At 47.2% G+C, this 57,896-nt stretch overlaps 1 protein-coding gene across 4 annotated transcripts; it reads left to right on the forward strand.

The window, feature by feature from the left end:
* Positions 1-945: 945 nt before the first annotated feature.
* BRPF3 (bromodomain and PHD finger containing 3) lies at positions 946-36,572 on the forward strand. Of its 4 annotated transcripts, none has more exons than XM_054491680.2 (13): positions 946-1,079; positions 4,400-5,873; positions 8,739-8,895; positions 11,383-11,514; positions 13,859-13,987; positions 14,288-14,600; positions 15,330-15,632; positions 17,650-18,156; positions 21,688-21,781; positions 25,938-26,035; positions 29,034-29,131; positions 32,693-32,847; positions 34,204-36,572. In XM_054491680.2, exons 2-13 carry the CDS (start codon positions 4,426-4,428, stop codon positions 34,385-34,387), a joined length of 3,618 nt encoding a protein of 1,205 aa, XP_054347655.1. In that variant the 5' UTR covers positions 946-1,079; positions 4,400-4,425; the 3' UTR covers positions 34,388-36,572. The 4 variants fall into 4 exon arrangements, 3 of the variants coding, with proteins under 3 accessions (XP_054347655.1, XP_054347656.1, XP_054347654.1); XM_054491679.2 differs by lacking the exon at positions 946-1,079 and adding an exon at positions 1,561-1,728; XR_008503176.2 differs by lacking the exons at positions 25,938-26,035; positions 34,204-36,572 and having other exon boundaries at positions 32,693-32,744.
* The last annotated feature ends 21,324 nt before the right edge of the window (positions 36,573-57,896 follow it).

A 57,896-nucleotide genomic window follows, 5' to 3' on the forward strand; every position in this document is an offset into this window, starting at 1 on the left:
AAGTCAGGTTTAAAGTGTTTCCCATGCCCACAGTGACAGACGAGTTACCAGGCATACTTAAGCAGACTGTCAAACTTTTGTTTACTCTTTTTAAACGGAAAGTCAGATCTTTTTTTTTTAAAAAAAGATGTCTGGTGCGGAACAAGACGCTCACCTGTACACAACAAAGGCAGATCTTTCCCGGCTGTCCTCACTGGGGGAGGGGACGGACAATCGCTAGACCTTTGTCCTCAGGTCCTGGGCATGGGGGTTAGGGAAGACGCGACTTTCTGGGAGTCGTGTAGGCACCTGCACTCAATAAACTACATACTGGTTTTGACCTCAATGACTGCCCTGGCTTAACCTTTGGAGAGGCCCTTCAGTTCAGGGAGGGGGCTTGCTACTCCAAACCGTGGCCACGTCACCCACAAGGACTGGGAAGGAAATGACTGACCGCTCAAGAGTCAGGGACCCCTGTCTCTCCCAACTAGACCCGAACGTCCACAGCCCTCTTATCGGGCTCGCCCCGTGGCGGGCAGGGCCGTGGTGCGCAGGGATCGCGGCGGGCGCAGACCCGCTCAGTATCCCCGCCGCGCCCGCACCGCCACCGTGAGGCCGAGCCGGGGACGGTGCCCCGTGGCGGCGGCGGCGGCGCCTCCGCGCTCCTCTCCGCACCGCCCCGGCCGCCGCCGCGCCAGGCACGGGCGGGGGGATTTTTTTCCCGTTTCCCCCTTTTTCGCGCTCTCGCTCCTGTTCAGCGGGAGAGCCCGCAGAGTCAGGGAGGGAGCGAGGGAAGGGGTGGAGGTGGCGGGGGGAGGCCGGAGGGGCGGATCCTGCCTGGGGGCTGATCCCTCCCTCCCCTCGGCCGGGCTCCGTGGCGGCAGCGGCAGCAGCGGCGGCTCCATTCCCCCTCCTCCCCCGGGAGCGGCGGCGGCGGCCGGGCCGGGGCCCCAGCGCGGGCCGGGAGGGGCACGGCAGAGGCCACGGAGGCAGGCGCGGGAGAAGACCGCGCTCCGCTTCCCGGGCCGCGCCGACCTGCTCGGCGGCCGGCCCGCCCGCGCCCAGGGGCCCCGAACGGTGGGGCCGGGCAGGCGGCTGAGGTAATGGGGGCGGCAGCGGGGCCGGACAGAGCGGGGGCGGGGGCAGCGGGGCCTACGGGGACCAGGGACTGCACGGGGGGAAACCGGAGAAGCGGGGGGCTTTCCGAGCAGGGCGGGGGCGGTGCGAAAGCTCTCTCCTGGAGCGAGGGCGGCGGCAGGGAAGGAGAAGGCGGGTGAGCGGGGGAGCTGAGAAGAGAGGACCCCCTCCCGCAGCCGCCATCTTGTCTCCCCCCCAGCCTTGGATTCCGAGCCGCTAAGCCCCGCCCCCGCCACGCCTTCCAATTGGCCTGGCCAGGCGACAGTCCCGCCCCTTGAGTGGCCCTTGCTCCCCTGGGTCCCTCTGACGGGCGGGTGAGGCAGCCAATGGGCTCTCGCTTCTCTGCCCCGCTCATTCGCTGGCGCTCGCTTTCTCTGTCTGAGGGTCGGACTCCACGTCAGGCTGTCTCTGGTGCGCTCGCCCCTCCCCTCTGAGGAGATGTTATTTCCCTCCTTTCTTCTCCGAGGGGTCAAGATTCTTCTGGAAGAGGTGCCCCCTTAAAGGAGCAGGAGCCTTGGCTGGGGCCCTCCTTGTCTCCTGAGTATCTTGTGTGGGGTGCAGGGGATACAGTCTAATTGCAGAAGCTCCTCATTCTTCAGGGATCTGGATGGGGTGGGTGAGCGAGGGGTCAGAGTGTGCCGAGGGGAAATCTGGGGGGGCCGGGGTTGTTGGAGATATTTTGGAGGTGTGTATGTGGGAAGGGCTGTGTAGGTTGAGAAACTCCCGCCAAAAAACTCGTCTAGACTGTAAGCTCCTTGTGGGCGAAACTCTTTTCATTTCCCTCATCAGCAGCCCTTTCCCCTCTAGAATTTCTCCCCGGTGTCTGGAGGCGTGGGTGGGACAAAACACGTCTGTGTAGAGTCTTGCGTGGTCGAGAGATGCTTGAGCAGCCGAGGAGGTGGCAGGTGGGGAGGGAGAAGATGGAGCGGCTTTCATGAAAGGGGGCGCCTCACCGCCTGTCTGCGCTGTTTGGGGTCGATGTGGAGGCAGATGTTCCCTCTTCTAGGGCCTCGGTGCCTTTGGAGGGGTGGGTGATGAAGCAGGTCTGTTGGCCCTGTCTGCCCCCAGGGACTTGGCATTTGTAAGGAATCCAGTAGCCAAGGGCCTCTGGAACCTGGACAGAATTGCTGCGATGATTCTGTTTCCTTTGGCTCCACATGGGGTGTGTGCCAGCCCGCCTGGCACTGCTCTCAGCCAAATTGGTTTTTCGTTTGTTTCAGTCACACTTTGGGATTGGAAGGCCTTTCAAATAAGGATGTTAATAATACCTTATTAACAAGTAGCACCTAGAGAGCTAGATTGTGTTACCCTCATTTTACTGATGGAGTATGGAGGCATAGAGAGCTTAAGGGACATTCTCCAGGTCACAGAGGGCCAAGATTAGAACCTAGATTGCCCCAGAGCCTCGTTTTGTACCAGACCATAGCACCTCTGTGGGGTTCTTAATTCCCACTGAGAGGAATTGAGCATCGGAAGACCTGGGTTCAAATTGTAGCTATATCACTTACTAGCTTTAGGTTGAGTGACATCTTTCTGAGCTTCTGTGTAGATGATAATAGCTACACCATCTCCTAAGGTAGTTGTGAGAAATATTAAAAGTAAGAGGGCTTTGTAGTTTGGAAAAAGTGCTTTTATTATCACTGTCTCTACTTTATATAGATGGTAGACCCTGCAACCAAGGCGATGAATTGTTTTTCTCTTTGAAATCTTCTCTCTGTTCATATCCTTCCAAGTCTGCCCACACCATTGGGCCCTGTATCCCCAAAGGTCTCTCCTGGTGGTGATGGCCTTGGTAACTGCCTACCGCAGCTCCTTATGAGCTTGTCATCCAGAGAATGATGCGGGAAACTAGGACTTTCTCTTGGCTGTACAAGGATAGACTAGATATGAGTGTTCTGGGAGAGACTTTTGAGGTAACAGAGTACATTGAGAGTTTACCTCAGATGCTGTCCAGATCATCTTGGCCTTAGGTCGAATGAAGGTCCTAGACAGGCCACTATAACTGCAGAGATCTCTTGGAGCCACTCTCAGAGCTTCTAGGGTTTGTTTCTGCCTGGAAATGTACTAGTTGGTGTATCCTGGATCAGGGGTTCCCAACCCCCAGGCCGCAGACTGTGGCCTGTTAAGAACCAGGCCGTACAGCAAGAGGTGAGTGGCGGGCAAACGAGCATTACCACCTGAGCTCTGCCTCCTGTCAGATCAGCGGCTGCTTTGGATTCTCATAGGATCGCGAACCCTACTGTGAACTGCGCATGTGAGGGATCTAGGTTGCATGCTCCTTAGGAGAATCTGACTAATGCCTGATGATCTGAGGTGGAACAGTGTTCACCACCCACCCTCATCTGTGGAAAAATTGTCTTCCACGAAACCGGTCCTTGGTGCCAAAAAGGCTGGGGACCGCTGTCCTGGATGCTGCCTTTTGTAGGGAATACCCTGCATACTGTAGTTTGAAGCCCTTAGACCATGTATCATAGGCATTTCAGATACCTTCACCCCTTCACCTCTAGGCAGGGTCAAGGAGTAGGGTTTCTGATCATGGTAAGATGTATTGGGAGAAGACTCTAGTGACTTTTGATTCTCTGATGGGGCCCATTGTTCATGTACAGAGCTTGACAGTGGATGCTGTTCTTGTTTTCTTTGCTAAACCCTTAACTACATGTGTTTTCCATAGTTAGCTGTCACACAGCTTTATGTACATCATTAGAATATTAGATCTTTCCCCATGTTATACTGTAAGAATCTGTTTACTTTTCTGTCTTTTCAGTTAGACAGGGCTCCTTGAGGGCAGGGATCATGTGTGTTTGATTTCTTCTTTCATTCAACTAATACTTATTGAGTGGTTACTTAGGAGCTAAGCACTGCTCCAGAAACTGGGGATACAGCAGTGAACAAGACAAACAAAAATTCTTCCCCTCATGGAGCTTATATTCTAGTGGAAGGAAGGAAACAATAAACATAGTAGTAGGTAAATTATGTAGCATGGTATAAGATGATGAATGTTAAAGGGAAAAATAAAGCAGAATGAAAGGTAGATTGCTGGTGGAGGAAAAGGATTTGCAATTTTAGATAAAGTGGTCAGAGAAGGTCTCACTGAAACGTGTTGTTCCCTTGAAGAAATGAAAGACTCAAAGGAGGTGAAGGAGCAAGCCATGTGGATGCCTGAGGGGCAGGTTGTTCAGACAGAGGGGAAAGCCAGTCCTCTTGGTGGATGCTTGATCATGTAGGTGGATGAATGGGTACATAAGGGCATCCAACTCATAGTCTCCTGGCCTTCTCTCCTTAGGCCTGTCCCCTCAGTTCCTAGGTGCCATGAGGAAGCCTCGTCGGAAGTCCCGGCAGAATGCCGAGGGCCGGCGTTCCCCGTCTCCCTACAGTCTCAAGTGCTCACCCACCCGGGAGACCCTGACATATGCCCAGGCCCAGCGGATTGTCGAGGTAGACATTGATGGACGCCTGCATCGTATCAGCATCTATGACCCACTCAAAATCATCACTGAGGATGAGCTAACTGCCCAGGATATCACCGAATGCAATAGTAACAAGGAAAACAGTGAACAGCCTCAGTTCCCTGGCAAGTCCAAGAAACCCTCATCCAAGGGCAAAAAGAAGGAATCTTGCTCCAAGCATGCGTCTGGTACTTCCTTCCACCTCCCACAGCCCAGCTTCCGTATGGTGGACTCAGGCATCCAGCCAGAAGCACCCCCACTGCCTGCTGCCTACTATCGCTACATTGAGAAGCCACCTGAAGACCTGGATGCAGAGGTAGAGTATGACATGGATGAGGAGGACCTTGCCTGGCTGGACATGGTGAATGAAAAGCGGCGAGTAGATGGGCACAGTTTGGTGTCTGCAGACACCTTTGAGCTGCTGGTAGACCGGCTTGAGAAAGAGTCATACTTGGAGAGTCGCAGCAGTGGGGCCCAACAGTCACTCATCGATGAAGACGCTTTCTGCTGTGTGTGCCTGGATGATGAATGTCACAATAGCAACGTTATTCTCTTCTGTGACATCTGCAACCTGGCAGTACACCAGGAGTGCTATGGCGTCCCCTACATCCCTGAGGGCCAGTGGCTATGTCGCTGCTGCCTGCAGTCTCCCTCCCGGCCTGTGGATTGCGTCCTTTGCCCCAATAAGGGTGGCGCCTTCAAACAGACCAGTGATGGGCACTGGGCCCATGTGGTGTGTGCCATCTGGATCCCTGAAGTCTGCTTTGCTAACACCGTGTTCTTGGAACCTATTGAGGGCATTGACAATATCCCGCCTGCCCGCTGGAAACTAACCTGCTATATCTGCAAGCAGAAAGGGCTAGGTGCAGCCATCCAGTGCCATAAGGTGAACTGCTACACAGCGTTCCATGTGACATGTGCACAGCGGGCTGGGCTCTTCATGAAGATTGAGCCCATGCGCGAAACCAGCCTCAATGGCACCATCTTTACAGTGCGCAAGACTGCCTACTGTGAGGCCCACTCGCCACCAGGTGCTGCCACTGCTAGGAGGAAGGGCGACTCCCCTAGAAGCATCAGTGAGACTGGCGATGAGGAAGGGCTGAAGGAGGGTGATGGAGAGGAGGAAGAAGAGGAAGAAGTGGAGGAAGAGGAGCAGGAAGGCCAAGGCGGGGTGAGTGGCCCCCTCAAGGGAGTGCCCAAGAAGAACAAGATGAGTTTGAAGCAGAGGATCAAGAAGGAGCCAGAGGAAGCAGGCCAAGACACACCCTCCACTCTCCCCATGCTCGCTGTCCCACAGATACCCTCTTACAGGTAAGCATGCCCAGAAGGGCTCCTTAGGGACTTATGATTTCTTCTTGGGTTGGTGTTGGCCCTGTGCCAGGCCTTTGCTAAACACAGTTGAACACTATTCTCCTCCCCAAATTTAAACTTTTCCTTTTGACCCCAGGCTCACCTGGCCTGGTTTGTGGTTTTGATTTTGCCCTCAGAGTAATGTATTTCCTTTAGTTCAAAGTGAAATAAAACACTTAAGTTACTTAGAAACTCAGGTGATAGAATATCTAAGACAGTATTTTTCAATAGGGGCACTAAGTGACATTTTGGACAGGATACTTCTTCATTATTAGAAGTGTCCCGTACATTTCTAGATGTTTAGTATCCCTGGTCTTTGTAAATGCCAGTCGCATCCCCCCCCCCATTGCCTGGTCTTTGTGACAAACTCAAACACTCCTCATGCATGTTTTCAAAAACCCTTGGGGAGGGTAGAACTAATTACCCAGTGAAGAACCACTGTTTCAGAGGATCGGCATGGCCATCTGCTGTCCAGCAAGTTCTGTCCTGGGTATGAGGGGGTGGTGGTGTGGAGAGAACATGCTATTCCTCCTCTTGAAGCTTTAGATTTAGGGATAAGAGGATCATTCAGTTCAGCTGTATAGCTAAGCGCTGCAGACCCCACATTGAGTCTGTAGAGAGCCCATGGTACCCGTTTTAAAACATCAGAGAGGTATCGAGCCATTGGAGGGATGGGAGCTTGGCAGAGAAGCAAGAGATAGGGAAGATTTCCTAGCAGAGGCTCATCTCAGGGGTGGTGTTCATTAAACAGTATACACTGTTAGAGCAGGAAGGAGTCTTGGAGATTGTTCATCTGATGTAGTCCTTGCACCTTCTCCCACACCCCCAGATGAAGAAACTGCGGCCAAGGGAGGTAAAGTTGTTCACTCCTTTATTCATTCAATGATATATTTATTGAGCACTTAATACATGCCATGTCCTGTTCTAAGGGATGGAACCAGGTGGAAAGTGACAGACCCTATACCACAAGAGCTGGGGCTCATGATACCTCTAGATTGCATTCCTGTAGTCCGTCTCTCTTGATGAGAAGGGTAGAGAGAAAGGAGTTTTGGGGAAAGAGTTGTGTGAGAGCTATGAATAGGCAACCAGACTTGCCAGGCTGGGAAGAAGACATAAGTGCAAGATCAGAAGGGGGAGGCTCTTATTGCCAGCTATTACCCAAGTTAGAATTTCAGTGACTCTGAATGTGTTTTCTAGTCACAGAGCTGTTCTAGGTTATTCTTTTTCCTGAGGTAAGTGGGTGGATGCTTAGTTCCCATCTGTAGGGTGGTTTTACCCTGAGGCTAGAATCTTTGGTTGACATATATGTTGTTCTAGATGCCTCTTGCTGGGGCCAGCAGAGCTTGCTGGCTAAGAACCAGACAAACCTACATTTGAAACCCATTTCTGTCACTTAGTACCTTTGTGACCTTTGGCAAGTTGCTTAGCTGCTCTAAGCCTTAGTTTATTTGTAAATGAACCCACCACATAGAGTTGTTGTGAGAAATAAATGAGATAATATAAGTAAAGCACTTAGCACAGTGTCTGGCAAATAGTAAGTGCTCAATAAATGGTGGCTACTGCTGCTGCTGCTATTTTATTATTACTATTCTTTTCCCTACCTGCACAGATGCTGTTGGGATCCTCCATGGCCAAGAGGTAGAGGGAGGCTGCTGCCTACATCTGGGCAGGTGTGCTTGGCATGGACATTGGTCGGGATCTGTCCTTTGGGGAAAGGCCTAGTTCTTGATTTTATAAGCTTGGCTTTGGGGCAGGAATGTCTGACTGTGGAGAGGAGCAAGGCCTAGGTGAGCAATGTCCTGCCCAACATGCCCATCCTTCTAAGGTTTCAACTTGTTTAGCTGCGCTTATCTTTGTTTCAATGGAGTGGCATGAAGAGAAAAAGGAGAGGAAACACCACAAGAGCACTGAGGCCTTGCTTACCCTGTGGATAACCAGTCTGGGGATGTATCGTGGTATAGCAGAGAGATCGTGGATTCAAATCCAACCTGGATCCACCATCTTATTAGCTGTATTAGTTACTTTGACAGTTTATTCAGCTTCTGTTCCTATGCTACCTTTCCATCTTTTGTAAAATGAGAATAATGATACCCACCTTGCAATATGGATATTAAAGACAGATATTATAGGCTTGCATTAGTTCCTCTCCTACCCCTTTTCCTCCCCCAAGGAGTTACTGGCTTAAACCCTGACCTTAAGACTTTTGAGTAGTTTAGCCAGCTGGGTTTTCACATTTCCCATCCTCTTACATCTTTAGATCCAATTTTTTTTTCATTTGGTTCAAAATTAAACAACATTTTTAGGCTGTTGAGGTTTATACCATGAAAAACCAGAGGTCAAACAAGTCTAAGGGGTTGCATTGGGCTCAGCCTGGTTGTGGGCTACCCCCTGGTTTGATGGGACTCTCAGCCGCAGAAGGCAGGAAATAGTGGCCACATTAACCATAGCTTACCCAAGTTCCTGTTCCCTTTTGCTGCTTTTATAAGAGGAGGCTGGGGGTATTGAGGCATAGGCTTGTTTCTCAGTCCATACCTGGAACAAAGAAGTCCAGGACAATAGGAAACGGGGTTCTGGGAGATGGTTCTTTTGGAGGATTAGGACTGCAAGGCAAGAGGTGGAAAAGCAAATGAAATAACTCATGCTGAATCTGAGCTGCTTAACTTTACTGTCCTTTTCAAGCCTTTCTCTGAGGTGAGGTATTTGGCCATTTTATTCTGTCTTCCTGTATAAGGTTCAGAAACGAACCAGGGTCTGGATAGGATGCATAGGCTATAATCTGGGCTGCCCACTGACCTTGTCTTTCACTTCCGTGTGCCTCTACTCAAGGTTGAACAAGATCTGTAGTGGTCTCTCCTTTCAGAGGAAAAACCAGTTTATGCAGCGGCTTCACAACTATTGGCTGTTAAAGCGGCAGGCACGGAATGGTGTCCCTCTTATCCGGCGCTTGCACTCCCATCTGCAGTCCCAAAGAAACGCTGAGCAGGTAGGTGCAGTGGTGATTTGAGGCTGGTAGAGGGAGGTGGAGAGTGAAGGAAAAGGAATGATGGTTGGGGTGGGGCTGGCACCCCTTCTTGATCCCTCCATGGAGCCTTTGCCTACCTGTCTGGGTGGTCTATCCCAGGAACAACCCCCAGCACTACAGAGATCTTCAAGCAGCTCCTTCTGGATAGATGAGGCTTGACTTTGTAGAGAATTCTAGGGGAGAGTGGAGAGCATGCCTAGCTTTCCGTATATGTGGGGAAAATCCTCTAGATGTAGCAGAAAGCAAGAAGTAGGCTGAATGAGAGCCAGGGTGGCCACATTGTGTTAATTAGGAAAAGGCGCCCTTTCCTCAAGACATTATACTGCCATCTGCCAAAAAATGTTTCATAGTAAATACACAAATTTACTATCTAAGCTGTAGCACACAGCCTGTCCAATTGTGGTGGCTGTTAGCCATTAGCAACTGGAGTTGCTGCATGTTTAATGTTTTCTGCTCCTAATTTCTCTTGTTTTAACTCTTTAGTTCTTTCTCCCCCTTTACCTGTTCTATTCTTTCTGCCTTTAAGTGTTCCCACACTGCTGCTCCAGAGATGAAGCAAAGCTTTATGTGAGTCTGGTGCCTTCTGCATTCTGTCTGATCTCACTTTTGCCTTTTGTAACTAAACTCCTGAAGTATAAGCCTGTATCTGGCCCTCCTTGAACCTTTTGGTCCACCTGCTCCACTGAAGCCTCCCCTAAAACATCAGCTACCTTCTCCCAGGAAGTCTTTCATTATATTCTCGCCTGATTGATCATTGGGCTGCATTTGACACCACAAATGACTTCGTCTAAGAGCTTCTCAGTGATACCACTTCTGGCTGCTTCTACCTCTCTGACTGTACCCTATGCTGATCCCACTTCTTGCTCTTTAATGGTAACATTCCCAGTGGCTCTGCTATCTGCTTGTTTGCTTGGAGAACATGTCCAATCTCATATTTGACAATAACTGTGTAATAGCAGCTCCAGACTTTTTGTCTTGTCTTCATCCCTTTTTTCTGCCATCAGTCCCTCAGTGATGTTTCCATGTTGATGTTGTTAATTTGTAACTCAAATATTGGAAATTAATTATCTTTTTTCCTCTCAGTAAACTTATTTCCCCATCGTTATGGTTCTCCCCTCCCTCCTGGACTCATATCAAGAGTTCCCCACCTTGGAGTTACTTTTGACTCTTTACTCCCTAAGGGCCATTGTTAATCATCCTTTAAGCTGCTTTGGGGGCTTTATCAACATGGCTTTTTGTCTTCATTCTGCAGCTCTCCTGCTCATCCATGCCCTCTTAATCTCAGCAATAGCTTTCTAGGTGATCTCCAGCCTCTAATTCTTTCTTTGATCTTCAACTGGTAGTTTCTTATTCACATGCTGTTGGGATCCTCCATGGCCAAGAGGGGGTGCTGCCTACATCTGGGCAGGTGTGCTTGGCATGGACATTGGTGGGGATCTGTCCTTTGGGGAAAGGCCTAGTTCTTGATTTTATAAGCTTGGGTTTGGGGCAGGAATGTCTGACTGTGGAGAGGAGCAAGGCCTAGGTGAGCAATGTCCTGCTCTTCCATTCTCTTACTTCCTCTTCCAGAATATACTCCTCTTTCTAGGCAGGCGAAGTTAAGGCTCTTTTGCCTTACATTTGAAGCTTCTTATTAGCTGTATCCTGGATCTTCCTTGGCTTTTGTAGTTCTCCAGCATCTCTGTTCTGGCCAGCCTGTTTTGTTTACTAAGCAAAGAATCACTAATTCTGCCTCTACATTTCTGCCCCTTTCATCCCTTTGGTTCCAGAAGAGACCTTCCTTACTACTATGCCCATCCATGTCTGTCACCTGCCTGTATGTTAAACTCTAGTAAGATTCTTCACCAGGAAGCTTCTCTGATCTAACCTCCACCTACTCAGATCTTCTATTTTGTATCCTCTTAGCATTTTATTTCCAGTTTATATTATTAATTTGTATTATCTTTATGCTAATACGCCCTTGTGCTTCAAGCTCTGTCTCTTCCCTTCCCCTGACTCCAACTGTAATCTTTTCTAGGGCAGGAATCGTGATTTGTTTGTTGTTGTTTTACCAGAGTATGTTCAGGCTTATAGTAAGAACCTCACTTTGTTTTCTAGCCAAGTGAAAGCTCTAGGGTGAAATTCTTTTCACCCCTGAGGTCAGTTTTCTTATGAAATTCTTTCTGACCCAGAGGGCCATAGCTGCTCTCTGGTGTACCTGGGGGTAGGGGGAAGCAGTCCCAGATCCTCCTCCAGCAAAGGTTATTGCTTTATAATGAAGAAACAGTGCTATAATACTGGGGCAGCTCAGGAGGAAGGCATGGGGTAGAGAGGGGTGGAAGGGCTCTTGGAACTGTGGGTCAAGGAAGGGAACAAGACTTTTACCTGCTGCAGCCCCATGAGGCTTGAACAGGGAGAGGACTTTTGCAAGAAGGAGGTTTCTAGTCCCTCTTCTCTTCCCTCCTGTAGCGAGAGCAGGATGAGAAGACAAGTGCAGTGAAGGAAGAGCTGAAGTATTGGCAGAAGCTCCGGCATGACTTGGAGCGGGCGCGGCTGCTGATTGAGCTGATTCGGAAGAGAGAGAAGCTCAAACGAGAGCAGGTAAGGAGGAGCCCCCAGCCCTAGGGCCCTAGTTCAAGGCCACTTTCTCCCAGTATTAGTCTAGTATTGGGAAATCTGGGAGCCCCTGCCTTATGCTAGCTTTCTCTCGCCCCTCCCTACCCAGGATTGTAGGCTCCAAGATCTGCCTACTTTGTATTAGATGTGGTACTACTGATGGTTTCTATAGTTTGGGTTTCAGCTCCTGGTGGCCTCAAGCATAAGCTTAATATCATATGCCTGGGCCTGTCCCTGTATTTTCTGATTCAGGAAGTCTCTCAGAGGGAGCCTGGCCTTGAGGATTTTGGAAAGCTTCTTAGACCATTCTCATGGGCATCATCAGTTGAAAGCCTCTGGCCTGGGAACTTCTGAGGGTTCCCACTTGACTCTTAAACACTTATGGTCTTGAATCATTTAAATTTTCTATTTCTCCTCTGTTCTAGGAGATTTTAAGCCCTTGAGCATAGGAAATGTTGAAGTAGGTAGGGTAGCATAGTGTTTAGGAACATGAGCTATGGCACCAGACTGCCTGGGTTTAAATCCTGCCTCTTCTACTGACTACCTGTGTGACATTAAGCAAGTTTTTTAATCGCTTAATACATCGGTTTTCTCACCTGGAATATGGGGTAATTATAGAGCCTACATCATAAGGTTGTTTTGAGGATTAGATGACTTCGTCATGTAAAGAGCTTAGAACAGTGCCTGGCACATAGTAACAGCCAGAGAAGTGTCAGCTGCTGTCATTATTATTATTATCAAAACTCTTTGCTTCTCTGAAGTGTCTACTGCACATGGCAGAGAGCAAATACTATTAATTAAGTGGATGAAAAGCCAAAACTGTTCTCTCTGGTCTAGGAATAGCAGCTGTCACTCGCATGCTTCAGAGGCCCAGATTAAAGATGTTCCTTTCTTGCTAGGCACAGTGGCTCATGCCTGTAATCCCTGCATTTAGGGAAGCAGAGGCAGGAGGATAGGTTGAGTCCAGGAGTTCGAGACGAGCCTGGGCAACAAAGCAAGACCTGTTCTCCACAAAAAGGGGAAAAAAAAATATGTTTCTTTCTCTTTCTCCAAATTCTAATGCAATGCTCAGCCTTAGCACAACCCCTTTTCTAGCAGGCCAGTAGCCTGAGTTTCCTCCTCATAGCCTGGGCAGCTCATGCCATATTTACCATGGATGGCCATGGAGGACATCTCAGGACCTTCTTCAAGCATTCAAAATGTCTGTGCTATCCCAGGCATGATCCCACAGCTGAACTTCTCATCTCATCTCTGGTTCAGAGAAATGAGAGAGAAGAAGGCCTGGTCCTGGGGAAGTAGGCAGGCCTGTTTTGATATAGCCAAAAAGTGGAAATTTTCTATAGTCTTAATTTGTGGCTTCCTAACTTCTCACATTAGGGCATATGTAGAAAATAGCATTTGTACAGCATACTACTGTAAGTGTATGAAGCTACTTGCCACTTGCGGGGGCAAGCCTGGAGGCCCTGGTGACCCTATGCTGACCCAGATGCTCCAAGGGCTGATGGAATCAGTATCTCAGCACACTGAATGGGAAATTCTGGTTCAAGCACATTTTACATCATCATTGTGTCCCTTGGACTAAGTCAGACCTGGGTTCAAATCCTATCTCTATTCTTTTCTAGCCAGATGACCTTAGACTAGTAAGGTCTTCTCTTCATCATGCTCTCTCTAAACCTCAGATTCCATATATTTTTTTTAATTTGTATTTTTTTCTTTTAGTACTTGGTGATGCTTGTTCTGATCCATATTTGTAAAATGGGGATAATAATTTCTGTTTCAGGGTTATCGTGATGATTAATTGAGGTAATACAAGTACAGAGTTAGTGTGGCATAATGGTCAAGAGCACTCACTGTAGAACCACTGTCTGGGACTGAATCCCAACTCTGCTCCTTATTAGCTATGACTTTAGGCCAGTTACTTAGTTTCCTTGTTTCCTCCTAGTTCCTTAGTTACTTGGTTTCCTCTTTGTAAAATACCTCATCTGTTCCTACCTCATATACTCATTTATTTTACATAAAATGTTTAGAACATTACCTGTCATTTAGTAAGGGCTATAGAAGTGTTAATTATTATAATTGTAATGATAATTATTATTGTTACTGTAAATTTTAGTATGATGTTTGGTACATAGGAAACAATCATAAAATAGTAGCTGTTGGTATCATTCCTAGGCTAAAGGTTGAGTGATAGCTCCTCATATACTGGTCAGTTTAATATTCTATGAAAATTTGTTGTACATGATTGGTAAAAGTCAAGCTATCAAGAAAAAGTTTCAGTACATCTTTGCAGGGGATGTTCTGATCTGATCTCACCCCACCTTCCCCACAGGTCAAAGTCCAGCAGGCTGCCATGGAGCTGGAGCTGATGCCATTCAATGTTCTGTTGAGGACAACACTGGACCTGCTGCAGGAGAAGGATCCTGCACACATCTTCGCAGAACCAGTCAACTTGAGTGAGGCAAGTTCCCCCTACTTTCCAAGCAGTAAATTCTTCTTGAACTGGAACAGGGTCTGAGTAGGCTAGGAAGGAATTGGGCCACAGGGTGTACAAAACCAGGGGTAGGAGGGTGGGTCTGGCAAAGCTAGTAGACTTGCCCTTGATGAGGGGTCAGCAGGCCAGGGTGGGCCAGGACTGTAGGTCTTTGAGTTAGCCTGGCTTGGCCAAATCAGAAATTGAGGAGGCCAAGAGTATTGGTGAAGGGTGTGCCTGTTTGGCTAGTAAATGGTTGTTGTAATTGTACAGGTTTTATATGTTTAGGTTCCAGATTACCTGGAATTCATATCCAAGCCAATGGATTTTTCTACTATGAGGCGGAAGCTGGAGTCCCACCTGTACCGCACCTTGGAGGAGTTTGAGGAGGACTTTAACCTTATAGTTACCAACTGCATGAAGTATAATGCTAAAGACACAATTTTCCACCGAGCAGCTGTCCGCCTGCGGGACCTGGGAGGGGCCATCCTACGGCACGCCCGGCGGCAGGCAGAGAACATCGGCTATGACCCCGAGAGGGGCACTCACCTGCCCGAGTCACCCAAATTGGAAGACTTTTACCGCTTCTCCTGGGAAGACGGTGAGAGGCCTGGATGGGCGGGGAGGAGAGGGGCCAGGAGGAGGCACAGGAACAGAGTCTACGGAGTGAGGGATCAGGGTGGTCCTTGGGGCTATAGGTAGACTCCAGGAGCAAAGCTGAGGGTGAGCACAGACTGAGGTATACCTTTGTGGCTGGAATAGTTCTAAGGGTTAAAGTTTAACTAATGCACTCAGCTCTTCTTAAGTGGTAGAAAAGGGGAATCAGGTACTAGTGGTCTGTTTGAAAAGCTTAAAGCCTCATCAGAGGTCTTCCTCTCTTGGATCCCCTCTGTATGGCATTGGAGCATGGGACAGGGAGAGCGCATTGCTGGTGTGTGTCTGGCTCATTCAGAAGATTGCAGGTGGAGGACCAGAAAAATGGAATTGCCTCTGAGCCCCACACGCTGCCTGTCCCTGCTCTCTGCTTCTCGATGGCAGCAGCCAGTCACTCAGGCCAGGGTATTGCCAAGCTGCCTCATGCCTGCTCCATGGAGCCCATAATCGTGACTGTGAACTGCTTCCTGCAGACGTTTCCCAGATTCTGACCTTGCCCCTGTGGCTGCCTTCTGGGCAGTGGTGTTGCAGGGCCAAGGCCCACAGTGACGCTGCTGGAAGCTGCTGGCCCAGGCATTCCAAGAGAGAGTTTTGCATCCGAAGGATTCGGCCCCTTTCTCTTGCCCTGTGCTGGGCAGGTCCTTCAGCCCCTTCTGTCCTCCCTTCTCCCTGGCAGTGGACAACATCCTCATCCCAGAGAACCGGGCCCATTTGTCCCCAGAGGTGCAGCTGAAGGAGCTGCTGGAGAAACTGGACCTGGTGAGCGCCATGCGGTCCAGTGGGGCCCGCACCCGCCGTGTCCGCCTGCTACGCCGGGAGATCAATGCCCTTCGGCAGAAGCTGGCACAGCCACCACCACCACAGCCACCATCACTCAACAAGACAGTATCCAATGGGGAGCTGCCAGCAGGGCCCCAGGGGGATGCAGCTGTGCTGGAGCAGGCCTTGCAGGAGGAGCCAGAAGACGATGGGGACAGAGGTGAGAGATAGTCACAGGCAGGCAGGGGGTTGGAGGGTAAAGAGGGACAAAGGCTAAGCTGAAATATCATAATGGGGGTATTCTTTCTGAGTTTAGATCTGACACTTGTGGGCAAACAAAAGCGCTTGGAAGGGTCACACTTCCATGTATACACAGGGATGATGTTCAAAATATTTAACAATCAATAGAGACCAAAATTTATCCATCTCAGTAGATGTTGGCTGTTATATTGGAGTGGGCTCCCAAAGGCCCCTGATGTGGATATTTAGTTGCTGGATTGTGGGGAGTTTCAGGTGCTGCAGCCCAGCAGCTGTTTATTAGCCAATTAAGTATGTCAGTATGTTGCACCTGATACAGCCGTATTGTACCTACCAGTTAAATATCAGCCTACCTTGTATCATCATGTGGAGAGACTCTTAGAGCAGGTTAGGTTGGGGTGTGAGGGGATAGCAGAGAAGGAAAGACCCTGGGCTTTTGAGCCACCTCATGGTTTTTACCCCATCTAGCTGAATCTACAGGCCCATCTCAAGTAGAGAGGCCAGACTATAAAAGATAGTTGGTTTCCACAGTTTTTCTTAATCTTGAGAAAAGACAAAAAAATAAAAATAAAAAGAAGAAAAGACAGCCAGGGAAATGATTCTTAGAAACCCAGGAACCTTATAAGTTAAGCTGCTTGTCATTCTTCTCCTTCATTGGGGATGGAATTGTCTCCCTCATACCTGCCTTCGGATCTGAGCCTATAGCTTGGGAGGGCCTGTCACACACACAGTCCGAAAGGCTGGAAGTTACTTCCAATGGATAGGGGCCCAAATTGTAGGTAACAGCCCATTTTATTTTAGGTTGGCAGAGAATGGAGACATGGTTGAGAGATCACATTTGACATCAGAGAGCTTTGTGTCCATTGTGACTCCTCTGGACTCCCCATATGACAGTCAGCATGCCATTCGTATCCCTACTTCTGGGGCTGTGGCAGTACAGAGTTGTGCCCAGTAGGCCAACAGCATCACCTAGAAAATTAAAAAAAAAAAAAAAAAAAAAAAGCGTAGACTCACCTCCCATAGATTCAGTTAGGGATGTCTGGGCTTTGGCTTGGAAGTCTCAATTTTTAAAAGTTTCAAGGTGGTAGGTAAGCAGACATGTTTGGCAACCACTGATTTAACTTACTTGGTCTCTGTTTTTCACATTTTTGAACTTTTTCTGCCTGCTGTACTTGTTCTCACTTGGGTGATGTGAAATAAAATCGATTGACAGATGAGAAAACTCTTGAGTCCAGTAAGAATTGTAGATACCTAATCTGTCAAGCCGAGACTTAACCTATTTATTGATTAAGCATGTGGCTTTCTTGGGTGTAGAGCAATGGTTTGCGATCCTCACTTCATTAGACTCACCTGGTAAGCTTTAAAAAACAAAATACCCTATCTTTACAAATTTGGTTTCAGTTGGTATGGGATGGAGCCTAGGCATTGGAATTTTTAAGAAACTTCCTATGTGATTCTTATACATAGCCAGGGTTGAGAACTACTAGTGTAGATAAAACTTACTTCTCCTGGGGATGGTTACAGTGAGTGGCTCATTCCTGTAATCCCAGCACTTTAGGAGGCAGAGGCAGGGGGATTGTTTGAGGCCAGGAGTTTGAGACCAGCCTGGGCAACATAGTAAGACCCTGTCTCTACAACAATTTTTTTTAAAAAATTAGCCAAGCATGGTGGTGTGTGCTTGTAGACCTAGCTACTTTGGAGGCTGAGGCAGGATAATCACTTGAGCCCAGGAGTTTGTGGTTGCAGTGAGCTGTGATCAGACCACTGCACTCCAGCCTGGTCAACAGAGCAAGATCCTGTCTCTGAAAAAAAAACAAACCGAATCCTCTTTTCTCTTTGCTTCTGATCTAAGACCTTGAATTCATCTCAAGCCTTATAACAGCCCATGCTTTTGGTCCTTGCTTGTCAGTGTCAGTATCTAGCTTGTAGGAGCAGACTCTGTCTAAAATGTTCAAGCAGGTTCTCTTTTTTTCTAATAGATGACTCCAAACTGCCTCCTCCGCCAACCCTGGAGCCCACTGGGCCTGCACCTTCCTTGTCTGAGCAAGAATCTCCCCCGGAGCCCCCTACTCTGAAACCCATCAATGATAGCAAACCTCCAGGCCGGTTTCTAAAGCCCAGAAAGGTGGAAGAAGATGAGCTCTTGGAAAAATCACCACTGCAGCTAGGGAGTGAGCCTTTGCAACGCTTGCTCAGTGACAATGGCATCAACAGACTATCCCTCATGGCCCCTGACACCCCAGCTGGTACCCCACTTAGTGGTGTGGGTCGCCGCACATCAGTCCTCTTCAAGAAGGCCAAGAATGGGGTTAAGCTACAGAGAAGCCCAGACAGGGTCCTGGAGAATGGTGAGGACCATGGTGTGGCAGGCTCTCCTGCCTCTCCAGCCAGCATCGAGGAAGAGCGCCACTCCCAGAAGCGGCCAAGGAGCAGGAGCTGTAGTGAGAGCGAAGGGGAGAGGTCCCCCCAGCAGGAGGAAGAGACAGGTGACCCTGCCTGTGACTTCTCTTGATACTTCGCATCTGCTTTTCTGCTTTGCCTTGCCAGCCAGCACCTTCCCCAACTGGCCATCTCTCTAATGGCCCCATTGGACAGCAATAGTAGCATTGAGGGCACCATAGCTCACAGTTGGGCCTGGCACGTGAGTAGCAGCCAGGGGAAATAGGCTTTGAGCAGGTATTTTCCAGAGAGCCAGATTGTGTCTGGGATTCATTGGCCCTGAGGGTAATGCAATGATGTATAAAGTAAAATGATTCCTACCTTCATTTCAGTTCATTCATCAAATATTTGTATTAGGCACTGTTCTAGGCATTGGGGGAAAAAATCAATGAGCAAAACAGACAAAAATCTCCTCTCTTATGGGGGAATATATTAAAAGCAAATGAGTAAACTGTATCTTGTATTAGAAGATTTGGAGAAAGATCCAGCAGGGAAGGAATGCTAGAGTGGTCTTAGAGAGGGTGGCCAGGTTTTCTAAGGAGGTAACGTTTGAGTAAAGATCTGAAGGAGTTGAAGGCATGAGCTATTTGTATGTCTAGGGGAAGAACATTCCAAAAAGATAGACTAGAAAGTACACAGGTCCTGGAGGTGGGAACATGCCTGCATGTCTGAGGAACACTGAGGGAACCAGTTTGGCTGCAGCAGAGGGTGTGGGGTGGGGTGAGGTGGTGATAGAGGTAGGTAATGGAGGTTCCATCACTAAAGAGAGGTTTTGTTTTGTTTTGTTTTGTTTTGAGATGAGTCTTGCTCTGTCGCCCAGGCTGGAGTGCAGTAGCATGATCTCAGCTCACTGCAACCTCTGCTTCCTGGGTTCAAGCGATTCTCCTGCCTCAGCCTCCCAAGTAGCTGGACTACAGGTGCCCGCCACCACGCCTTGCTAATTTTTGTGTTTTTAGTGGAGATGGGGTTTCACCATGTTGGCCAGGCTGGTCACCTGACCTCAAGTGATTTGCCCGCCTCAGCCTCCCAAAGTGATGGGATTACAGGCATGAGCCACCGCGCACCACCTAAAGTGTTCTTAATATACATCCAGCAGGAGCTAGTCATGAGTAGCTGTGGGGAAGTAATAAAATAAGTCAGACTTAATTCCAGCTCTGGAAGGTTCACAGGCCATTGGGCAAATGAGTCACTCAAAATGTAGAGAAATCACAGTGGTGGACAGTATGTTGTTGTTTGTCAGGTGAGAGGTAGCATTGCTAGAGGTGTTCAGGGAATTTGAGCTGTAGGAGTTGGGCTGAGCTGGCCCTGTGGGATGAGGGCAGACTGGAAAGGAATGATTATGAAGGCCTCAGGCCTGGGTGTGTGAGAACAAGGAGGAGGACAGAATCTCTGTGAGGGACAGCTTAGAGAGGGGCTTCCTAGAGCATCAGGAGCCAAGACTGGATGGGTGAGATGGGACTGAATGTGAAGGACTTTGAATGCTGGGCAGAGTACTTAGGTCTTGGTGGGTTAGGGAAGACCCACTTTCTTGGCAGGGAGGGCTGCTCTTGGCTTTTGCTCTTTGTGTCCCTCATGTACGTTTATGTGGTGACTTTGGACTGTGTGGCCAGCACTTGCTTTCCTGTCTTCTTGCCTGACATTTTGTTTTCAACAATACCTTCCCATCTCATCTGGCCAAAACTTTTCTGTGTTAGGGGAGTAAGTTGGTATATAGAGGCAAGAGCTTGGAGTTAGGCATACCTGCACTCAAATCCCCAATTTCTTACTGGCTGTGTAACCACAGGAAAATTAATTAACTTCTGTGAGCCTGTTTCCTTATTCTTAACATGGGGTTTCTGATACCTACCTTGCAGGGTTCTAAGAACTAGAAGTACCCTTTATAAAGCACTTGGCATATAGCAGTAGATGGTAGTAGTTACTGTCATCCTGTCAGCTGAATCAGGCTTAGCCATACAGTGCTGAGAACACTGCATTAAAAGAATGAAAGATCCTGCTATTGGGAAGTAGCTGTGTACATGAGGCCCATCCAACCTGAGGGGGCCTGTTGCTTGGAGATACTGCTAGAATCCCGTCTCTCTCTCTCTCTCACCATCCCAGTTGCCTGGCACTCAGGAATACTTCTATACAACCTTAGTTGAATCTCACAAAAAGAGGTGTTGATCCTTCGTAAGTGAGGCACTCAAGACCCAGATGGCTTCAGTGATTTAAATTGTGGTCATAATGTTAGAGGCAGAGGCAGGTCAGAGGATAGACATTGTGGCTCAGACACCTGCTCTTATAGGAGGGACTTGCCTCACAGTTTTCTAGTTACAGTGTCTGTAATTTACAGCTTTCAAATCAGGTGCCTGGCCCATCTCCATACACCTCTTGGCTCAGCTGTTAGAATTATAGGACTTTTAATGTGGCTAGCAATTGGATAAAGGCCAGGCACAGTGACTCATGCCTGTAATCCCAGCACTTTGGGAGGCTGAGGCAGAAGGATTACTTGAGTCCAGGAGCTCGAGACCAGCCTGAGCAACACGGCAAGACCCTGTTTCTACAAAGTTAAAAAGTTAGCTGGGCATAGGGCGCGTGCCTGTGGTCACAGCTACTCAGGAGGTTGAGGCAGGGGATCACTTGAACCCATGCTATCGAGGCTCCAGTGAACCTTGTTTATGCCACTGCATTCCAGCCTGGGCAACAGAGCGAGACCCTATCTCAAAAAATAGAAAAATAAATTGGATAGATAGGAGAGTGGAAACCTTCACTTCAAGGTCATATACCTGGGATGACCAAACAGCCTTCATTCGCCTCTGAAGGGCTCCCCACTATAAACAGACCTTCTCTCATACATACTGAATAGTAAGTAAGTAAGGTATTATCTTCACTTCACAAAAGGAGAGGTCAAGAGACCTCAAAGCAAGAGAAAAGGAACCTGTGTTTCAGAGCCCAGCCTAGAACCCCAGGTTCTGACTCTCCCTCCCAGGAAGTTCCGGGCTGCTTTAGTTCCGCTGAAGAGTGCCCCCATCCTCACTTTGGATTAGCCCTGTGAGATATCTCAGGGTGTGGTTGACAAAGGGCCCTTATCCATCTCTAGTCTCTCTTGACACCACCCCCAAAGAATCAAACTAGCTGTTGCCAGCTGTGTGATGCATAGGTTATGTGAGTGTTTATCTGAAGAGGCAAGGTGGTTGGGCTCCTGAAAAAGGCAGAAAAGGCTACCTGATAATTGAGGTTTGAAATTAGAAGCAGATCCAAGGACTTGTGAGCCAGCCAGGGTAGGAGAAGTCTTAGTATCTCCCTGTGTAGCCAAATGACAGTAGCTGAGTGAGCTGTGTGCTATGGTTTCCTTAAACGAAAAGCAGAAGGATGGGAAGGAAATTGTAGTGTCTGCTCCTTGCCCTAGCCAGCAATATTTCCCCCCAAACTTTTGTCTTGATCAGATCTTCTCTATCACCCAAGACCCATTTCTCACAGGGAAAGGAATAGCCATCCTCTCCACTCCTCACTGAGCCCTCCTAAGGTGGCTGCCTCACCCTGTAGCATGTGTTGGGAAGGGGGATTTCTGCACTCAGACTCACTGTGTGTGTCCTTGGCAGGCATGACCAACGGCTTTGGAAAACACACCGAAAGCGGGTCTGACTCTGAATGTAGTTTGGGTCTCAGTGGTGGACTGGCATTTGAAGCTTGCAGGTAAGAACACATTCCCAAAGCTTTGTCAGCAGCTCTACTACCCCTCCTTTTACTCTCCATTCAGCTACAGGTTGAACCTCCTCCTGCTTACCTTTTTCTCTCTTCCCCCACTCCTGCTATTTCCTGAGGCCTCTTATCTGTAACTCTGGGAGTTCCTAGGAAACAGGGTGACCCTTGACTCTCAGATATGATCTGAGAGAGGAAGAGTAGTGCTGATGCTTTACAGGGTTTGTGGGGCTGAATTTGGACTCTAGAGGATAAGGAAAGCTAAATCTCCTATTGCTCAGTGAAATTAACGTTTGAGCCAAAGTCCCCTGCTGCGCCTACACACATTTAGACAACCCAGCCATTACAGAGTTGGTTTTGCTCTTTGCCTTTTGGGGCATCATAGCCTCTTTATAGAGGTGTGGTGTAGGTGTATGAAATGACCAAGTAGGAAATTTGGAATTGCCTTTTTTTTTTTTGAGACGGAGTCTTGCTCTGCTGCCCAGGCTGGAGTGCAGTGGCCCGATCTCGGCTCACTGCAGCCTCCGCCTCCTGAGTTCAAGTGATTCTCCTGCCTCTGCTTCTTGAGTAGCTGGGAGTACAGGCACGTGCCACCACGCCTAGCTAATTTTTATATTTTTGGTAGAGATGAGGTTTCACCATGTTGGCCAGACTGCTCTTGAACTCCTGACCTCAAGTGATCTGCCCGCCACAGCCTCCCAAAGTGCTGGAATTACAGGCGTGAGCCACGGCGCCTGGCCTGGAATTGCCTTTTATTCAGACAAAGACCCCAAAGCTCTTCTACTGTCCTTGAGCTGAAAAGGGATGGATTTCTTCCCATTCTTTATCTGAAGGGAGGATTTCTCAGACCAGACCTTAAAGTTTCTTCCAGGCACAAGAGCTTATGGAGCCCCTGCTCTGTGTTCTGTGTTCTGCAAGACACCAGGGCGGGGAGGACTGTTAGAAATGAGAAACCCTCACTGCCACGAAGGAAAAGTGACTTTTCCTGAAGGCTAATGTCATGGCCCCACCACATGACTGCTGAATGGATCTTAGGTTCAGAGTAGGGGAGGAAAGGTCCCAGAGCAGCACCAGAAGACTATTTGTGTTTGAAGTGCTTCCAAGGCAGACTGGGCATGTGTTCTTTTAGGCATTCAGTCTACCTGGGCTGTGAGACTACTGGGGTAGGGCTGAGGGGGTCCCCAGCTACTCATTGGCCTGTACTGGTTCCCTGCTCTGGTTTCTCTGAGATTCCCCTACCCCCTGCCAACCCTCAGAGTTGCCCTAGCTTCCTATTGCAGCCTCCAGAGATATAGGGGAAGTAGATGGGAAAAAATTATCAGGCACAGGAAAGAGAAAGATTTCAGAATCTTAAACGATGCTTCTAGCCTGGCCCTGGGTTGAAGTTCCTGACTCCCTTCAAAGATAAGGTACCTGGAAGCCCACTTTGTTGGGGTCAGGGTAGGATTGGACCCATCAAACTATCCTTTTCTCGCTCTTGACTAAAGGTGGAAGGTGTGTTGGCCCCTTCTTCTATGAAGGGCATTCTTTTCAGCTATGAGCCACAAGAGCAAGCAAGGTCAGGCTCTGGTCAGCCCGCTAATTCAGGTGGCGTGTTTGCCTTTCTGCAGAACTCCAGTGCAATGCCCTTGATTTATCTGGGGCCCCTTGGAGGAAGTGTGTATTAATATTTCAGGGTTTAAAATAGGAGATCCAAAGGCTTCAACTGCAAGCATTGTTTTTCTTTTTCCCCCCATACTGTGGTAACAAGTACATAAGGGAAGATCTTATTTATTAGACCGGAATCATAATCCCAGAATTAGAAATAACCTTGAAAGAACTGGTCACTAACCCATCCCCCACACTCCCTTTTTCACTTACCCCTTGGTTTATCTTTTCTGATGATTTTCTGAGCAGGTTGGTGCTACATGTGCTTTCTATAGGTCACTCATTCAGATATTGATAACTGAACACCTACTGTATGCCAGGTACTGTTCTAAGCACTAAGGTGCCTATTCTCATGAAGATGATCTTCTAAGGTGTCTGTTCTCATGGATATGGATGTTAAACCAGTAAATAAGATAATTGTAGGTTGGGTTGTCTGCTTAGGCTGGGGTAACTTGGAGAAAGGGCTGAAATGCAGGCCATGATTGAGTCAGTTGTGCTTTTTTCTACAAATCAGGAACATACAGACCTATTTTTGGTGTTGCATCCTATTTTATTGAGCTCATCCTTCTCAGAGCTCATCATTCTATAGTACAGTATTAGCAGTTTGTAATACTTTAAGTAAGACATTAAAATTTACTATCCTTCGTATGACAATAACTACAGCTGTGTTTATTGACTGCATGGTATGTGCTGTACTGAGAGTTTTATGTGTGTTCGTTCATTAATCCTTACAACAACACATGGGGAGTGTAAGCCTCGGAGAAGTTAAGTAACTTGCTGAAGGTTACAGAACTGATAACAAGAGCTGGGTTTTGAACCCAGATAGGCTCCAAGAGTTTAATTTCTTAACTACTTTGCTGTGCTCTCTTCTGTTGTATTTGAAGTTGTGTCCCCAGATTCTTGATGTGAACTTTGATTTGTTTTTCTTTTTCTCATCTTGACGTGAACTTTGAGAGGCTTTCCTGATAAAATTACTAGCACTTTACATTTGTACAAGGCCTCAATTTCTCTAATATGTTGGCAGATTTTTATAGGGTAAATGGGAACTAAATCCTAAATGTAAACTGGGTTTTTTTTTGTTTTTTCCCAAACAGTTCCTATTTTGACTAGCAATAAAAACTACCAACCTAACTACTGGTTATTGAAAAATTATGATTCATGGGGTTTTGGTTAAGCAGAGTTTTCTTAGCATGCTTTCCTGATAAAGTCAGTTCTGATTCAGCAAAACGGGAGTACCCTACTCTCCAACCAGTCCCTACTCCTGGCTGTTTCTTATCCCACTAGGGGTTTCTTTAAGCATTTCTGCTTTTCTGCAGATTGATGACCTATTCTTTAAACATTTTTTAGTAAAAAAATTTAAAGTTATATAGGAGTAATATTATTTTTTGAAGTTTGGATGGAAAAAAGTGCTAGCCATATCATTTTTGCCCAGAAGCTACGGTGTACATTAGAATTGTATGGGGAACAATTTGAAAATACTGATGCCCGGGTGGGCTTCGGTTGCAACATTGCTTTGGTATTGCTATTCTAATTTTTGCTTATCACTTTTTAGTCTTCGTGTAATATATATTTTGCCTCTTTGCAATAGCCGTGAAACAAAAATTGGTCTGCTTTTTTTTTTTTTTTTTTTTTTTTTTTTTGACATGGAGTCTTGCTCTGTCGCCAGGCTGGAGTGCAGTAGCATGATCTTGGGTCACTGCAACCTCCGACTCCCTGGTTCAAGTGATTCTCCTGCCTCAGCCTCCTGAGTAGCTGGGAGTACAGGCATGTGCCACCACGGCCAGCTAATTTGTGTATTTTTAGTAGAGATGAGGTTTCACCATGTTGGCCAGGGTGGTCTCGATCTTCTGACCTCGTGATCTGCCCAGCTCAGCCTCCCAAAGTGTTGGGATTACAGGCGTGAGCCACCACACCCAGCCCACTTTTTACTTTAAAAAATCCACTTCTCTCTATCCAAGAAAAACTTCACACATAAACCATTTGGAAGTGAGAAGTGCATTTTTTTTTCCAATTTAAAAATGTCTTTTCTAATTAAGGAAGTATGACATGTCCACTTTAGAAAATTTGGCAAAGAGGCAAATTTTTGAATCTCAAAAATAAATTGGTTTCCAAAGAAGAAGCAATGTGAACCAGAGCAAAGAATTCTGGGCAGATGTAAGATGGCCCCTGTCATGGCAAGGCTGCTTAGACTCTGGAAGGATTGACAAATGACTGGTGTGACCTTTCCTTTGGATGAAGTCCAAGGTTCCTGAGCAGGGAACCGAGCAACTCCTTCCAGGTTCAGTCCTTTCATGTAGATGAAATGGTTCCTCAAAACCTCATGGGAACTTTTCAGTCAAAAACATGGGTTAGTGTGAGTTTTTAGGAGAAGGTGAGAAACTGTCCTCCCTGAAGAGTTTTTGCAGCTCCACTCCTGTCAGAGAGGGGAGAGGGGAGAAGGGGAGTGGGCGTTTTAGTCATTGAAATTGCTCATTTCACCCCTGTCTCCCTGCTCTGTGTGCAGTGGTCTGACGCCCCCCAAACGCAGCCGTGGGAAGCCAGCCCTGTCTCGAGTGCCCTTCCTGGAAGGTGTGAACGGAGACTCTGACTACAATGGCTCAGGTGAGGAGCAGTGTTCAGGCAGAGCTGAGGGGGCCAGGCCTTCTGAGGAGCCAGCTCTTCAGGCTGCTGCACTGCTGGGGCTCCGTACCAGGCAGCCAGTCCCTGAGCTCCTCCAAACTCTTGGGCCCTTGGGCAGGGAGATGGCACTCTCCCAGGCCAATCATACTCTTTTTTTTTTTTTAATTGCATCTTAAATTTGAATAGGTTATACATGCCCATAGTAATAAAAATCAAAAAGGTACAAAAGAGTGTATAATGAAAGCTAGCACTCCCCTCCCTGGAACATCAACTGCTAGCATTTTCTTTTATATCTTTCCAGAGGTAATCCATATGTATACAAGCCAAAACTTGCATGAATAATTAAGAGAGTGAGTGGAGAAGCCTAATATGCGCATGTTTCTCTAAACCATTCCTTTTTTTCCAGCTAATAATATATCTTGGAGATCCTTCTGTGCTTTTTATTGGCTTCCCAGTGTCCCATTATATAGGAATGCCATCATTTGCTTAGCCAGTCCTCTGAAAGATGGACGTTTAGATTGTTTTCATTTATTATCGTAACCAGTGTTGCAGTGAGCAACCTTTTGCATAGATAATTTTATATCCATAGGGAGCCTATCTATAGAAGTGGAATTACTGAATTGAAGGAATGGTGTGTTTGTAATTTTCATGGATACTGCCTGTCCCCATTCACAAACGTTATCAGTGATAGCCTGTATCACTGAATCTCGCACATGCATAACCCTGTAGTTTTATGGGCCTTGTCTCCTTGGACAAAGGGACTAAAGGGCAGGGCAGGACCTAGGGGAGAGCCCTGGGGTGGTGCTCAGGTGGGACAGGTGCAGAGCAGGCTGTTCTCTGAGCTCACCTCTGTCTAGCCCTGCTATACAGGGGTGTGCGCTCCCTGGATGCCCTGTCTTTGAAGTTTCCATCTAACACACAGGCTGCAGGGCTTCTCTTCCTTCTTTCCTTTACCCAACTGCTTTATTTTCCCTTAGCATCAGTTTCTTTCTCGTATGTGTGTTGATGAATGCATGCCTGTGTGTTTCATTGCTTTCTGTAACTGTCAGTTCCCAAAAGGTCAGGCTCATGTCTAAATGAATTTGTACAGCATCTCACACAAAGCCAGGAGTGGATTGGCACACTTTGTGCTTCTGGTGGTGACATCTTATTCTTACTTTTAAAACCACATGCTTACTAAAATGATGCCAAAGGATATTAACCTCCCATAGTTCCATCACTGTAACATGATTGTCTTCATTTCTCTGTGTTGCCTTCTGTTTATTTTAGGCACATTTTTAACAAAATGCTGATCCAAACACATGCACTTTTGTATTCTACTTTTTTCAATTTTTTTTTGTACTTTCTTCATGTTGACACATAATCTTTATATATCTCATATTATTGGAACAATGTATCTAACAATGCATTATAATTTACTTAACCATTCTGTTGTTAGGCATTTGGGTTGTTTCCGGCTTTTAACATTATATGTAGTGTAGTGAACCCATATTTTTGTTTAAAATCCTTTTATTCGTCTTTAAAGTTATTTTTCTTAGAATAAATTCCCAGGGAAGAAATTTACTGGAACAGGTGGTTCATACATTTTTTAAATGGCTCTTCAGACATACTGCCAGATTACATTCCATAAGGATGGGTTTGGTCTGCAATTGCATCAGTAGTATGTGATTGCACCAGTTTCTACTCAGTCTACCTCTTTGGTATTGGATTTTATCTTTTTATTGTTACTGCTATTGATTCAATAGGTGCAAAATAGTATCTTATAATTTTAATACATTTTTAAAAATTACAAGTAGAGTTAAGCACAGTAGCTCACGCCTGTAATCCCAGCACTTTGGGAAGCCAAGGTGGGAGGGTTGCTTGAAGCCAGGAGTTTGAGACCAGCCTGGGCAACATAGTGAGATCCTATCTCTACAAAAAATAAATAAATAAAATTTTTTAAAAAGTGAGGTAGTAATATTTCCTTAGAAATAACAATTTCCACCCTGTTAGATTTGGACTTTTTTCCTTGGTTGAGTGTGGTCACCTGCCCATTCCAGTGTATAGATGTGGGGAGGGAAAGAGAGGTTCTTCTGTGTGTTCAGAAGCATCTGTGAAGCACTCATTCACATGTGTTAGTGCATTGAGTGCAGAGCAAAGTAAGATGAAAGATGCAGTGCCTGCCCCAGGGATACCCAGTCTCAGTTCTGACGAAAGAAGGCATGTGAAGGACTTGCAGACTGCTTAGCTCTGCTGAGTGCTGTGCATCCAGGTGTCCTAGATGGCCAGGTGTGACCCTGTCAGAAAATAACTCAGTTAGCAAGTAATTTTACCACGATGTCTTCCCTGGCATCTTTGTCCATGAAGCCTCCATCATGAGGACTCCACACTCAGGGAGGCCCAGAGAGCAGTATGTGGCATTTCCCAAGCTTTGTTATGGCCCTTCTCCCTAAGGCCATGAGGATGAAGCAGTTAACATTTTTCCAGGGAAAGCCATCTTAGGGTTCTAGTTCAGAGGTCGGTAAACTATGGCCTGTTGCCTATTTTTGTATGGTCCATGGGCCAAGAATGGTTTTTACATTTTGAAATGATTGAAAAGAAAATCAAAAGAATGATATTTCATAACATGTGAAAATTACATGAAATTCAAATTTCAGTGTCCAAAAAATAAAGTTTTATTGGGATATAGCCATGCTCATTCATTTATAGATTGTGTGTGTGGCTGCTTTCATGCTATAACAACAGCAGTGTTGAGTAATTGCAACAGAGGCCGTGTTGCCCACAGAAGCTAAAATATTTACTGTTTGGCCCTTTACAGAACTAGTTTGCCGACCGCTGATCCAGTCTAACTTCTAAGGAAAGGAGAGGGAAAAGGAAGGGTGGAGGGGATGTTGTGACTCATTCCTGGGTTGCCCCAGTCAAGTGGAGGCCACAGGCAGGCCTTTTGGGCACCATTCCAAGTCCCCTTTGGGTGCTGTCTCCTCCCCTCCCCCACCCCCAGGCAGAAGCCTCCTGCTGCCCTTTGAAGACCGCGGAGACCTGGAGCCCTTGGAGCTGGTGTGGGCCAAGTGCCGAGGCTACCCCTCCTACCCTGCCTTGGTGAGTCTGCCCCAGACGCCACCTTCCTACCTCCCCTGCCTTGCCTTGGGGGCTAATCTGATTGGATTAAGCCAGCAGAGTGTGGTGGGAGTCAGAGTGTCTTTAGCTATAGAAGGGAGGGGGGTTTTGCCCCAGCCTGAGTGGGTCAAACTAGCAAGGCTCCCAGCTTGGAGCACTAAAAATAGGCCAAAAGTATGCAGATCAAGGCCAGGGTTCTTAGAGTTTTAATAGCATTTATTTATTTCCTTATGCATAAAAGTAACAGGGCCCATTTTAGAGAATCTTTAAAGCTACTGATAATGCTTAGATGTTTTATTAAATATTTGTCATGCTAAGTCCTTGAAATACTGAGGAAAGTACGATTATTACATTTTGTAAGGAAGAAAACTGATGATTTGTGGTCATTCAGCTAATAAATGACAGGGTTGGAATTTGAGCCCAGGGCTTAAAATGTGTGATGTCAAAGCCTGTGTTTTGAGCCACTGAGTTCAAAATCATCCACAGTCCTGTCTATTCAGGGATAACTTTGGGTGTATATCCACTTACTCTTTCACAAAAAATGTATAAATATGCATATATATGAGACCATACTGCTTTTAGCTTCCGCCTCCCTTTCACTTAACAGCATATCATGAACATGCACATCTTATGCCATTAAACATTCTTCATCAACATCATTTTTAATGATTGCATCATCTGCAGTTGTATGCATGTACCATGTTTTAACCATTCCCTAGTTGGTCACTTAGATTGTTTTGAATTTTTCACTATGATAAACAGTTGGCAATAAACATCATTGTAGTTTTACCCGTGTGCACATCCATAATTATTTCCTTACAGTGAATTCTTAGGAGTCCCTTCTTGGGGCAAAGTCTATGCAGAATTCTGATACAAGTTGCCAAGTTGCCGGAAGTTCATTTTGGTTTATACTCACACTAGCAGTAACTAAACTTTTCATTTCTGTCATAGTAGCAGCAGCTAAAAATTCAATTTTTGCCACCTTGATTGTTATTTCTGAAGTCTTTCTCAGTTGGGGAGGTAGTATCCACCTGGCTCTGGAAGATATCACTGATACTAAACCTTTGGGGCATGTCAGAATAATCTGTGGAAATTTTGAAAACAATACCCATATCAAGTCACCTCCACCCCAGCGCTATCAAATTAGACTTTCTGAGGCCAGACTGAGGCATCAATATGTTTTAGAAAACATCCTAGATGATCTGTAGCCAGGGTTGGGTACCACCCCACCAGCCTCTTACATGTATACAGGACTCTGGGTTTCTCCCAGCCCCTTCATATCTGCAACTTTTAACAGCAGCCTTTTAAGATAAGGAAAGGAGGAATGCTGATCCTTTTTGGTCAGATAAGGAAATTATAGCTCAAAGAGGTTGTATTAATACAGTTTGTTAGAGCCATATTGGAAACCATGTTGCCTACTCTACTCCCTCCTTAGCAGTAGCAGGTGGGGAAAATCCATACTGTGACCTACCAACTGAAGAGTTAGGGCGTGGGGCTGCCTGCCTTCACAGGGCTCTCTGCCCTGCCAGCGGTGAAACCGCAGGACTCCCAGCTCAGTCATTAAAGAAGTGATTAAGCTGTGCAGGTTTGATTTAAAAAACAAACAAACAGAATACCTCACAATGCAAAAACACTAGTCTAAAACTCGTCTTCTTTTTTTTTAAATTACCCTCTTAATTATACATTTTCTGTCATGATTAAAGAAATTCAGCCACCACCTGAACACAACCTGTGTTTTTATTTCGGTGTATGCTCTCCTAGTCTTTTTCCTATGCATTCTGCAGTATGTATTTGCATCCATAAATAGTGGATATAAAGTTTTTAATTTTTTCTGGCTCTTGTCTTTTTTTTCTTGTCTTTTAAACATTTTTTCTTGTTTTTGTTTTTTGTGTTTTTTTTTTTGTAAGAGTAATATACTGCATTATAGAAGTCTGGAAAAATAGAGGCGAAAAAAACACAAACCCCACCATTCTAATGTTGACTCCAAGCATTTTGTATCGTTCCATTTATTGTTCACATATTCATATTATAGTTGTAGTAATAGTTTATGTACACATATGTTAAGTTTTATCACAAGCTTTGTTACCATGTTGTTTTACATTTGCATAGTATTCATTGAATGAATGGACCATTTATTATTTTGGGACACAAAAGCTCTCCTCAGATGGCAGACTTACCCACCTTGCTTTTGCCCTCAGGGGAAATTTTTCACAATCTACCCTCTGCAAGCACTCTGGGTTCCAAGGCAGGAACCAGCATGCCTTAGTCAAGAGAAAACATATCAGAGTAGCCTCACTGTCTTGTTTGGTAATCAAGGAAGCTTACAAGGGCTTGTATGGTGGTTCTCGTTAAGACCCTTTACTTCAATCCCAGGAGGGACAGACAGGCTGGGAGAAAGAGTGTTGATCAAATTACACACCTGGTGGGTGGGGTAAGGTGGTTCTTCCTTAGAGTAAACTCCTAACGGGAACAGCAGCTTTCAGCTGCTTGTCTTGAGAGGGAGGTAGTGAAATTGGCAGACAAGCAAAGGTAAATAATGAGAGCAGTTTATTATGAGAAGGGGCCCACTGGGACAGCATATAGGAAGTAAGATTGCTCTGTCTCTGGAGAAGGCTGCTTCCTCAGTAAGTTCCTAGTCTTTGCTCCCAGAGCTATTAGCTGTCTGCTCTGGAAGCAGGGGCTGTGTAGGAGGCAGTGGGCTGTGGAGGCCCAAGCCTTGTCTGGTTTTAGTCCCAATGTGGTTTTAGCCAGCTACATTCTGCTTCTGTGCTTGGTGTTTTCCTCTTGTCAGCTAACACCTGTTAGCAGACTTCTCAGCATCAGCAAGAGATTGAAATGAGATGCTGTGTGAATAATTAGGAGCTTTGGAAACTTTGAAAGTGCTCCCTAGACCTGGATTTTGATTGTTGTGTTGATGCTGCCAGGCATTTTGCTGAGCACTGCCGTCTCTGAGCCAGGCAAGGCGGGGCTGGATGCCAGAAGCAAACCTGAAGGAGAAGGGCCCAGCTGCTGCCCTTGTGGAGCTTGTTGCCTCAAGGATTAATGCCTCCAGTGGCCCTTGTTTCCACCCAATCATACCCCCCTCTCCATCAACCTCCAAGCTCATTCTCTAGCTATACACTGAGCCTCCTCTCTGATCTTACCATGGAGGTGTCACAAATATATCTGGTCCATGTATCAGGAAGGATTGTAGTCAGACAGGAAGGTAGTGGGTAATCAGAGACCTCGTTAGAACCAACTGGATGGCCTTCCCAATGCAGAGCCTTCTTCATAGCCGTGGTCCCTAGGGAAGGCCCCCAAGCATTTGAGGTGAATTGCAAAGGTACTAAGGGGAAATTGACAGGAAAAAAAAAAGTGACCTCTACTTTTCTGTCCTAAGGGACATTGGAGGAAGGGGTTTGCCTGTCTCATCTGGACATCAAAGATATCCCACTCAGGCCTGATGCTCCCCTGGTGTGGATGCTTCAGCAGTTGGTCCTGCAGCAGGGGCACTGCTCACCCTGGCCTCCCTCACTGAGTGCCCATCTTCTATTCTGCCTCCAGATCATCGATCCCAAGATGCCCCGGGAGGGCCTCCTGCACAATGGCGTTCCCATCCCTGTCCCCCCGCTGGACGTGCTGAAGCTGGGAGAGCAGAAACAGGCAGAGGCTGGAGAGAAGCTCTTCCTTGTCCTCTTCTTTGACAACAAGCGCACCTGGTTAGTGGGTGCTGCTGTGAGGGGGCTGAGGGGCACGCCAGGGGTCTGTGCCAGTGGTGCTGTGCTAGTGAGTTATACAGAGGGGCCATGGATGTTACCAGTTACCCTGGTCTCCACTTGCCAGCAACGGACCTGCACTTGCCGTGTTAATAGTAACTGAGGGGTGTTGCAGATCAGATTCCCTGGGAAACACTCTGAGGTCGAGACTTGCATCAGGAGGCTTACTGAGGAGAGCTGTGGGGCGGGAGCGATGCAGCACTGGGCAGAAGTTGAACTACAGCCCACTTGCTGCCTCAGCTCATCCACTGGGCACATCTGGAGCTGGGTGGCTCAACAAGATAGAGATGTCAGGAATTGGGCCTGTGCCTTTTTGCCCTGTGCCAACTAGTTATTGAATGCCACTGCCCCGAGGGAGGGGTGCAGCCTGGGCCAGAGGCTTCCTTGGTGGAGGGTGATTCCTAGAGAGGGACTCAGATGAGAGCCTGTGGGCTTCCAACACTTCCAGTAGCATCTGGGAAGCATGTTTCCGTCCTGAGGGGGGTTCTGGCCAGTGCAGTGTCCACTACAGGAGACTTGCTCTTTTATGGTTTACAACACTTAAGGTTTCTCTTAGCACCAACAAGAGAGTGCTTTCACCTTAGCTTCTATAGAGTGAGGAGGGAGAACTAGCTAATAAAAATTGTGATGATAGTAGCTGCCATTGAGTGATTATTCCATGTACTTACGCAGATTGCTTTATATATCTGATCTCTTAATCCTCATTTAAGTCTTCATTAATCCCCTCATAATCCATTTTGCAGATAAGGAAGTTGAGTCTCAGAAAGTCCAGACCCTGTAGCCAGAACTGAGATATAAAACAAGATCTTGCTCCAAAGGCTGTATCCTTAGCCACATGTTATATTCACCTGGGGAGCTTTAAAAACACATACACAGTGTGCAGGCCCCACCGCAGATGAGTTTATCAGTTCCTGGCGTCAGCTGTACTTGCTAGCCATCGCCCCCTAATTCTCCAAGGCAAGGCGAGGCTCAGAGCCCTCCAGGGTGGCTCAGCTGGCCCCAGAGGGCAGCAGGTGGGCCTTTCTTAGCCTATGGACCCTTACAACTCTCCAGAGAAGGGCCCACAGAAGGACCTAGCTGCAAAATTGATTCCATGCCATTCGCCCACCCGACTCCTGCATATCCTGCTTGCTGTCCTGACCTGCTAGGTTCTTGGTGGCCTCCTGCGTGGAGTCCCCCAATTTGCTTCCCTCTGCCCTGTACCCTCTCCCTGGCTTTGCTGGTCCTGGCCAAGTGGGGCCACAGGAGCCCCCTGTGAGACCCACTACTGCCCAGCCTCTTACTGTGCTTGCATTTCAGGCAGTGGCTTCCAAGGGACAAAGTCCTGCCCTTGGGTGTGGAAGACACCGTGGACAAGCTCAAGATGCTGGAAGGCCGCAAGACCAGCATCCGCAAGTCAGTGCAGGTGGCCTATGACCGTGCGATGATCCACCTGAGCAGAGTCCGGGGGCCCCACTCCTTCGTCACTTCCAGCTACCTGTAAGGGCAGGGCTGGGCCTGCATCTGCTTGCCCTGCCTCCGTCCCGCAGGGCACAGAGAAGCCTCTTCTGCCCCTGCCAGATGTATGGCCGGCAGCTTCCTCCTCTCATGGTAGGCCAGGGACTGGGCTTTCTCCCCACTAGGGGCAAGGCCCCAGTGTTGACCAATTGCATGGTTCTCCTGGCAGGCCTGCTGTGTGCCAAAAACTCCCACCCAAGGTCCCTCAGGGGATATTTCACTGAAGAACCAGTTAGAAGTAGAAACAGCTGTGGGGCTTGGGCCCAGCTTAGGAGATGGACCCCGCCCAGATGGCAAGAGGTCCTGGGCTCCTTCTTGAGGGGCTGCCTGGCCCCCTCCATCCTACTCCCACTAACTACACCTCAGGGCGGGTGAGGTTCCGACACTGATCCCAGAGATGCTGTGGATACACCAGGGTCCCAAGGGGAATCTCCCCAAGCTCTCTCTCTCTCCCGCTTATCGCCTATTCTGACACCTCTTCCTGGTCCCATCTTCTGCACCCATTGCCCAGTCTTGCTTTGTCTTTCCCATATTCCTTTTCTTTTTCTCTTGTGCCAAACTGACAGAAACCGTCACCACACTGGTCTTTTTCTTTAATGTCTCATTCCCCTTGAGGCCAGCTGCTATGCCAGGTGGTGTCTCTGCCAGACTCCTCAGGCCCAGACAGAGGCCAGCCCACAACCTATGACCCCCTCCCCCAGGACACCACCTCCCACCCACAGACCTTCCCTTTAGCTGTTGACACAACTTCCCGACTCTGCAAGTGTGCCCCCTGGATCAAGGCGGGTCCCCTCTTGTTTTCTTCTTTGCTGCCACGAGGTGGTCCAAGCCTTCAGGGTGGGCTCCTGTCAGGCTGGGTGTGCGAGTGTCCATCTGTCCATGTGGGTGTCGAGGGTGGTTTGGGTGGAGCTGTGCTCGTCAGCTGGGTCTGCCCTCTTCCGCCTTTTCTCCTTCTTCTCTCCTCATGGACTTTTTCTGCAATTGCAGTCTTAAGCTTCACTCTCCACCACCTGGATAGCATGGCGCCTGCCACCAAACATCTTCCTGGCCTGTGCTCTGCCCTGCCCTGCCTAGCCTCTGCTACTCCCACTTCCCAACTCCAGAGAATGCATTACTTTTATTTCAAACCCTCTGCCTCCTTCCTTTCTCTTCAACCCCCTCCCCACCTTCACCTTCTCAAAAATGGAAGGAAAAAAAACTGTGAATGGGGAATGCTGACTGACAAACCAACACAACTTTCAGAGGCTTCAGTGTCTGTTCTCTGGACATTTCTTTTCACCTCCTGAGCACCAAAGTCGCAGGGCCAGTTGCAGGCCGCTGATTGCCATGTTGATTTTTAACCTGATATTCTTTTTAATTGTTTTAAATTTTTCATAGGGGAGTTTTGGACGAAACAAAGTCACTGGGGAGATCACTGCCATTTTTACACACTTGACTTTTTAAAAATACAACCAACCAACCACCACAACTTCTTATACATTTGGGACATGAGCCAGAGTTTAAAAGGGAACCAACAAAACACTATAACTTAAAAGGATGGGGTTTTGGATTTTGTATAATAAAAAAAACAATACAGCATATGGCTAGGGAAGGACATGGTGTATATAATTGTAAAATACTGTTCTAAATTATTCAGGCCTATAGTTCCCATTACTGGAGTCCTCCATTGTGTGGCCACACAGTGTCGTTGATTTAAAGGAGCCAGTGCTTCCCCTCTCCCCAGGTAGTTGGTCAGCTGTGGACTCTGTGACCTTTGTCTAAACCTGTGTTGTAAGATCTTGGGACTTCCTCTCTTTCTATGTCTATCTCTTCCCCCCAACACTTTCTCTTCTTAGTCTCTCTCTTTATTTTTCAATCTCTGAATATTTTAGTCTCTCTCTGAGTCTCATTTTTTAAAATGCTCTTTTAGAACGGGAAACGGCTCAGATCCTGCTGTGGCACGGGGCCTATGTGTCTCTGTCGCGTCTGCTGTGAAGCACATGATGCTCTATTTATTGTAGAAAGTGACTTTATTTGCTTTCTAGAATTGTTTATAACAGATGGTATAAGAGAGGTAATAAACAGAGAAAAATCTATGCTTGTAAAGAATACAAAAGTTAATTTTACCTACTATAATATGACTGTCTGAAACTTATTTTCTCTCTGAGAAATAAATGTTCTAATGGGCAGTAGTTGCTGTGTTGTGTTTAATCAGTAGGGGCCTACCCCTCTCTTCCCATTCCCTACAGCCTCCTCCTCAACAGGCCAGGACCATTAAGAAAGTTTCCTAGCTAGCGAGGGCTGTATCTTTTTTTTTTTTTTTTTTTTCTTTTGAGACAGCATCTCTGTTGCCCAGGCTGGAGTATAGTGGCATGATCATAGCTCACTGCAGCCTCGATTTCCTAGGCTCAAGAGATCCTCCTACCTCAGCCTCCCCAGTAGCTGGGACTACAGGCATGTGCCACCATGGCCAGCTATTTTGTTGTTGTTGTTGCCCAGGCTGGCCTCAAACTCCTGGACTCAAGCAATCCTCCCGCCTTGGCCTCCCAAAGTGCTAGGATTACAAGTGGGAGCCACCATGTCCAGCCTCTGTCTATCTCTTGGACCCCTGGGAGCAGTGTGAAGATGTTCTCTGACTTTGCTTCCCTCCCGGACAGCGCTGGCACCTTCTGGGAGCTGTTGGAAGGTCATCCTACCTTCCCATGCTTCGCCTTCCCTGTGGCCGTGTTCCTTTAGGAGCCTCTGCTCCTCATTCAGAAGGAGAGTGACCCTTTGGACACACCTGGCTTACCAAGCTTGCTGAACTCGAGACTCAGGGATGCTCACACCTCTTATGTCATTGCTGCTGTTTTAATTCTGTAGATGGGTAGCTGGGACACACACACAGGGGAATATAGGCCTCACTCCTCTTAAAGCTGGAAGGCATCCTTGAGCCTACCTGGTCTTCTTTTTACAGACAAGGAAATGGACCAGCAAAATTAAAAGACCAAGGTCAGCCAGCTAAGAAATTGTGGCAGAATTCTGGGACAAGGATCTGGCAAAGGCTTTCTTTATGGGCTCCATAGCATTTCAAGACTCCACTGGCCTATTCTGTATCGTGTTCCTCTGTCAGTGGCTGTGGCTCTGGCATTTCTGGATAGGAATGTCCTGAAGAGAAGCAGAGGGGAGTTCCCAGAGACAAACTGCTTAGTTGCTGGGCATAGAATAGCTTTTCCCCTGTCCCTACTCCTATCCCATTCTGGTCCTACCTGGCTCCTATGCTTGTCTCAGTGGTGTGGCTGAGGACTCGGGTCTCTTGATCACTTCCTCCATGGGGCCTTTGCCAGCCTTGTCATTGAAGTCAAAGCAGTGTCAAAGTTCTCATTTTGGCCTAACACTGACAAAGTACTGCCAATGTGCTGATAATCCTTGTATTACGTGTTGGGGCTGCAAAGACACACACCCCTGGTCTCAAGACACTCGACCTGATTTATAAGATACATCTCACATAACTCCGTGTAAGGCCAGTGTGAGGGTCCCAGACATGTGGAGGCGTTTGGGAGAGACATGTTTGGTTGGGGAGTAATGAAAGCTTTCAGAAGCAGCAATTAATTCAAGCCTTGACAAATGGGGTTAGGAAAGACTTTATTTATGAATTATGAGTTGAATTACAAAGACATTTGCAAAATATTTAGGGTGAAATTACAAGCTTATTCTATAAAACATTTTAGAAATAAAAGTGGCCAGATGGGTAGGATTTTAGCAGGCGAGGCTAAGAAGAGGAGACAAAGTCGTGGCTCAGAGAAAGACTGTGCATATTCCAGCTCCAGTGACTAGCTGACCTCCCACGTGACTGGAACCCACCGAGGTGGCGAGCAGTATATCGGTCTTAAAAGCCCTGTCACTGTCACTGACTCTGTGACCCTGGGCCTCTCTGAGACTGACGTAATAAAGGATCCCAAAGACAGGGCAAGGTGGGTGCCATTCATATATGGCAGGTAGCAGCATCCATTGAAAGATTTGAACAGGGCAGAGACTTGATTGGAGCTTGGCAACTAACTAAACATCAAAGTTAAAAAGCAAGAGTGTTAAGACAGGATGCTGGGTGGCTGCTGGAGGGATCACTGTGGTTTTGAAGGGAGGAGAAAGTGTAGTTTTTTGATGAGTTTGTGTTGTCTATGGGACATCTAAGAAAAACCTCCAGCAAGCAGATGGGAGTTGAGCCCAGAATTCAAGAGAAAGATGGGAGCAGATGACAGAAATGTGGGCACAGTGGAGCCCACCTGGGCAGTTAGAAGAATGGCCAAGGACAGCAAGGAAGGTGAAGGACAGACCCGAGGAAAGCCCCTTACACTTAGAGTCTGGGGTTGGGGGAAAGGGGGAGACAGCACCTTTTGAGGGGTCTGTTCTCCAGGGAGGGCCTCACAGGGCATGTCAAGCCCTCATGCCACAGATGGAGGAGAAAGGCAGGTCAGATGTGCTTAGCATCACAAAGCAGGAAAAGGCAGGGCTGGACCAGAACTCAGCACCCAGCCAGCCCTTTCTGCTCTCCACGGACTTACATATTACTCAAAGTAGGCAAAAGTGTCCTTAATAAATTTTATCAATGATGTGATTGAAATTCATGAACTCAAGTCTAAAATGATACTGTAATATTGGGACATGTGTTGGAGACACTCTGACTCTCGGAATAGAGAATCCCATTCTCCTAACAAGTTAAAAAATATCATTGAAAGCATTTGCCAAAATCCCTGGTCAGCTTGGCTGCTTCCATTAATGTATTAGATGCCATTAGCATCTGAGTGTGAATGTGCCAGTGTGTCAGATGGGCTCTCCTGACCTGGCTAGGCTCTGAGCTTCACTTTTAGAGAAGAGGTGGGGCTAGTGGCAAAACTGCCAGGCTCAGAGTAGTGCTGAAGGAGAGAGGGAGGATGTGGGCCTTGACTACCCCGAGTCTGCAGGCCTCCCACAGTGTCTGCAGTAGGACAGTGAGTGTGCAGGTCCCTGGTCCTGCTGGCTGCAGCCATCTGGCCTCTACTGAAGCTGGGATGAGGGAAGGAGGTCTTTGGAGGAGGGAAGTGGTTTCTCCAAAAGGTGGGGCAGAAGTTTCTTACTCTGTGGTGAGGAAGAAGGGCCAGGGAGATACGTGCTGGGCTAGAGCTGGAGGGGAGTGCTGGATCCACGCTGGTGATACGGGAGAAGGGCAGGGAAGTTCTGGGTAGAGAAGAGCAGGGTCCCTGGTGAGGGCTCCACCCTCAGGCCTGGCCTGAGGGCACATTCACTGGCACATTCACACTCAGGTGCTAATGGCATCTAATACATTAATGGAAGCAGCCAAGCTGACCAGGGATTTTGGCAAATGCTTTCAATGATATTTTTTAACTTGTTAGGAGAATGGGATTCTCTATTCCGAGAGTCAGAGTGTCTCCAACACATGTCCCAATATTACAGTATCATTTTAGACTTGAGTTCATGAATTTCAATCACATCATTGATAAAATTTATTAAGGACACTTTTGCCTACTTTGAGTAATATGTAAGTCCGTGGAGAGCAGAAAGGGCTGGCTGGGTGCTGAGTTCTGGTCCAGCCCTGCCTTTTCCTGCTTTGTGATGCTAAGCACATCTGACCTGCCTTTCTCCTCCATCTGTGGCATGAGGGCTTGACGTGCCCTGTGAGGCACGTGCCTCACCTAGGCACGGACCTAGGTGAGGACAGGCACTCTTGTTTTTTGAGCCCAAATGTTGCATTTTCCAAGACCACTCTGGCCCGCCACGCCCCCAATCCTGGGCCCATAAAAACCCCGAGACCCTAGCTGACACACACACACAGGCGGCTGGAAGTCCAGAAGAGAGGAAGAACACATCGAAAGGCGCCAGCAGATGCCGACAGGCTATCAATGACGGCATGATGACGTGGAATTTGGCGCAGCGAGGTTGGAGTCCAGCTGCCGGGCAGCCCAATTCCAGGTGAAGACCACCTTCCCACTCCATCCTCCTTCTGGCCTCCCCATTCACCTCACTGAGAGCTACCTCCACTCAATAAAACCTTGCACCCATCCTCCAAGCCCATATGTAATCCTATTTTCCTGGTACACCAAGGCAAGAACCCAGGATACAGAAAGCCCTCTGTCCTTGTGATAAAGCAGAGGGCCTAATTGAGCTGATTAACACAAGCTGTGTGCGGATGGCTAAACTGGAAGAGCATACTGTAACACACACCCACCGGGGCTTTGGGAGCTGTAAACACTCAAACCTTAGACGCTGCGGTTGGGTCGGAGCCCACACTCCCCATGACCTACCTGTCTGCATGCTCCCGCTAGGGGTTTGAGCTATGGGGCACCAAAGAAGTGAGCCACACCCCCATCGCATGCCCAGCAAGGGGGATAAGAGAACTTTTCCCATTTCACTGGCACCTGGGGTGACCTTCTGTCTGCCCTTTCCCTTCGAGGGTGGCAGAAGGTAATTGGGGATAGAAGAAAAATTGTGTGTGTGTGTGTGTGTGTGTGTGTGTGTAGGTGTGTGTGTGTATACATATACATAAGTATTCTCTTCAACTTTAATAGGGCCAGGACTCGCGGGCTACATGCAGTCAAACACTCTACTACTGAGCTCTACCCCCATCACAGGCTACATAGAGTCAGAAAAGCTAATTGTCCCCAAATTTCAGAAGGGCTGTGGTGCTGTTTCTGAGAACATTTTATGTCCTTTGCTTGACACCTGTAAGGCTGGTTGGAAGAGGGTGGATTCAGTTGAACTCCTGAAGCCGTGTCTCAATCCCTTCCTCTTCCTTTCTGCCTGGTATTCGTCCCTTTGGAGGATAGAGAAGCCATACTGGGGATGCGACGTTGATGGTTCCTCATGGGCAGGGAGTATCACATAAGGGTCCAGGGGTAGGCTCCTTCTCTCCAGCTTCACAGTCCAGAGTGACACCTGAAGGAGATTTTATCTAAGCTGGTCATGAAAGATTATAAAATCTGTGGGGGTTTTTTGTATGTAATATGGGAAAATTTTTAAGTGCAAAGAAATTAAGAACTACCCTCATTCTGACCACACAGAAATTACCATTTTAATGTAATTCCTTATAGTCTCTTGTTTTTTCTAGGTAGAGCATGTATTTTAGTTTCTTGTACTAGGTAGTTGAGAAGTCTGTTAGCTCTCTGACATCACTGTGGAAGTTCGTGGTACGACTGGGATGCAAGTCCTCCCCACGCCTCCTCAGCTTAAGTCTGGCTTTTTCTCACTTGCTGTTGTTGGTGGACTGGCCTAAACCAAGCATTGCCTGTTTGTTCCTCTGTTTTGTTAAAATATTGCTAGTCTCCATAGCATTTGAAATTAGATGGGAGCTATATATCTTCATCCCAACAACTTTGCTCTCTTGGGTAAATTTCCATGGAATTCAGTCCTAGACCAATGTCCCATGTACAAACATCTAATGAGTGAGGAAGCCACCATATGGCCATATAATTCTCCTCTTGATTGAGAAGTTCCCACCTCTGCTTTTGGGTACAGCCACCAGCATCAGGAACGAAGATCATTCCACAGCAGATACAACATGCTTCCGAGGGCAGGACCAGTTAGTGGAGTAGTCAGGTCGGGAGCAGGAGGAACAGAGCCCGAACTTTGAGTATTTTCATATTTTAGATATAGTTTTACATACAGTAACTCTGGGACACAAATCTTAAGTTTAATCTCTATGAGTGTTTATGTGTGTACCCACCCATGAAATTGTGACCCAAATCAAAATACAGAATGTTTCCAGTGCCCTAGAAGGTTCCTCATGACCCTGCCCAGTCAGGACCCCTGCTGCAAGTCTAACTACCATCCAGACTTCCATTGCTGTGGGTTAGTATTGCTTGTTCTTGGACTTCACATAAATGGAATCATACAGCTTGCGCTCTTTTGTGTCTGGCTTCTTTCATTTAACATTGTGGCTCTGCGCTCCACCCTGTTTTGCATGTAGCTATAGTTTGCTTTTGTTGTTGCTGAGTAATATTCCATCATCCAAACACACCGCAGTTTGTGCATCCATTCTCCTGCTTATGGGCACTGGTTTAGGGCTGTTATAAATAACACTGCTGTGAACATTCTTGTACATGTCATTTGATGGACATAAGTGCTTGTATGTCCCAGGAGTGGAATTACTAGGTCACAGGGCAGATATATGTTTAGCTTTAGTGGATTCTGCCAGTTTCCCATTTGGTGTTCAATTTATATCCCCGCCTGTATTAGTCTGATCTTGCACAGCTCCCCACCTGTATTAGTCTGATCTCGCACAGCTATAAAGAAATACCTGAGACTTGGTAATTTATAAAGAAAAGAGGTTTAATTGGCTCATGGTTCTGCAGATTGTATAGGAAGCATGGCTGGGGAGGCCTCGGGAAATGTAGAATCATAGCGGAAGGGGATGGCGAAGAAGGCCAGAGCAGGAGGAAGGGAACAAAGTAAGAGGTGCTACACACTTTAAAATAACCAGATCTGAGAACTTACTATCGTGAGGACAGTAAGAGGGAAATCTGCCCCGGTGATCCAGTCACCTCCCACTCGGCCCCTCCTCCAACACTGGGAATTAAAATTCAATATGAGATTTGGGTGGGGACACATACCCAAGCCGTATCAGAGTGTAGTTGCTTCACATCTGTGCCAACACACAGTACTGCCGGTCCGTGATGTTTGCTCCAGACCTGCTTGTTGAATGACTTCCATTAAACCCCACTGTACAGCCAGGCTTCTGTTTTCCTTTACAGCACTTTCTGGCTTTAGAGGGAGAGTTATGAACTGCCAAGGTGCTTTTCACCTGAGGAACTCTGATTGAGAGGATGGTGAGAGAGGAGAGCTCCCTGGAGTGGATTCACTGCTGATCCTGTCCTGGACGCCAGGGCATGTATGCACCTGGCTGTGCAGCCCAGGCCTCTCTTAGCTCCCACTTCTGTACTATGGTGCCACCCAGGTCCCTGCATGGGCTGTTTGGGAAATAGGGTCACACTGGGTAGTCCTTTTTAGTTCAGAGTAACACTACCTTTCCCACCTCATCCTCCTCATCACTGTCATTGGGCTCTGAGGGACCAACTTTTGCTCGAGGGTTGCTTTTTTATTTTCTGTTTTTGTTTTCTTGAGATAGGGTCTTGCTCTGTTGCCCAGGCTGGAGTGCAGTGGCTCGATCACAGCTCACTGCAACCTCTGCCTCCTGGGGCTCAAGCGATTCTCCCCCCTCAGCCTCCCAAATAGCTGGGACCATAGGTGTGTGCACCACCATGCGCAACTAGACTAATTTTGGTATTTTTTGTAGAGATGGGGTTTCGCCATGTTGCTCAGGCTGGTCACAAACTCCTAGGCTCAAGGGATCCGCTGGCCTTGGCTTCCCAAAGTGCTGGGATCACAGGTGTGAGCCACTGTGCCCGTTCTGAGGGACCCACTTTTGAATACAGACCCCAGCCTGTGTCCTGAGATGTTATGGTTACCGGTGGGGCAGAAGGGACCCCTGCTTATTGCACCCATTTTGTCCTTGTCCACTGGCTGATGCCCAAAATTCTACCCTTAGTGCTTCATGCTTTTACCTCTCAAGGGCGTGATCCTTAGGGACTTGGCAGTGACCCTGGTTAGAGTGGGCCTGTTTTCCTTTAAGTGACTGGTATCCCAGTGTGAACAAAGGATGTGTGAGCAGGTTTTGATAAGGCAATACAGCAAGGACACTGAGTCCTTGAGGGGAAGGTTTAAAATGAGATGAAAAGGGCCTACTTGCTGTTGGCTGACCTTGGTGCCACAGACGCACATTTCAGAGTCATCAAGGATGAAGCCTCAGAAGACTCTGAAGCAACTTCAAAGGAATCGCTTGGATCACAGGTGGGGTGAAGGTTGGAGATAAGAAGGCAGGGCCAGGGAAAGAGACTCAAGGGAGCCTCGTTTGGAAGCAAAGCTGTGGAAACAAAAGACTGCAGAGCCAGGGTCAACCTGGGCAGCTGTTTGAAGCCAGCCCTGTCCTCAGGTGCAAGAAAGAGCATTCTCTGGGTCTAGGCCTGAGTTGTGTGCAGAGGACACAGGGTTTCCTGGGCGGGCCTGCAGGCTTCTGGCTCCACTCGTGCCTGTGGCACACACAGGTTTTGATAGCCAAAGCCTGGCCAGTCCTCCTCTTTCTGCTCCCTGTCCCTCCTGGGACCAGGACTTGGCTTCTCCCCTCCACCCTCCCTTCTCTTCCTCCTTCCCTTCTTTGTCTCCTTCTCCTTAAATTTTGTGATTTTTTATTTCAATTGATTTATTGTCCCTCCTTGTCCCTAGCCTCCCAGTTCTCCTCCCCAGAGGAAACCAGTTTCACCAGTTCCATGTGTAACTTTCCAGAGACACTTTAATCTATGCACATGAGTGATGTGCGTTTCCACTTTTTCTATACAAATGGTAGCATACTTTTTATACTGTTCTAGGCCTCATTTAAAATTTTAAAATTAAATATTGAGTAGATACAAAAATAGTAGTTATAGAATATATATACATTTTAAAAACACCCACAATACAATAGACCAGCATGGGTACCCATGCCCTGTTCTAGACAAAGAAGCTGGGTTTTTGAAACCATGTGCCTCTCTCCAGCCCCACCCTCCTCTTCCCCTAAATACTACCATGAATTTTATGCTTATCCTGCCCTTTTTGTTTTTTTATAATCCTACTACTTGTTTATAATAGATTACAATAAATATACTATATTTTTATACTAAGATAAATGTAATAAACATTATATATAACAGACATAAATATATATAATAAATTAATATGGTATACTACCTCACTTTTTTGGATTATGAATAGAATAGTTTTCTACAGCTGGCTTTTGTCCCACCCATAATTATAGTTCTGAAGTTCAGTGTACCGATATGCATGTCCAGAGTTAGTTCATTTTCACTCTTGTATAGAATTCCATTGCATGGAGATAGTATGATTATTTTCATTGGACTATTTTATTAATAATAATTATTATTGTTTTCTAATTTAATTTTATTTTTTGAGACAGGGTCTCATTCTGTTGCCCAGGCTGGAGTGCAGTGGTGCAATCATGGCTCACTGCAGCCTCAACCTCCAGGGCTCAAACGATCCTCCTACCTCAGCCCCCCAATTAGCTGGGACTACAGGCATGAGCCATCACACCTGGCTAATTTTTAAAACTTCTTTTATAGAGACGAGGTCTCACTATGTTGCCCAGGCTGGTCTTGAACTCTCAACCTCAATAATCCTCCTGCCTCAGCCTCCCAAAGGGTGGCTCATGCCTGCTGGGATTACAGGCATGAGCCACTGTGCTTGGCCTCAGTGCTGGCCTCAGTTTTGGGGTTCTAGGAACAGAGCTGGTACAAATGTTCTTAATTGTTTCTTCTGGTGTGTGTTGAGGGAATGGGGGGGTTGGGTAAGCACTTCTCTAGGGCATTTGCAAGGCCATTGGGAAAGTACATTGTCAACTTCAGTAGATAATGCCAAAATTTTAAAAAGTGGTTATAACCATTCGCACACCCACTAGTAGTTTGAGCATTCCCCTCGCTCCACTTCCTCACCAACACCTGCAATTATCAGCTTTTTAATTTTGTAGATGGATCCATGTGAAATTGTAACTCACTGTGGTTTTAGTTTTCATTTCCCTGGTTATGCATGCTGCATTTTTTTACTTAAAATATGTCTTGGTGACTATTCCATATCAGAGCAGTGAGGACTTCCTCCTCCTTTCTTGGCTGGAGAGTGTTCCATCGTCATATGAAAATCTCGTGGTCGATTTAACCCGTTCCCTATTGATAGACACTGTGTGGGCTCCAGCCTTTTGCAGTCGATTCTGCGATGCATAACTTTGTGTATAGATAGCAGGCTGCAGCTGCACATGGGGGTGTGTACATGTAGGTTTTTCACAGGAACCTCCTGAGATGCTTAGAAGAAAAGGAAAGACAGTGTTTGCTCCCCCGGCCCTGTGCCTCCCTATTTTCAACAAATTCCCTTAATTCCATGAGTGCCCCAGGGTCAGAATGGTATCCGCCCTGTCCTGTTTGCACCGTACCATCTTTTCTCTCAGATGATGATGTTCATCTCCCACCCGCTTCCCTTCAAGCCACCCCCACCCCTCCTCATAGACTCCTCAGGAATTGTCTCTACCTGGTGTCTCTCACTTTTTCTTTTCTTTTTTCTTCCTTTCTCTCTTTCTCCTTCCTTCCTTCCCTTCCTTCCTTCATTTCCTTCCTTCCTTCCTTCCCTCCTTCCTTCCTTTTCTTTCTTTCTGTTTCTCTCTCTCTCTCTCCCCCTCCCTCCCTCCCTTCCTTTTCTTTCCTTCTTTCTTTCTTTCCTTTTTTTTGATCAGAGTCTTGCTCTGTCACCCAGGCTGGAGGGCAGTGGTGTGATCATGGCTGACTGTAGCCTCAAACTCCTGGACTCAGGCGATCCTCTTGCCTCAGCCTGCCAAATAGCTAGGACTGCAGCTGCTCGCCGCTCTGCCCAGCTATATTTTTTTGTAGACACAGGGTCTCGCTACGTTGTCTTGGCTGGTCTCAAATTCCTAGGCTCAAGCAATCCTCCCCCCTCAGCTTCCCAAGTCACTGCCAGACATCTTTCTCATCAACATCCCCATCTGGAGAATCCAAGTTAGTATTAACTGAGGGATTAGACTTTGCCTTGCCCTGAAAGAGAGAAAAATAAACTGACCACCACTCTAGAGAGTGTTTAGTCTCAAAAGTCGGCGCAGTAACACCCACCCACACCCACACACACACACACACACACACAACCAACCAAACAAAAAAACAGGTAAAGGCAGACGAATTCCAACCCATCCCCTATGTGCTGTGCCCTGGGCAAACCCTCTGACATCCCTCAGACTCAGCTTCTTCCTCCATGAAAAGGGACAATAACACTTACCTCTTGTGGGTGTGGGGCAGATGAGGGCCAGTGTTAATAAACCACTCACATTCATGCACTCACTAGTCAAAGCTTTCATTGTTATCAAGGATAATTCTAATTCAAGTAAGCTATGAAGATGCTATGACAGACACAAAATCAGCCAGAAGGGAGCCCACATTGGAGGGCAGTCCACATTGGAAGGCTTCCTGGAGGAGGAGATGATTGAGCTGTTTCTACCAAGGTAAGCATCGTTTAGGCAAGTGGGAAAATGTTCATGAATGCATGGTGGGGGGTGGTGCGAAGATTCTTGAAGGAGAGATCTGCAAAATCAGAAGCATGGAGAGTGAGGGAGGAAAGATTTGGACATGCTTGGGAACCAGTGCGTAACTAGGGAGAGATGTGGATTGTAAAGGGTGTGGGACCTACTGCCTGAGAGGTGGCAAGAGCTCCATCTTTGAGAACGCAGTGGGCAAAACAAAGCCCTGGGGTGGGCCCAGGAATTGGCCCTGCACCAGAAATTCAGATGCACACTTGTGTTTGAGAATTGCTATTTTCATCTGAGGAAGGAGGTGCAGCCCAGGATAAAGGGATGTGGGGTTCAGTAGAGCAGAACCTTACTACCAGAGAGCCCAGCAGTTAGTCTGCAGGGGGCTTTGTTCTGGGAGGAAGCATGGGGGCTGGTATCGCATTTGACTCAAGACACTCATCTCCCCCAACTCTGCTTTGATGTGGTATCCTGAAGGCATAGGGACTGCCATGGACTGGTGCCTGAGGAATTGCATGGGAAAGGAAAAGATGAATTGCATGTGCCCTCCAGGAAGTTTGGAAGCAGGTCTGGAGAGTGTGAAGCCAGGGCTGGCTAAACATCTATAGCAACCATTTCTAGCTAAGAGCTTTAAACTCATTAGTCTCAATCTCCCAACAGTCCAGGTGGGTTGGAGGCATTATGTAATTGTCATGTCCATTTCCTGCACAGATTGAGCCCCAGAGAGGTTGAGTAGCTTGGGCAAGGTCACACAGCTGGGAAGCAGTGAAGCTGGAATTCACAAGTCCATCTGATTCTAGAGCCCATGCACAGTGTTTCTTTATCTGCCTTCCTCTTCCACCTCCTTTTCCTCCTCCTCCTCCTTCCTCTCTCTCTCTCTTAGATGTTGCATTTACATGTCTCAAAATCAAAGGGTACAAAAGGACATACAGTGATAATCCTCTTCCTATTATTTCCCAGTTTTCCTTCCTAGAGAAAACTAAGGGTACTAGTTTCTTGCTACTAGCTTTAGAATATTCTATTCATATATAAATGAGTATATTCCACAGATATTCTTCCCCATTTTTTAGACAAAAAAAATGGTGGCATCCTATATGTACTGTTTGGCACTGAGGTTTTTGTTTGTTTGTTTGTTTTTTAACTTAGTATTTCTTGATAGTCTTTCCGTATCAGTTCATAAAGAGCCTTTCCTTATTCTGCTTTATTATCTGCATATTCAACTCATCCTCTATTTGGTGGATGTAGAGGGGGCTCCCGACCTTATGCAGTTACAACCCATTCTGTGTGAGCATCCCTGACCTCAGGTGCAGAAGGCATGAGCAGCACATCTGTCAGATAACACATCTGTCAGATGACACCCTAGAAGGGGAGATGCTGAACACATTTGGTGCCATTCATTAACTTTTCCTCAAATCTGCTCACAGACTTAACCATAATGATACTTCTTTCTTCTATAATCTGGCTGCTCCAGCATGTTCCTCTGACAGCACTTTCTCCCACAGACTCTGTTGCCAAACTTGGGTCTGCCCACCAGGTGCAGCAAAGCCAAGCACTGACATTGGGATTTGCAGCAAGAGAAAGTGAGGCATTTACTGCAGGGTGCCAAGCAAGGAGAATCGGGCAGCTCACGCTTAAGCCCCGAACTCCTGGGTGGCTCACAGGTAAGGGTTTTTAAAGGCAGGGAGGCAGAGGTTACAGGCAAAGTCATAAATCAATACATGGAAGCTGTGCATTGGTTTGACCTAAAAGGGTGGGACATCTCGAAGCGGGGCCCGCAGGTCATAGGTGGATTTAGAGATCCTCTGATTTATGATTGGTTAAGGAGGCAAAGCTGTGTCTAAAAACCTGGGGTCAGCAGAAAGGAATGTTGAGCTCTGGCCTGTGGGCGTGACTTCCTCCAGGCCCGTCAGGAAGAAATGTTGAACAAAGAATGGTGGTCTGAGTTCGGTCCTCGGTTCCCAACTGAAGTCTCCGTGCCAGTGGATGGCATTTTCCATTTGCTGGGGGCCTGGGTTTCTGAAAAACAACTCAGGAACATATATTAAGACGTTATCTTAAGTTTCAATAGGGAATCAAGTATTTTGTGACTCTAACTTCCTTAGCTATTTTTTTAAAAAGCTATTATTACCTTCTTGCTTATCATGTTGTTCATTTACTCTCAGGGCTAGCTAGGTGCCTGGAATTTCCCTTGAAAGAACTCAAGATTTTCCTTTATTTCCATGGCTGGCGAGGGAGTTACGCCTGGCAGGCCCTTAAACTCTGTCTCAACTCCGGCTATCAGGATGCTGGTCCTGCCTTCCGGGCACTGCTGCAGGGAGGGATGGGTGGCTCTGCCCCTGTGCCCAGCACAAAGTAGATGGGTACTCAGCACAGGGGAGCTGCATCCGCTCTTCTGTGGCATTGTCATTTATCTTCAAGGAGCATTTCCTCATTCAGTCCTCACAACAGCCTTGTGGGTACCTGGCAGGAACCGTCATCCCCATGTTACAGGTAGGCAAACAGGGGCTCAGGGACATCCTGATTTGGCCTTGGCCTCATTGGCTGAGGAAGAAACCCAGGCCCCCTGACTCCCCGCACAGTCTCACTCCCCGCCCCCTGCCACACTGCCTCCCAGCGGCTGCTTAAATGCAATTAGCCAAGGAAGGACCTGCTTTTCAGCTTTATACTGCCTGTTATTCCACACACAGAAATACCAATGGCACAGGGCCATCTCAGCCTGTTTTTGTTTGCCAACAAACATGAGAAAGATTAGCATATCTAGCCAACATTTTGTGAGTCCTCGCAACACTGCAGGCAGGTCTCTGCATATATGCGCTCATCTACTCAGAAACAGAGGGGTGGGGGCTGGTATCACCCCTGCTGCACAGATAAGGATAATGAGTAGCAGGGAGCAGAGCCAGGGTTTAAACAGATCCCACATTTTTGGATTTTTTTTTTTTTTGACAAGGTCTTACTCTGTCACCCAGGCTGAAGTGCAGTGGTACAATCACGGTTCACTGCACCCTCCACCTCCCAGGTTCAGATGATTCTCCCATCTCAGCCTCCCAAGTAGTTGGGATTACAGGTGCGCCCACCACCACACCCAGCTAATTTTTGTATTTTTACATGTTGCCTGGCCATGTTGCCCAGGCCGATCTTGAACTCCTGAACTCAAGTGATCTGCCCACCTCGGCCTCCCAAAGTGCCGGAATTACAGGTGTGAGCCACGGTGCCTGGCCAGATCCCGTGTCCTTAACTCCTCCTATCAATCAATTACATTAGTTATATGATACTGATAACTTGTCATTATCAATATAATTCAAGCCTCTGCTGAAATGGTGGCATCTACTTGGTATGATTTCAGAGACAAGAGGAAGGTCCTTTATGCATAAGAAACTAGACGCCTTCCCACCCAGCTTCGAGTCACTCACAATTGCACAATTCGAGCTCCATCCTTTTAGCCACGGCTTTGAGCTCTGTCGAAACAAGATCCTCCCAGGTGTTTCTCAGTCTTCTAATGCTCAGGCCTGCTTTTCATGACATAAACAGCTCTGTCCCTTTCTGTAGTTCTAATTATGAAAACACAAGGTTCTTTCCACACGTAAAATTACATAGTACTCTTAAATATGTCTTCTTGAACTCCATCGCCCCATCCCAGACTCAAGACCAGACTCCCCGCGCTCACCGCTGTCACTGCTTTCCACACTCCCTGCGGATTTTAGCTCCCATCTCGTGTCCTCTCTCCAATTCCTCCTGCCCTCTGCATGGTGGTTTCACCATCCACTTACCAGCCCACTGATGGTGCCCTGGCCTCCCAGTTCTTTGACCTCCTCTCCCCGGTGATCTTCCAGGGCTCGGCACTCAGTTTCATGGTCAAGCTTGAGCCCTCCAGAGAAGCCACTGTCAAACCTCTTTCCGGCTCATGCCTTGGAGCCGTCACCCCCTCAGGGCCCCACAGACTACTGACCTCACCCGCTTTCAAATCCCTACTTCCTCCTTTCCCAGCCTAAATGCCAGGGTTAGTTATTCTAGTCCCTACCTTTTCTATACCCTCCCCTCTGCAACCCAAGTTGGACTGTACTCGATTGGCAAAACCCCAACCCAGTTAGATCCAGCTCTCCGCCGACTCTGCCTGCTCTACTGTGTGTCTTACTTGCTTATTTTATTACCTCTGACCGCCCCCGCCAGCATGTTGACCCCACGGGGACAGGGGCTATGTCCCTGCTACTCTGCCCTAGCAGCCAAAAAATATCTGGTACATAGTAAGTGCATATTCATTAAAGTGTATAGTTGATGAATGAATTTTTCCTAGGTGTGGAGAAAGATCTGAGAGCAGGTTTACCATAGTATCTGGGAAAAAAGTAGAGGGTAGAAGTTGCATTGTGTCCAAGGGGGCTAGAGGAGGGCAAGGAGGAAGGCATAAGGAGGCCAAGCCCAGGGGCTCCTCCAGTTTGCCCAGAGAATGCCACCATTCTTTCCTAATTAGCTCCTTTTGGTCTGGGAGAAGCTCTTAGAAGAGTATTTCATTCTCGAGCCCTAATCACAGGATTCTGAACCTTTACTAAACTGTTGCTTCCTGCAGTCTTGGTTACTCAAGGCTCCCGAGCCAACGTTTGGATGGCTGTGATTATCTGGGATGTCTCAGGAGTGACCTAACCACTTACCTCTTCCAAGTTCTGAATTTTACAACAGGAAATTGAGGCCCAGAGAACAGAAGGACACATGGGTGCTGCTGGTAGAGCCGGAACTGGAACCCAGATCTGCCTCCAGTCCCGGGCTCATCTGCCACCGTGTACCATGCCCTCTCTCTGTTGTCACATGCAGTCACTTGCCCGATTGTCCACACCCTTAAAAGAAGCAGAGAAAATGTTTGGTGTAATCCACACCGAACACTCAGATAAACAATGCTATGGGAGGAAGGGAGGTGATTAAAAAAAAAAACAAAAACAAAAACAAAAAAGTAAAAGAAAAGAAAAATGCAGTGGAGAACAGATATAAGGATTCAACAAGGCTCTGGTAAAACTGCAAAACTTGATTCCTGAGCGACAGGACAGTTCTCAGGGCCCTGCATGTAGCACTTCATCTCCTCCTCCAACAGCCCTCTGAGGGAGGCTCTGTTATTACTACTTCTATTGTATTGAGACACAAGGAAATTGCATAACCACACACATTATTAGGAAGTGACAGAGCCTAAATTCAAACCCTGCTTCACTCGGGCTCATGCTTATAACCTTACCTAGGTGTCTTAAATGCCACACCAAAATAACTTCTCTTTTTTTTTTTTGAGATGGAGTCTTGCTCTGTTGCCCAGGCTGGAGTGCAGTGGCACGATCTCGGCTCACTGCAACTGCCTCCTGGATTCAAGCAATTCTCCTGTCTCGGCCTCCTGAGTAGCTGGGATTACAGGCACATGCCACCACGCCCAGCTAATTTTTGTACTTTTAGTAGAGACAAGGTTTCGCCATGTTGGCCAGGCTGGTCTTGAACTCTTGATCTCAGGTGATCCGCCCACCTCAGCCTCCCAAAGTGCTGAGATTACAGGTGTGAGCCACTGAACCTGATCAACTTTTCAATGTAAGCAAACTTTCCCCTGCAAAAGATTGAGTCCCATTGAGAAGAACTTGATCTTCTGAAACCAGGTGGGTGTGGGCAAGGTTGGTACTGCTTGTTGCACTGGCTGCTGGCTGCATATCTGCCCTTGAGGGGCCCAACAGGGAAGGTGCAGAGGCCAGGGGAGAGGGAACCTGCTCTTACAAAGTCCCACTTCACGCCAGGTGTTTCTGTCCATTAGTGCTGCTTAGTTTTTGCTAGGGGCCTAGTCATGGGATCCCACAGCTAGGAGGTGGTATAACCTGCATACTTTCTCCTCCTAGAGACTTCCCAAGGCTTGTGTTACACAGGACATGATTAAACATTACTAATAAGGCATTTCTGGGTCATGAACTTGGGGTTGGAAGTCATCTCAGTACATCCCAGCTGAGGCTCTGACCTTACATTCTTCCTTTTATTTCCTGAGAACTAAAAAATATTATACACACTGGAGTTTCCATTGAGATGAATAAAAGAGTTGGAACCAGCTTATCAACAGCTTGTTCTAATTTGCCAAACCTTAAGTCAAATACAGTTCTATTTTTGACCGAATTGTCCACAGGATTCCAAATTTGGCATTTTGTCTTTTTAAAGATTAGTGAACTGATGTGGAGTTTCTAAACAGAGGATGCCCAGTGTGGTGGAAAATAAAACAATGGCCTGGGTGTTGGGACTCGTGGGTTCTGGGCCTGGCTCTGACTTAGACTTGTGGTGTGACTTGGAGCAGGTCACCAGCCATCTCTGGACCTCAGCTTCAGCACCATGGACGTAAAGGGTTTGTGTGTGATGAGCTCTAGGCTCCCCTGAGATCTAACTAATGTTCTAGGATAGGAACGTGGGCTCTGGACTCAGACCATGAGAGTTTACATCCCTGTTTCATCACGTACTAGCTGGTAAGTGAACAAGTTGGACAAGTTGCTTAACTACTCTGAGATCCAATTTCTTCATATGTAAAACAGAGATTGATATTACCTCTGTCCTAAGGTTGCAAAGATAGAAGAAGAAAATTCATATAACTTGCTTAGCAGAGTTCAGGATGAACAGAAAACGTGTTCAATAGTGGTTAGTCACTGCAATGATGAGGGTTCTTTATATGCTATTACAAATAAAGGAAGAACCAGACCATAAAAATCCGAGCCTCCATTAGTAAATATTTATTAAGCACATATTCCTCATTTGCAGTGAATGCTTTCGGTTGGCTACCCAAACCATTCCCAGCCCCTTCCTTGCCATCTCCAACCACAGAGATTGGAAATCCAGATACTCTCTTTCCTGGCCTTGTTCTGCCATGGAATCATGCTTTGGCTGTGACATACGAGCTACTGGGTGGCTTCTGGGAAGCCTTTTGTTCCCTGCTAAAGCAACAGTCCCAAGAGAAGAGCCCCCTGTGGTCCCTTCTGCTCCTCCCACCTTAAATATGAACACTGTATGTTATCTGAAGCTGTGGCAGCCGTCCTGTGATCATGAGGCACAGTCACAGGAAGGAAAGCCCAAAAGCTGAGAATATCATGGTGTAAGGCTGGAAAGAGCCTGGGTGCTGGGTGACATTGCTGAGCAGAGAAACCAACCCCCGCAGTTATTGGGTGTTAGAGTTTTTGCTGTGTAAAAATACCACCACCACCCATGCTTGTTTAAGCCAATGACAGTTGGGCATCTTATTCCTTGTAGCTGAGTTCATCCTCTCTCATACATCATTTAACAAATATTTATTAAGTGTCTACTAGTGCTAGGTACCATTCTAGGTATTAGGGTCATAAGAAGAGATAACCATCTTTAAGGTTTTATAGTCAATTCAGGGAGACAGGCAAGTTGTTGTTTTAATGCAATAGAAATGTAAGAGGTAGGCTGGGTGTGGTGGTTCACACCTGTAATCCCAGCACTTTGGGAGGCCGAGGTGGGTGGATCACAAGGTCCGGAGATTGAGACCATCCTGGCCAACATGGTGAAACCCCGGCTCTACTAAAAATACAAAAATTAGCTGGACGTGGTGGCATATGCCTGTAATCCTAGCTACTCGGGAGGCTGAGGCAGGAGAATCACTTGAACTGGGGAGTCAGAGGTTGTAGCGAGCTGGGATTGCGCCACTGCACTCCAGCCTGGCTACAAAGCAAGACTCCATCTCAAAAAAACAAAAAAAGAAATGTAAGAGGTAGTACAACTGAAGTCTCTATGTGTTAGCCTGAGGCCACAAAGGAGGGGGAAGACTATTCTGTCTTCATCTGTAAAGGCTTTTTTTTTTTGTTTTTGAGACGGAGTCTTTCTCTGTTGCCAGGCTGGAGTGCAGTGGTGCGATCCCGGCTCACTGCAATTTCTGACTCCCCGGTTCAAGTGATTCTCCTGCCTCAGCCTCCCGAGTAGCTAGGATTACAGACATACGCCACCATGTCCAGCTAATTTTTGTATTTTTAGTAGAGCCGGGGTTTCACCATGTTGGCCAGGATGGTCTCAATCTCCTGACCTCATGATCCACCTGCTTCAGCCTCCCAAACTGCTGGGATTACAGGCGTGAGCCATAGTGCCCTGCCTGTAAAGGCTTTCAGAACACATACTTCGTTTTGCTCACCAATGCATCTCCAGCACGGAGAGAAGGCAAAGGGGCCATTTCTAGTAGGGTAGGGAACCAACAGTTCTGCCTCAAATTTCCTCACCTTGGGTCTCCCCACCCCCTCACTTCATTCCTGATACTGCCACTATTCATTCATTCATTTAACTAAGCATTCATTCATTGCATTAGTCAGCTTTGGCTAGATCCTTTTGTTTTTTTGGAGACAGGCTCTTTCTCTGTCATCCAGGCTGGAGTACAGTGATGCCATGATAGCTCACTGCAACCTAGAACTCCTGGGCTGCTGGGGTTGGTTTCTCTGCTTAGCAATGTCATAGTAGATGCTTAATAAATATGTGTTGAGTGTGGTAACTGTTACTTCTGTTCATCCTGCACAAAGGATGATTGCTCTTCTATGCCCTTTTGAAGTTAGGTGTAGCTATGTGACTTGCTTTAACCAGTAAGATGTGAGCAGGAGTGATGCATGTCAAGTTCAGGTGGAAGCATTTCAGAGCTGGCACAGATCTCTTTTTCTCATCCCCCTGCTGCCAGTGAAGGTTCAGTTGATACCATGGCCAAATATGTAAACTTGTTATTCCAAGCTACTGGTAGTTCAAGATTGTTTGTTACCACAACATAACCAGGCAGTGGCTCACACCTGTAATCCCAGCATTTGGGGAGGCAGAGGTGGGAAGACTGCTTGAGGCCAGGAGTTCGAAACCAACCTGGGCAACATAGCGAGAGACCCGTCTCTACAAAAAAAAAATTTTTTTTTTTTAATTAGCCAGGCGAGGTGGTGCAAGTCTGTAGTCCTAGCTACATGGGAGGCTGAGACAGGAGGATTGCTTGAGCCCAGGAATTCTAGGTTGCAGTGAGCTATGATGGCATCACTGTACTTCAGCCTGGATGACAGAGCAAGACCCTGTCTCCAAAAAAACAAAAAGACCTAGCCAAAGCTGACTAATGCAATGAAAGAACAATTAGTTAAATCAATGAATGAATAGTGGCAGTGTCAGGAATGAAGCCAAGGGGTGGGGAGACCCAAGGTAAGGAAGTTTGAGGCAGAACTGTCAGCTCCCTATCCTAATAGAAACTGCCCCTTGCCTTCTCTCCTTCCTCCAGGCAGAGACCACGTCACTGGAGAGATGGAAAATGCCAAATGAGGGCTTTCCCAGCATGACCCAGTTCCAGCTGGCAGATCCTGAGGACTTTCTGGAGGGCTTTCTAGAAAGGGGTTTTTTCTCCCCAATAAAACAAATAGTCTTGTTGTGTAATCCACTGCACATTGAGTTTTCTGTAACTTGCAGCCCAAAGCAGCCTAACAGAGACAGCATTGATTGCTGCAGTAACGCAGCGAGAAATGAGGCAGCCCTGAACGCAGACCTTCACGGAGGGGACAGACAGGCGGGGTTGGAGTAAGGAAGCCAGGAAGCGGAATCAGTAGGACTTGGTGAGCGATTGGGTTCAGGGATTGGGCTGTGTGTGTGCACAGCAAAAGGGGTCAAAAAAAAAAAAAACCCAGGCACTGATATCAGGGAGCCCAAGGGAAGAGACAGGTACTTAATGAAGACACCAACTCCACAAGACAGTCTATCTGAGGACCAAAGTGTGCTGTAGGAGTTGTGAAAGGAGGGCTGAGGACTCAGGGGAAGCCTCGTGGAGAGGGCAGGACATGAAGCATGGCTGAGCTTCAGATTTGAGTGGATAGAAGAGACGGTAATGTCTAGGCAGGCCCTTCCTGGTATTATCTTAGACCAAATGTTACAGCTAGTACTTCACAAAAAATCTTTGCCTTGCAATTTTCATTTTTAACTTTGTTTCAACCATTTTCATCTGTTGGACAGAAAGGCAATAGAGGGCTGGGCGTGGTGGTTCATGCCTGTAATTCCAGCACTTTTGGAGGCCAAGGCTGGCGGATTGCCTGAGCTCAGGAGTTCGAGACCAGCCTGGGCAACACGATGAAACCCCGTCTCTACCAAAGTACAAAAAATTAGCTGAGAGTGCTGGCATGCGCCTGTAGTCCCAGCTACTCGGGAGGCTGAGGCAGGAGAATTGCTTGAACCCGGGAGGCGGAGGTTGCAGTGAGCCGAGATTGGGCCACCGCACTCCAGCCTGGGAGACAGAGAGAGATGCTGTCTTCATAAATAAATAAATAAATAAATAAAGGCTATAGAGGGGAAGTCTCGTTCAATACCGAATATACTATGAACGTCAACATCATTTAAAATATGGCTACTCAACGTAGCATTGGGTGGATACACTGTAGATCATTTTACTACTCCCTTACTCTGCAATGTACCTTTACAA

The sequence above is a fragment of the Pongo pygmaeus genome, chromosome 5, assembly GCF_028885625.2.
Source record: "Pongo pygmaeus isolate AG05252 chromosome 5, NHGRI_mPonPyg2-v2.0_pri, whole genome shotgun sequence".
In the NCBI taxonomy this organism is placed as follows: domain Eukaryota; kingdom Metazoa; phylum Chordata; class Mammalia; order Primates; family Hominidae; genus Pongo; species Pongo pygmaeus.

Bases quoted from the DNA above. Each gene is read 5' to 3' on its own strand.
- BRPF3 (XM_054491680.2), top strand. From the start codon at position 4,426: ATGAGGAAGCCTCGTCGGAAGTCCCGGCAGAATGCCGAGGGCCGGCGT. The intron at 8,896-11,382 runs GTAGGTGCAGTG...TCCCTCCTGTAG, and splicing joins CCCAAAGAAACGCTGAGCAG to CGAGAGCAGGATGAGAAGAC. The intron at 26,036-29,033 runs GTGAGGAGCAGT...CCCCACCCCCAG, and splicing joins CTCTGACTACAATGGCTCAG to GCAGAAGCCTCCTGCTGCCC.